The sequence below is a fragment of the Phacochoerus africanus genome, chromosome 15 (assembly GCF_016906955.1).
Source record: "Phacochoerus africanus isolate WHEZ1 chromosome 15, ROS_Pafr_v1, whole genome shotgun sequence".
Lineage (NCBI taxonomy): Eukaryota > Metazoa > Chordata > Mammalia > Artiodactyla > Suidae > Phacochoerus > Phacochoerus africanus.
In genome coordinates this window covers 2,680,597-2,752,685 of record NC_062558.1, presented here as the reverse complement: position 1 = coordinate 2,752,685, position 72,089 = coordinate 2,680,597, and the positions used below count along the sequence as shown (strand labels likewise).

Below are 72,089 nucleotides of genomic sequence, written 5' to 3'. Positions count from 1 at the left end.
AGCAATATGCCTTTAAGTTTCCTCCATATCTTTTCATGACATGGAAGTCCTGAAAAAGATCCTGAGAGGTCCTTTTTTTTTTTTTTTTAACTGAGTAATATTCCGTATGCATCTTAAATACCAATCACCTGCTGTCATTTTAAGCACTGGAATTAGGAAAAAATTGTCATTTTAGGCACTGTGGTTAGGGAAAATTTGACATCAGAGAAGCAGTGGAAATATAGTGATATTTATACTATATAGATAGATATTTATATTATACTTATATAGATAAGCTATATAAATATAGCTTTTGCAATGCGACATACCTGCATACAGCAATATTCAATGTTCAAAAACAATATATTGAGCATGATACATAACAGGTGCTATGTTGGACACTCTACACTTTGGATATAAATTGGCTAATGTCCACATATGGTCCCTATTGTGTTACTCCCACAGCCCATCCATGACACACATACACACAACCTACATCATCACACCTGTATGCTTATTACTGACTCTGCACCATGAGCTGTTTCATCTCCACGACGACCCTATAAGTAGGTACCATTATTAGTCCCATTTTACAGATGAGGAAACCAAGGCACAGAGAAGGTAAGTAACTTACTCTACATTCCATCACTCCTGGGTGGCAGAGCTGGGCTGAGATGCAGGCAGTCTGGCTTTAGTTCTAAATCCCTCACAGTCAGGTTCTGCTGCCTTTAGCCATAGTCCAATGGGAGAGCAGAGAACTAAGTAAGCGATAGCGATGCAGCAGGTTAAACCTGGTGCTATGGCAAGTGCATGGTTCCAGGGGAGTACCAAGACCACCTGACTGAGTTCTCATGGCAGAGGGCTGGGACAGATGGTCAGGAAATGCTCACTTGAAGAGGCAGCACTTGTGATGCTGTCTGAAGTGTGAGAAAGCCTGGCTGGCCACCCTCTGAAGTGTGAACTTGAGTCAGTCCTTGACTTCCCAGGGCCAGGGAAGACCTTGACGATGAGCAGCCACCTCCTCTGGTTTTGTGAGATTTGACTGAGAAATGCACAGTGCCGTGGTAAAGAGCCACTTGTTAGTTGTGATGAGGAGGGGTGGTGCTGATGTTCTCGTTTCCTGCTGGGTTCTCACCTGGCCCTGGCCGTGGGCTTACGGACGCCATCACTCTGCCTTCTTCACTTCAGCCTCACCCGCATAGCCTTGTTGCTCTAAGGTCTCTGACTGCTGGGGGACAGCAATACAACTGCTCTCTGGGAATCACTGGCTGCTTTCCTGACTGTTGAAGAAGAAGGAAGAGATGAAGAAAAGGAGGGAAGCTGAGAAGCCAGATACAGGGCTAGGTGCACTGTCCCCAGACTGCATTTTTTTTTCATTTGTTGAAGTTTTATTGAATTATGGTTGATTTACAATGCTGTGATGATTTCTGTTGTACAGCAAAGTGATTCAGTTATTCACATACACACATCCATTCTTTTTCAGATGCTTTTCCAACATAGGTTATCACAGAAGACTGAGAAGAGTTCCCTGTGCTATATGGCAGGTCCCCATTGATCATTCATTCCATATGCAATATGTGTACATATCAAATCCCAACCCTCAGTTTAGCCTTCTCCCTCACCTTTCCTTTTTGGTAACCATAAGTTTGTTTTTGAAGTCCATGAGTCTGTTTCTGTTTTGTAAATAAATTCATTTGTATCATTTTTTGGATTCTACATATAAGTGATATCATATAACATTTTTCTTTGTCTGACCTACCTCATTTAGTACGATAATTTCTAGGTCCATCCATGTTGCTGCAAATGGCATTATTACATTCTTTTTCATGGCCGAGTAATATTCCATTGCACATATGTACCACATCTTCTTTATCTACTCCTCTGCTGAAGGACATTTAGATTCCTTATATGTCTTAGTTATTGTTAATAGTGCTGCAATGAACATTGGGGTGCGTGTATCTTGTCAAATTATGGTTTTGTCTGGATATATGCCCAGGACTGGTACAGACTGCATTAAAATCCATTGATCTGATTCTTTTGTTTTGTTTTGTTTTTGTCTTTTTGCCTTTTCTAGGGCCGCTTTCACGGCATATGGAGATTCCCAGGCTAGGGGTCTAATCGAAGCCTTAGCCACCGGCCTATGCCAGAGCCATGGCAATTCGGGATCCAAGCCGCATCTGCAACCTACACCACAGCTCACGGCAACGCTGGATCCTTAACCCACTGAGCAAGGCCAGGGATCGAACCCACAACCTTATGGTTCCTAGTCGAATTCATAAACCATTGCACCACGACGGAAACTCCCGATCTGTTTCTTTGACCAATGAGCCGGCTCTGGAAATCAGTGCCAATGAAGTTCAAAAATGGTCTTGAGCAATGGCATCCACAATGATAAACCCACACACTTTGATACAGAGCCCCATTTGAATGGTTTTTTTTTCTTTCTCCCTTTGTATTCTACTAGATTGCACACTAGATTTAAGAAATCATGCCCAAAGGAAAATACGCCTTCCTTCAATGGCTATAATTCACCATAAAAATATAAAGTGTTGAGCTTGTGGATTGATTTTATGTGTCCAGGGCTAATGTCACTGCATGCCTTCCAGGGGGAGCATTTGTGAAGTCAAACTTGTAACAGCGAAGCCAATTCACCTACCCCCAGGGTCCTCAAATGGCCCCAAGTCTCCCTAAATATCACTCAAAACTATATGTGAAAATGCAACCATAGGAGTTCCCATCATGGTGCAGCAGAAAGGAATCTGACTAGGATCCATGAGGATGCAGGTTCGATCCCTGGCCTCTCTCAGTGGGATAAGGATCCGGTGTTGCCGTGAGCTGTGGTGTAGCTTGCAGATGCAGTGTAGATCCTGCATTGCTGTGGCTGTGGTATAGGCCAGAGGCTACAGCTCCAATTCGACTCCTAGCCTGGGAACCTCCATATACTGCAGGTGTGGCCCTAAAAGACCAAAAAAAAACCAAACAAACAAACAAACAAAAAAACCATAGCATTAATGATGTTCCTTCATCAGGTGGCCTTCCATATTTTATTTGCATAAAATAAAGCAAGTTATCAAAAAGATATGCAGTATCTGAATAGCTCTTGATAGCTTTAACTCTCTGTGTGATCACATACTATGTTGCACTGAATAATCAATTTAAATGCTGGAAAGCTTTATACTGAACAGTCATATCACTCAGAGTTACATAAATGTGATAACTTTTGTCACTTCTATGAAATCAGGCATTGGATCCTAAACTCAAAACTACACAAAATGTTGCCATTAGAAAAACCAAGTTTGATATGTATTGTTTTGACTCTGGCCATGGAAGCACGTGAGAGGATGGTTTATAAATCAGTGTTGTGTCCCAGGTTGTGTCCGGGGAAAAGGCTTCACTGACCAGTATATACAGTAAAAGTGAGTTTTCACACAAGCCAGTACTAAAGCCATTTGTCAGACAAGAGTCCTCCTTTCATGGGCCGACTACACATGCAGACCAAGGAGTTAGCTGTCTCTCTGGTGTAATTTTAGTGGCTCTGGTTAAAAGCCTACTTCTATCACTGGGTCTACAATCTACAGTTTGAGGTCCATTTATGGACTTGGTCCAAGTGAGATCAAGGCCATTTCTTAAAGAGGGAAAACGTGGAAAGTCTCCAGGCGGGCTACCATCGCAACAGGTTGGAAGCGATGTCAATTTGGAAAGAATGCCTTCGAGCCCACCCTGCTCGGCCTTGTTACCCAAGACATGCTCCACTCTCGTGAAGAGGCTTTAGGGCTTGGCATCGGTTTATCAAGTTAGATACAGGGGATGAGGCTGTGGAGACTGCTGACATTCTCAGCACGTGACTGCATCTCCAATGGCCATTCTGAACAAATATGAGGCAGTTGTGATTAATAACCACCCCCACAAACTGAAGTCCCCTAAGGGAAGCAGACTCAACCCTTAATCGCACGTCACCTTCTGACACAGGGATTCTGATTGAGGACAACTGAAAGAATTGAGCACGTGGCCTCCACGGACTTGACCATCTCAGAGGGATCTGTACGAACTGGACTCCACTCTCCTGGCTGTGGAAGAAGCCCTTGCCTGGTCACACAGTGTCTGGACTGCCAAGTTGAGTGGCCAACTTCACACCCTCTCTGGTCCAGACCCTGGCCCCTCCCCTTACTTCTCCTAAAGAAAGACCTAGTGTTTCAGCATGATGCACTTCATGGCTTCATCTCAGGAGATCTCATCGGGGGCCACTTATCCAAGGGCAATAGAAATGGCTAAAAGATTAAAAGGGTTATTCCAACAAGGGCTGAGGATATTTTTTCTACAAGGAATGAAGCCAAAGGACTTCAGCAGCCAAGCTGCTTACAACCATGGAAACATAAACTGGATTGAAATAAGGTGAAGACGCCTCCTCAAGTCACTGGTTTTCGCCATCGAGGCCCATCAGTGAGAAGGAACTCTGATGATAGTCTTTGCAGCTCATCATGAGACAACACTTGATGGGTGACCCTGTGGGTGGCAAGAATATGGAGATGTTCAATGTCCCCAAAATGAAAATAAATGAAAATGCAGGGGAAGGAAATGCTACGGGCAACCAGAGTCACACAGCATGGGTGTTCAAGTTGGCTTGTCCATAGTGTCACAGTTTCCAGTTGCTGCTATTCTCTATAAGCAAAGGGGGGTCATCCGATGCTAGCACACCCACAGGGAGTGAGCTGCTCACACATGGTTGAAGTATGAGCTGGCAGGGCTCTCCAGGGGCCAGTTTGGCAATAGGTCTTAGAAGCCACAAAACATTTATCCCCTTTGACACAGCAATTCACACCCAAGAATTTGAGACATGCGTATTGAATTACTTTCACAGCTGTGTGATTTACAAGACTGAAAAGTTTGAAACAAAGTAAATGCCTAGTAAAACACGGGTAGGAGAAAACAGATGACGTACCTCTATTCAGTGGAATACTCTGCAGCCCTCCAACTTCACTTTCTAGAAGAGGATTTTGATTACAGAAAAAATATCATGTGCAGTTAAGGAAACACTTACCAAGCAGTACCATTCTCACGCCATTTTAAAATCCCTTAAAAGGCCAAATTGCAGTTTAAAAGAAAATATTTTAAAATATTTAGACATGCGATTAGCAGCATTATAAATATATATTCCCCCAAATTCCACACCTTCTGGCTCAGAATCCATGTACTGGGGAGGTTCCACTTGTTGACTAGGTCATGCTATATGGCACAGCTGACCCTAATATGGAAAGTTTATCACTATGGACTTGATCCCATCACACAAGACCCTTTCAAAGCAGAGTCTGGCTGAGGAGAGAAGTCAGAGAGATCTGACATGAAGGAATGACGCAGCGTGACATGGCTGGATTGGGGGTGGAGGAGGCCAGGTGAAAAGGAGAGCAGGTGACCTAAGAGAGCCTGGAGCTGACCGCCAACAAGGAAATGAGGCTCTCAGCCCTCCTGATGCAAGCAACTGCATTTGACTGAGAATCTGAGTTTGCAAGTGGATTCTTGTCCAGGGCCTCCAGATAAGAGCTTAGCCAGCTGACAGCTCAGCATCAGCCTGGGAGCTATGAGCAAAGACCTCATATGGTCTGTCAGTCTTGAGACCTACAGAGCTATGAGCTAGTAAATCTGCATCACTTTGAGTTGCTTCACATGCAGTAATGTGTCACACAACAATAGAATGCGCACACCAAAGCGCACCCAAAAAAGACCTAAAGAAGAGAAGCCAAAATAATAACAGCAGGCAGTCTTAGCAATAAAACACTTTTTTTTTATTTGTCTTTTTGTTGTCGTTGTTGTTGTTGTTGTTGTTGTTGTTGCTATTTCTTGGGCCGCTCCCGCAGCATATGGAGGTTCCCAGGCTAGGGGTTGAATCGGAGCTGTAGCCACCGGCCTACGCCAGAGCCACAGCAACGCGGGATCCGAGCCGCGTCTGCAACCTACACCACAGCTCGCGGCAACGCCGGATTGTTAACCCACTGAGCAAGGGCAGGGACCGAACCCGCAACCTCATATTTCCTAGTCGGATTCGGTAACCACTGCGCCAAGACGGGAACTCCGAAAACACTTTTTTTTTTTTTTACTATGCATTTGCTATGGATTCCCACCGAATTCAGGAAAGAAATACCTTTAAAAAACAAAAGTGGGAGGTCCCACCATGGCTCAGCGGTAATGAGAATGCGGTTTCAGTCCCTGGCCTTCTTCAGTGGGTTGGGGATCCAACATTGCTGCAAGCTGTGGTGTAGCTTGCAGATGTGGATCAGATCTGGCTCAGATCTGGCATTGCTGTGGCTGTGGTATAGAGAATACAGCTCCAATTAAATCCCTAGGCCTGGAACTTCCATTTGCCACAGGTGTGGCCTTAAGAAGCATAAAATAATAAAATAAAATAAAATAAAAAGTGTTATCACCTATTTCCAAAAGAAGAAGATAATACTGTGTGTGGTATTCATTCAGAATGGGTAGATTTAAAAGGAGAAAATTTCTTTCCTGGGCCTTGTCTGCCTAGTTCTTGACTATCCCAGACTAGAAGCTGTGCTTGGCTCATAGCTGAATGAATGAATAAATGAATATATTTATATGAATGAGTGAATAACTGGATTTATTTATTTATATATATTTATATGAATGAATGAATAAATAGATTTATTTATTTATATTTATTATTTATTATTTATCACATCTGGGCAGTATATAACCATTCCCTACTGCGGAAGTTGAGAACTTCACTTAGTTTACGCTTTCCCCATCTTTTCCCTCTCCACAATCTTCTCAGTTATATGCCCATGTGGGCTGCCTTGTTGTTTATAATATTTACCTTCCATCTGATGACCAGTCCCCATGCTCCAGGATTCTCAGTCCCCCATGTAAATGAGTGCAGCAGAGGCGCCTACTACTTTTGATCCCCTGAGTTCCTAGCATAATGATTTCTCCCTTGTCCCACTTCCTCCCATCTATTCCATCTCACACTTCCCATCCCACCCCATCCTTTGTTCTAGTCCAGCTTGCATCCTTTCACGATAGGCAGCCATGAACTGGACAGACAAGGCCATGTCCTCATGGGGCATATAGTCTAGGAAGAGAAGCAGACAGCATAAAGACAAAGAAGCCAGATCATTATAACCTGGAGGTCATTGTTATAAAGATATAATAATGAAGCGATGCGATAAGGAAGAAGGGGAGGGTTATTTTAGATTCTGGGTCAAGAAAGGCCTCTATGAGGAGGTGACATAGCAAGGACAGAATGAGAGGGAGGAGAGCGCTATGAGTTTGAGCTAAGATGACTCTATGATTTAAGGCCCAAACAGGGACAGTTTGAGAAGGAAAGGGGACAGTATAAACTGTGCAGTAGCAATGCAGACAAAAAGGGGCTGCCCTGGGATCTGGGCGTGGCCCCCTTGGCCTTGTAGGAAGTGAAGAGCAAACTGACTCTTATTCTATATCAGTAATATCACATCACGGATAAACTGATTTTTTTTAGAGTGAAAATAATTTTCAGATACAGTCAAAACCCATTTAAAGCCACATGTAAAAGCAAATCAGGAGTTCCCATTGTTGCTCAGTGGGTTAAGGACCTCATATTGTCTCCCTGAGGATGAGGGTTCAAGCTCTGGCCTCGTTCAGTGGGTTAAGGATCTGGAATTGCCACAAGCTATGGTATAGGTCACAGATGTGGCTCAGATCCAGTGTTGCCATGACCCTACTGTAGGCTCCAGGTGCAGCTCCGATTCAACCCCTAGCCTGGGCACTTCCATATGCCATAGGTGTGGCCATAAAAATTTTAAAAATAAAAAATAAAAACAAATGACAAAGACAAAACAGCATAGAACATTTGGTATTATAAATAAAAGACAGTCAAAGATGTACTCCGCAAACACTGAATTTTAAAAAAGCAAAGTAGCAGGAGTAATAACAGAAAAGATTAAACTTGAGGCAAAGAGCATTAAATGAGAAGGCTCACTTTATAATGATAAAGGGTACAACACATAGGAAGACCCCTCATTGATCTCCATATCCCAAGTAATCTAATATCAAAATATGTAAAGCAAAAAAATGAAGAAAACACAGAGAGACGTAGCAATACAGTAGCAATAGAAGAGAACTTACCTGTCAGTTACTGACAGACCAGGTAGAGAAAAACGAGGTAAGAAACCATCATAGAAAGGAATACATATGTATTATACATACATAAATCACTTTGCTGTACACCAGAAATACAACATTATAAGTCAACTATACTTCAATAAAATAGATAAATAAAAATTGTTTTCCAAATGTAAGGTGCACCAAGTTATCTGTGATGCTTCTAAAATGCCATTCAGAAGATTCTAGTTTAGCAGGTCTAGTGCAACAGTCAGGAATCTGAACTTAATATGCTCTCCAGATGATTCTGAGACACAGACAACACTTTAGAAGAAAAACGATATAGAGAATCTAAATGGCACACTGCATAAGGCAAATCTAATAGATTGGTATTGAACATTATGCCTGGAAATACATAGAGAATGCAACTAACTGAATTGTTCATAAAATATTTACTGATTGTATGCCAAGCTGCAGATCAAGCGTCAAAAATAATTCTATGAAATAGAAATAGTTCAGATAACATTTTCAGACTAAAATGCATTGTGGAGGAATAAGAGAAAATTAACAACCCAAAAAAAACCAAACATCAAAAAATGTTTAACTCTCTGTTAGCTGATAAATAAATTTTGTCTCAACGAGGAACTCAAAATCAAAATTGCAAAATATCTGGAGTTCCTGCCGTGGCACAGCAGAAACAAGTCCGAGGTTGCAGGTTTGATCCCTGGCCTCGTTCAGTGGGTTAAGGATCCGGCATTGCGGTGAGCTGTGGTGTAGTTGGCAGATGCGGCTTGGATCCCATGTTACTGTGGCTGTGGTGTATGCCGGCAGCTGTAGCTCCAATTGGATCCCAAGTCTGGGAACCTGCACATGCTGCTGGTGCGGCCTTAAAAAGCAAAAGCAAACAAACAAAAAACAAAATTGCCCAATACCTAACAAGCAATGCATATTTTTAAATGCGTATATCAATACCTACGGATTTTAGCTAAGTTGCACTTAATGAAAAATGCTAGGCTCCAAACATTTCCATTGCTAAACACCAAAAAATAAACATAATTGAAAGGGGGGAATTAAATTTTATACTTAACCTAACTTTGCACTGTCTCAATACTGCTGAGATTGATAAATTACCTATTCACTCGTTTGCTTAACATTTGCTATTCTTTAATTTTCTTCTGCTCATGTCTTTGGCCCATTTATATTTAGGCTGTTAGTCTCATAGGTTTGTAGAAATTGTATACACAGTTTTCATTACCTCAAGGTCATGAACAAATTCTCTTACACTTTAAAAAATTTTGTCATATTTTAAAATTTAGAAAAGTTTGGAAAGACCCCAATACTGTAAGGGTGGATACATAACACTGCACATTTATCAAAACCCATGGAATATACAACACAAAGAGTGAAACCTAATATAAACTATGGACTTTAGCAAATATATATCACTGTTGGCTTATCAAATATAGCAAATATATTATGCTAATGTGAGATATTAGTAACAGGGAAAACTGTTGGTTGGTAGGAGAAGGTGACAAGTATATAGGATCTTCATATACTTTCTGTTCAATTTTTATGTAAATCTAAAATGCTAAAAAATAAAGCCTGCAAACTTTTAAGATAATATATCTTGTTTCCAAGATTTCTGATTAATTTTTAGATTGTTACTAAAATGTTACTAGAAAATGTTACTAGCCTTGTATTTTACACTATTGTGTTTCTTTTTAATAGATATTATTCTATCATTTATATCTTTAAGGGCCTTCACATACTTGCAAGTACAGAAATGTTATATTTTTAAAAGAATCCACATGGAGCTTTTGAATGTTTTTCCTCTGGTCAATTATTTGATTTCTTAATGTGATTTACAGTGTTTGGAGGTTAATTTTGCTTGGAGGTTAATTTTGAATTCTGTACCCTTTTTTTTTCTTTTTTTTTTCTTTTTTTTTTCTTTTTTTTTTTATGGCTGCACATGCAGCATGTGGAGGTTCCCAGGCTAGGGGTTGAATCAGAGCTGTAGCTGCTGGCCTAAACCACAGCCAAAGCAATGCCAGATCTGAGCTGTGTCTGCAACCCAGCACCGAAGCTCTTAGCAATGCAGCTCACAGCAACATCAGATCCTTAACCCACTAAGCAAGGCCAGGAATAGTACCTGCATCCTCTTGGATACTAGTTGGGTTTGTTTCCACTGAGCCACAATGGGAACTCCTTTTTAACTTTTCTTCCTTTTTGATTCTGTACCTTTTTTAAAGCTCCTTTGTGCTCTCGCAGCGTTCCAGGGCCCTATGTGTAGATCTGATACCAAATCTGATATGAATAATTCTGACTCCCCCCCCCCACACTATGAAAGTGGGAGTATTACAGATCCATTCTCTATGCCAGCAGGCAGTTCATTTCAGCAACTCGTCAAAAGCTATATTTCCATTCACACCCCAGACACCCCAGGTTGCTACAAATCTTGGGCCAAGCAGTCCTCCCCAGCAGCTTTGTCCATCTCCTTTCACACCTGAGGGTGGCCATACAATTCAGTTTTAAGCCTGATAGAGAGTGCCATTGCTACCTACACATCAACAATGGGAGAAAAGCTGGTTGTCTTGGGCAAACCAGGATGTGACATTACCCTACCTCTGACCACATCCACGCTTTTCCATGTGTATGAGGTGACTATCTCAATATTTTCTCAAATGGGTAGCCAATTACGATGCTTTTGCTAGTCCATTTTTTCTTCATTGATTTGGCATGTAACGTATAGTTGTTTTACGCAAAATCCCGTATTTCCATGGGTTTAATTTAGGATTTTGTGTTCTGTTCTATAGATCGATTTGTCTATGCCTCCATCAAATAGCACATTGTTTTCATACTATAGCTTTTTTTTTTTTTGTCTTTTTGCCATTTCTTGGGCCACTTCTGCGGCATATGGAGGTTGCCAGGCTAGGGGTCGAATTGGAGCTGTAGCCGCCAGCCTACGCCAGAGCCACAGCAACATGGGATCCGAGCCACGTCTGCAACCTACACCATAGTTCACGGCAACACCAGATCCCCAACCCACTGAGCAAGGCCGGGGATCGAACCCACAACCTCATGGTTCCTAGTCGGATTTGTTAACCACTGAGCTACGATGGGAACGCCTCATACTATAGCTATTATCAGCTAGGACTGTGTTTGACTACATGTTACAAAATCTTCATAACAGTGACTTACCTGGAGTTTGTTATTCTCATTTAACCAAAATGCCAGAGCCATGTGGTCCAAGTCAGGGGTTGCGAGACTAAGATGACCTCTGGAACCCAGAATCGTTCTTGCCTTTTCTCCTCCCACCCCCACCCCCTTTTTGGCCACACTCATGGCATGTGGAAGTTCCTGGGGCCAGGGATCGAATCCACACCACTGGCAGCATCGACCCGAGCCACAGCAGTAACAACACAGAATCCTTAACCTGCTGAGCCGCAAGAGAATTCCCATTCTTGCTTTTAACACTGTCATTTGTCCTCCCCCACCTATGGTGCTGGTCTTCGTGGTGGTCAGATGGCTGGTGAATCTGTAGGCAGCATGTCATAGACCTCCTAAAGGGGAAAGGTGTGAGGCAAGGGAGGAAGCTATAGCTACCCTGAGTATAGCTAGAGCTACCCTTTTTGTGCAGAAAACTATACTTCTCCCGGAAGTCTCATGTAGCAAACGTTCCTTAAATCTCCTTGGCCAAAGCAATGTCACAGGGCCACTTCAAGAGAAAAGGAGTCTGGATAAACGGAGAATTTCACCACGCCCCAGTAAATTCAGCATTGTGTTAGTAAACAAGAGTGGAGGATGAAGATGGGGTAGACTGATAACAACACGTGGAACAGCAAATTTGTAATATTTTTACATCTGTGCAAAAGCCTCACCTCTCTTTTTAACAATAGCTAGGGTATTCATGCACATTTATGGCTCCCTATGAATTTTAAAGTCAGATAGTTAATTTCCATGAAATTCATGTGTTGAGATCTTGATTGTTATTCATTGGATTTAGAAATGGAGTTTGGGAATATTTCTCTACTTATTAAATTTTCTTCTAACTCATCCAGTAATATTTTACAGATTGCCCTGTTTAGGTCTTCTCCTTATTGTATTAGATTTATTCTTACAGATATTAAAATTTTACTGTTGTATGTAATTTTTTCTATTACAGCTCTGTAATCGGTTATGGTCATGTAAGAATGCTATTGCTTTTTTACATTCATCTTGTGTCTGGTGGTCAGATTGAATTATCTTATTGGAACTGATAGTTCGTCAGTTGACGCTCTTAGATTTTTTAGATAGAAATCACTTGAAAATTGTTCTTATTTCTTCCTTCCTGATACTTATACCTCTTTTTGTTTATTGTTACTCTAGCTAAAACATTCACCGTGGGAGTTCCCATCATGGCTCAGTGCTTAATGAACTCGACCAGTATCCATGAGGACATGGGTTCGATCCCTGGCCTTGCTCTGTGGGTTAAGAGTCCGGCGTTGCCATGAGCTGTGGTGCAGGTCACAGACGCGGCTTGGATCCTAAGTTGCTGTGAATGTAGTATAGGCCGGCAGCTACAGCTCTGATTTGACCCCTAGCCTGGGAACCTCCACATGCCAGAGGTGTGGCCCAAAATAAAATAAAACAAAATAAAAATCTTCAGCGTAATGTTCAATAGGAATAGTAACAAGCCACCATTTTCTTTCTTTCTTCCTTTTTCTCCTCTTTCTTTTGCTTTTTAGGGCCACACCCACAGCAAATGGAGGTTCCCAGGCTAGGGTTCCAATCAGAGCTAGAATGGCTGGCCTACACCACAGCCATAGCAATGTGGGATCCAAGCTGTGTCTGCAACCTACACCACAGCTCATGGCAATGCCAAATCCTTAACCCACTGAGCAAGGCCAGGGATTGAACCCAAATCTTCATGGATACTAGTGGGATTCGTTTCCACAGCACCACAATGGGAGCTCCCTTGTTTCTGGTATCTGCTGTAAATTTTTATTAGGAGTCACAGATTTAGGCAGTTTTCTGCCATGACTAATTTTTCCACTATGCTGATTATTTTATCATAGCATCTGGTGGAAAACAATATGGAATTTGACTTTTAATGTTATGCTGTATTGAAAAAGTTGACAGGTATATTTCTGTTTTTTAAATGGTCTCCATTCCTTGCATAAACTTATTTTATTTAAAGATTTTAAGAACTTTCCACCTATACTCATAGGTAAGCAACATTTCCCTATAAATTAATATTTCTGATGTCCTTTTACTGTTTGGGTAGCAGATTTATGCTGTTAGCATAAAATCTGATATTTAATTTTTTACCTTTTTTTTCTGAATTGAATTGGGTTCTCTCCTCACCCCACCCCAAATTCATAGTTGAATCTCTAATCCCCAGGTGGTTTTATTTGTAGATTTGTTGGGACTTTAGGATGTAGTCAGAATTAAATGAGGTCATGAGATTGGGTTCTTAATGTTATACAACTGGGGTCCTTATGGAAAAATAGAGAGACAGCAGAGCTCTCTCTGTTTCTGCATTGCAAGCTCAGAGGAAAGTTGGCCAAATGCAAGCCAGCAAGAAAGGTCTCAAAAGAAACTGAATTTTTTAGACCTTAACCTTGGACTTCTGGCCTCCAGAATTGTGCAACTATAAATGTCTGAGGGTTTTGTTGGTTGGTTGGTTGGTTGACTTTTCATTTTTCAGCCACACCCATGGCCTATGGAAGTTCTTGGACCAAGGATGGAATCCAAGCTGCCTCAGAGACAACGCCAGATGCTTAACCCGCTGTGCCACCGTGGGAACTCCATAAAAGTCTGTTTTTTAAGCCAGCCAACCTGTGGTATTTTGTCATGGCAACTCAAGTAAACTAACACAATCATTTTTATTTATTTTTTTTTATTTTGATTTTTTTGATTTTTAGTATGTAGGATCACATTTTTGTATTCCTTGAAGGTTTGCTAGAATTCATCTGGAAAACCATTTGAGTAATATCTATTTTAAAAGGTATTTGACTAATTTCAAATTCTCTTTTGATTCATGATCTATTTAGTAGTTGTACTATGCCTTTTTGAGCCAAATAAAAAACAAATTAGAGCACTTTAGAAAATTGTTGATTTTACTATTTTAAAAAATATATTGGTCTAAAGCTGCAGGTTTCAGTGTTCTGCAAATTTAATTCTCCCCTGTTATTATGTCCCCTTTCCCAGCCTACGATTCTTCTGTTGTGCCATCTCTTTTTCCCTTTGATTGGACTTATTCAGGATATGTCTATTTTACTGCTTTTTTCCTTCCTTTCTTTCTTTCTTTTCCTTCCTTCCTTCCTTCTTTCTTTCCTTCCTTCTTTCTTTCCTTCTTTCCTTCTCTCTTTAGGGATGCACCTGTGGCATGTGAAATATCCTAGACTAGGGGTTGAATCAGAGCTGCAGCTGCTGGCATACACCACAGCCACGGCAACGAGGGATCCGAGCCAAGTCTTCAACCTACGCCACAGCTCATGGCACCACCAGATCCTTAACCGCTGAATGAGGCCAGGGATCAAACCTGCATGCTCATGAATACTAGTCGGATTCATCACCACTGAGCCACAATGGGAGCTCCTATTGCTTTTTTCACAGAATTGTACTGGGTTAAATGGTGACTCCCCCTGCCACAAAGATATGTCCATATCCTAATCCCCAGAACCTGAAAGTTACTTTATTTGGAAAAAGAACCCTTGCAGATGTAATTAAGGATGTTGAGATGAGGCGATCATCCTGGATTATCTGAAGAGATCCTAAACCCAGTGAAAATTGTCTTTATAGGGATTTCCCATTGTGGCTCAGTGGAAATGAATCCGACTAGTATCCATGAAGATGCAGGTTTGATCCTTGGTCTCGCTCAGTGGGTCCGAGATCTGGTGTTGCCGTGAGCTGTGGTGTAGGTTGCTGACACGGCTTGGATCCCATGTTGCTGTGGCTGTGGTGTAAGCTGGCAACTGTAGCTCTGATTCGACCCCTAGCCTGGGAACTTCCATATACTGTGGGTGCGCCATTAAAAAGCAAAAAGAAAAAAAAAAGTCTCTCTAAGAGAAAAGCCGAGGAAGAGTTGAGACACAACAAGAGAGGACTCCAACACAGGAGAAAGTGAGGTAAAGATGGAGGCAGACAGTGGAGAGATGGGGCCAGAAGCCAAGGCATCTGAGAATTGCCTGTAGCCACCAGAACGTGGAATGCTCATGGAAGGACTCTCCCCTAGAGCCTGCAGAGCAAGTGAAGCCCTGTCCACACCTCGATTGCAGACTTCTGGTTGCCAAAACTGTGAGGAAGTACATTTCTCTTTTACTGAGCTACCACCTTAATGGTAATTGGTTATAGGAGCCCTTGGAAACAAACACAATTATCTTTTGATTTTTAATTATCCACTGAACTTTTCTTCCAGTTTCATTACTTTCTGCTTTTATTTTGACTGTTTTTGAATTTTTAACCAGTATTTCATTCTTCGTTTAAAAAGCTTAAAAGGTCAAACTTAAAAGGTCATACATACTTAAGGGTACGTATTTTTATTCTACGTATCGATTGAAGAATATAAAACTGTGGAACTGACAAAATAATCGAATTTCGTTATGCTTCAGAAACTATGCAGCATAGCAAGTTCATCTCCATAACCATTGATGCCTGAGTAAATCTCTCACAAATCAATGACCAGGAATAAGTTTTCGCCCAAGAAACATGAGAAACTACAAATATCGCATGGATTACATACTTGGAGGGCACAGACTGTAGAAGTTCCCAGGCAGGAAAATGATGAAATCAGTTTACTCACTGCTCTTAAAGTAACACAGAAGGAATTGGATTGCAATGTAGTGTTTAATTTCTATTCTAAATCTTTCTATATTGCCCATATGCTTAGGATGGATGAGGTATTTTTGCCACTTTTGGGATATAAGAAAAATAGTACTATTGGATTTATGATGCTTTTTAGAGGGTGCCCAATGCACTCACACCATATGCCATGCATAATGAGCCAGATGCTCATTTTTTACTTCCCTGTTTAATAACTACAGAATCAAGCCCTGCTTGATGGCACGTGCATAACTCAGAAGCATTGAGTAATTCCTTTAGGGAAAACCCTTGAACAATAGAAAATAAGATCTGGTGGATAGGCATTCCCAACTTCTGTCCTTCAGATGAGTAACTCTGGTTTCAAGAAATATCTTGTAATAATCCCACCCCCAAGGTGGTAACCTCAAAAAAAAAACAAAAACAAAAACAAAAATGCTGCATTGACTTTACCTTCTTCCAGGTCTCACTCACCCCTGCCCTTCATTTTTGTTCCTGGAATTACTTCTCAAACTACCTGCATATGAGTCCATGCCTCAGACTCCACTCAGAGTCCCCAGCTAGAGCCATTTAAACCACAAAATAAATAATAACTGTATAGAATAGAATACAATAAATATCCATAAGTCTGTACTGATATTATTAAATAAATAAATAAAATCAGAGAGAGCACTTCCTTACAGGAACTCACATGCCTTGTTGGCCACTGTATTCTCGAACAATTAGCATGATACTCCAAACATTGAAGACATTTAATCCATGTGTGTTAAAGGACCACATGGAGGAGAGAAAAAGAGTTCCACTTTCTGAGAAGAATTATGATGCCTCTTTTTTTTTCTGATGAATTATAATTAAAATACAATATTATGTGAGTTTCGGGTGTACACCATGCAGCATTTCTATACATTACAACATGATCACCGCGATAAGACCATTTCCATCTGACGCCATACAAAGTGTTCCCATGTTATTGGTGATATTCCCTAGGTGTACATTACATCCTTGTGACACTTTTTTAGCTGGAAGTTTACACCTCCTAGTCCCTTTCATTTATTTCTTCTGTCCCTCCTCTGGCCACCACAATTTTGTTCTCTGTATTGATGAATTGTTTTCTGTTTTGTTTTGTCTCCTCATTAGTTTGGTTTTTGACATTACACATGCAAGTGAAATCATATGATATTTGCTTTTCACTGCCTAACTTTTTCCACCTAGCATAATGCTCTTCAGGTATCCATGTTGCCACAAATGACAAGATTCCATTATTTTCTATGGCTGAGTAATACTCCATTATATATATATATCATCTAGTCTTTTTTTTTTTTTTTTGGTCTTTTTAGGGCTGCACCCATGGCACATCATGGTTCCCTGGCTAGGGATAAAATCAGAGCTCTAGCTGCTGGTCTATGCCATATCCACAGCAACACAAGATCCAAGTGGCATCTGTTACTTACACCGCAGCCCATGCCAATGCCAATCCTTAATCCACTGAGCGAGGCCGGGGATTGAACCTGCATTCTCATGGATACTAATCAGATTTGTTTCCACTGAGCCATGATTGGAACTCCCCACTTAGTCTTTACACATTCACCTATCAATGGACACTTAGGTTGCTTGCCTATTTTGGATATTGCAAATAATGCTGCTACGAATATTGAGGTGCATGTGTATTTTCCAAATAGTATTTTCATATTCTTCAGATATATACCCAGGTTTGAAATTGCTCAATTATAAAGTAGTTGTAATTTTTTGAGGAATTGCCACACTGTTTCCCATAGTGGCTACACCAGTATCCATCCTCAATAACAGTGCATGAGGGTTTCCTTTTCTGTACATACTTGCCAACAATTACTGTTTCTTGTCTTTTTGATAATAGCCATTCTGACAGATGTGAAGTGATATCTCATTGTGGTTTTGATTTGCATTTCCCTGATGGTTAATGATTTCAACTGTGTGTTTTTCATCTGAATGTCTTCTTTGGAAAAATGTCTATTTAGGTACTTTGCCCATATTTTAATCAGGTTCTTTCTTTGATATTGAGTTTTATGAGTTCTTTACCTATTTTGGATATCAGCTCTTTATCAGATACACATCATTTGCAAATCTCTTTTCCCATTCAGTACATTGTGTTTCATTTTGTTGGTAGTTTCTTTTGCTGTACAAACCTTTTTAGGTTGATGTAGTCCCATGTGTTTATTTTTGTCTTTGTTTTCCTTGCCTAAGGAGACATATCCAAGGAAGTATTGCTGAGATTGATGTCAAAGAGGTTACTGCCTACATTTTCTTCTAGAGGTGTTATTATCTCAGGTCTTATATTTAAATCTTTAATCCATTTTCAGTTGTTGTTTTTTTTTCCCCCTTTTGAAATTTTTAGGGCCACACCTGTGGCATATGGAGGTTCCCAGGCTAGGGGTCCAATCAGAGCTGTTGCTACCAGCCTACACCACAGCCACAGCAATGCCAGATCCGAGCCACATCAGTGACCTACACCACAGCTCATGGCAACACCGGATCTTTAGCCCACTGAGCGAGGCCAGGGATGGAACCTGCAACCTCATGGTTCCTAGTCGGATTCCTTTCCATGGCACCATGACAGGAACTCCCATTTTCAGTTTTTAATTTTTGTATATAGTGTAAGAAAGTGGTCCAGTTTGATTCTTTTGCATGTAGCTGTCTAGTTTTCCCAACACCATTTATTGAAGAGACCGTCTTTGTACCATTTGTACACTCTTGCTTCCTTTGTCATAGATCAATTGAACATACAAGAGTAGGTATATTTCTGGGCTCTCTATTCTGCCCCATTGACCTATGTGTCTGTTTTTGTGTCAGTACCATATTGTTTTGATCACTGTAGCTTTCTTATATAGTCTCAGGTCTGGGAACATGATACCTCCAGGTTTGTTCTTCCTTCTCAAGATTGCTTTGGCAATTTGAGGTCTTTGTGTTTGTACTATTTCTGTGAAAAATCATTGGTATTTTAATAGGAATTACATTGAATTGGCAGACCATTAGATAGTATGGAAATTTTAATCTTTTCAATCCATGAGCATAGTATATCTTCCCATTTATTTGTGTTGTCTTCAATTTCCTTCCTCAATATCATAATTTTCCAAATGCAAGTGTTTCAGCTCCTTAAATTTATTCCTAGATATTTTACTATTTTCGATATGATTGTAAATGGGATTGTTTCCTTAATTTCTCATTGCTGATAGTTCATTGCTAGTGTATAGAAATGCAACAGATTTCTGTATGTTAATTTTTTATCCTTCTGCAAATTTACTGAATTCATCTATTAGTTGTAACAGCTTTTTGATGAAATCTCTGGGGTATTTTTTACATATAGGATCATGTCATCTGCAGATGGTGACAGTTTTACATCTTCCTTTCCAGTTTTGATCCCTTTTGTTTCTTGCCTGATTGCTATAGCTAGAACTTCCAATACTATGTTGAATAAAAGTGGCAAAAGTGGGCATCCTCATCTTGTTCCTGATCTTAGAGGAAAATTTTTCAGCTTTTAACCATTGAGTAAGATGTTAGCTGTGGGTTTGTCATACATGGCTCTATTATGCTGAGGTATGTTCCCTCTATACCCACTTTGCTGAGAGTTTTTATCATCAATCAATGTTAAATTTTGTCAAACATCTTTTTTACATCTATTGAGATTTTTATCCTTCATTTTGTTAATGTGGTATATCACATTGATTGACTAATGGCAGTTAAATCATTCTTGCATCCCTGGAATGAATCTCACTTGATCATGGCGTATGATTTTTTTAAATATACTATTGAATTCAATTTTCTAATATTTTGTTGAGAATTTTTCATCTATTTCATTAGGAATTTTGGCCTGTGATTTTGTTTTATGTGTGGTGTCTTGTTTGGTTCATATCAGGGTAATGCTAACCTCACAAAATGAGTTTGAATATGTTCCTTCCACTTCAACTTTGGGGAATAATTTGAGAAGGTTAGGTATTGGTAGAATTCACCTATAAAGCCATCTGGACCTAAACTTTTAATTGGGGGGAGTTTTTTGATTACTGATTCAATTTCATGTCTTATAATTGATCTGTTCAGATTTTCTGTTTCTTCAAGATTCAGTCTTGGAAGTTTGCATATTTCTAGGAGTTTATCCATTTCTTCTAGGTCATATATAACTTACTGGCATTTAATTTTCATACTTTTATGATTCTTTGTGTTTATGTGCTGTTGGTTGTAATTTCTCCTCTTTAATTTCTGATTTTATTTATTTGGACTCTCTTTTTTCCTTGATGACTGTGGTTAAAGGTTGGTTGACTTGTTTATTTTTTCGAAGAAACAACTCTTATTTTCATTGGTGTTTTCTATTTTTTTTTGTCTCTATTTCATTTATTTCCTTTCTGATCTTTATCATTTCCTTCCTTCTACTAACTTTGGACTTTGCTTGTTATTCTTTTTCTACTTCCTTTAAATATAAATGTAGATTGATTATTTGAGATTTTTCTTGTTTCTTGAAGAATGCTTGTATCACCATGAACTTCTTAGAACTGCCTTTACTGCATCCCATAGATTTTGGACAGTTGTTTTCCATTTTCATTTGTCTCAAGGTATTTTTTATTTCCTCTTTGATTTCTTTTTGACCCATTGATTGTTTAGTAGCATATTTTTTAGTCTTCACATGTTTGTGGTTTTTGCAGTTTTCTTTTTGCAGTTTATTTTTAGTTCGTTATCATTGCGGTAAGAAAAGATGCTTGATATGATTTTAATATTTTTAAATTTATTGAGTCTTATTTTGTGACCTAACATATTCTATCGTGAGAATGCTCCATGTACACTTGAAAAAACTATACTTTGCTGCTTTTGGATGGAATGCTCTCTCTCTCTCACTCTCTCTCTATATGTATCAAGTCCATTTGGTCTAATGCGTCATGTAAGGCCAATGTTTCTCTATTGACTATCTATCTCAATGATCTACCCATTGATATAAGTGGGGTATTAACATCCCCTACTAAAATTGTACTACTGTCTATTTCTTCCTTTCGGTCTATTAATATTAGCTTTATATATTTTGGTGCACCTCTGTTGGGTACATAGATGCTTAGAAAGGTGTGTATTTAAATCTGAGATGAGTCTCATAATCAGCATATATATTGGCTTCACTTTTTATCCACTCAACTACCCCTACATTTTTTTTTTTTTTTTTTTTTTTTTTTTTTTACTTTTTAAGGCCACACTTGCAGCAGAAGTGTTCCTGGGCCAGGGGTCGAATTGGAGTTGTAGCTGCTGCCCTAAGCCACAGCCACAGCAACTTGGGATCTGAGCCGCGTCTGCAACCTACACCACAGCTGTAGAAACACCAGATCCTTAACCCACTGATCAAGGCCAGAGATTGAACCTACACCGTGATGGATACTAGTCATGTTCATTTCCACTGAGCCACAACAGGAACTCCCTACCCTACATCTTTTGAATGGAAACTTTGCTCCACTTACATTTAAAGCAATTACTTTAAAAAATGTTTCATTATAGTTGATTTACATTGTTCTATCAATTTCTGCTGTACAGCAAAGTGACCCAGTCATACTATGTATATCCTCTCTTTCTCATATTATTTTCATCATATTCCATCACAAGTGATTGGACATAATTCCCTGTGCTACACATTAGAATAGTCTGTCCATTCTAAATGTAACAGTTTTCATCTATTAACTCTGAAATCCCAGTCCATCCCCCTCCCTCCCCCTCTCCCTTGGCAAACACAACTTTGCTGTCCATGTCTGTGAGTCTGTTTCTGTTCTGTAGATAGCTTCATCTGTGCCATATTTTAGATTCCACATATAAGTGATGTCATAGGGTATCTGTCTTTCTCCTTCTGACTTACTTCACTTACTATGAGAATCTCTATTTCCATCCATGTTGCTGCAAATGGCATTATTTTGTTCTTTTTATGGCTGAGTAGTATTCCATTGTGTATATGTACCACATCTTCTTAATTCATTCATCTGTTGATGGACATTTATGTTGTTTCCATGTCTTGGCCATTTGCCAATAGTGCTGCAATGAACATAGGAGTGCATGTATCTTTTTGAATTATAGTTTTGCATATATCCCCAAGAGTGAGATTGCTGGATAATATGGTAGTTCTATATTTAATTTCCTAAGGAAAATCTCTACTGTTTTCCATAGCGGTTGGACCAATTTACATTCCCACCAACAATGTAGGAGGGTTCCCTTTTCTCCACACTCTCTCCAGCATTCATTTAAAGCAATTATTGATAGGTATTTACTTATTGCCATTGTTTTTTATTTTATTTATTTATCTTTTTGCTTTTTTTTTTAAGGGTTGCACCCACGGCATATGGAGGTTCCTAGGCTAGGGGTCTAATCAGAGCTGTTGCTGCCAGCCTACGCCACAGCCATAGCAACAGGGGATCCAAGCTGAGTCAGCAACCTGCACCACAGTTCACAACAATGCCAGATCCTTAACCCACTGTGCAAGGCCAGAGATCAAACCTGCAACCTCATGGTTCCTACTTGGATTCACTTCCACTGCACTGTGATGGGAAGTCCTACTTATTGCCATTGTGTTAAGTGCTCTTTCTTTCTTTTTTTTTGATTGTTTTTATAGTTCTTCTCTGTTCCTGTCTTTTTCTCTTAAAACTTTCTTGTGGTTTCATGGATTCCTTTAGTGCTATGTTAGGATTCCTTTCTCTTTATTTTTTGTGTTTTCATTTTAAGTTTTTGATTTGTGCTTACCATGAGGTTTATGTCATTACTGACCCATATATATGGCCATCTATTTTAAGCTGATAGTCGCTTAAACTCAAAGGCATTCTAAAAGCAGAACACTTTTACTCCACCAGCCATATTTTATGTTTTAATGCCATATTTTACATATTTTTATTTTGTGTATACAAAGTTATAGTTTATTGCACTATTTTTGTCTTTTAACCTTTATACTGGCTCTTTAAAGGACTGATTCCCTGCCTTTACCATATATTTGCTTTTACCTGTGATATTTTTCTTTCCTATATTTTCTTATTTATAGTTGTAGCCTTTTCTACTTAAAGATCTTTATATATTTCTTGTAAAGCCAGTTGAGTGGTGATGATCTCCTTTAGTTTCTACTTGTCTACAAAACTTTATCTCTCTTTCAATTCTGAATAATAATCTTTCCAGATAGAGTGTTCCAGGTTGTAAGTTTTTTTTTCCTCCCTTCAACACTTAACATACTTTCTGCTACTTCCTTCTAGTCTGTAAATTTTCTGCTGAAAATCAGCTGATGATCTTATAGGATTTCCTTTGTATGAGATTAGTTGTTTTTCTTTTGCAGACTTTAAGATTCTATCTTTATCTTTAACCATTTTAATTACAATATATCTTGGTGTGACTCTTTCTGGGCTCATCTTGTTTGGGACTCTGTGCTTCCTGTACCTTGATGTCTGTTTTCTTTCACAGGTTAGGGAAGCTTTCAGTCATTGATTCTTCAAAAAATTTTTCTGTCTTTTCTATCTTCTCTTTCTGGGACCCCTATAATGTGAAAGTATGCTTGATGGCCCAGAGATTCCTTAAACGTTCCTCAGTTTAAAAATGTCTTTCTTCTTTTTCCTATTCTGATAGAGTGATTTCCACTATTCTATCTTCCAGATTGGTTATCTGTTCTTCTCTATCATCTAATCTGCTATTTATTCCTTCTACTGTATTTTTTTTTATTTCAATGATTGTATTATTCAGTTCTGGTTGATTCTGTTTTATCTTCTAAATCTTTGCTGAAGTTCTCACGGAATTCCTCTAATCTTCTCCTGAGTTTAGTGAACATCCTTACGACCATTTATTTGAATTCTTCATCAGGTAAGTTCTCATCTCTATTTCATTAAGGGTTTTCCAGAGTTTTATTAGTTCTTTCACTTGGAACATGTACCCCTGTGTCTTCATTTTTCTTGCCTTTCAACTTTTGTTTCTATGAATTAGGTGAAACAGCTATATCTCCTCATCTTGAAGAAGCAAGCTTGTGTGGAACATTACCTGTGTAGGCTATTTGCACCTGGAAGCTTTTTCAGGCTGGCTGAGCTGGAGTAGATGTGGGCCAGGAGAGTTCTGTTCTTGTCAGGGTGGGTAGAGCTGGAATGGGTCCTGATTTAGGGAAGTCCCTGCATTGGAGGGGGAGTTGGAGTTAGAGAGGGCTCAGTATGGGGGGAGTTCTAGAGGAACTCAAACAATAGCACTAGCTAATGCCTCCAACCCCAGGGAAGGTTCCAACAATTTCCTGCCTGTTTGGCAGAAGCTCTAGGGTTAATAAATGGATTTCCTTCCTGTGTAGTCAAGGTGCCTCATAAACTGCTGTGTCCCCAGCAGGCAAATCTGTGCCAGAGCCTCTCAGCTATATTCCACTGTCCTGCAGGTTGCTGCATTGTGGATTGTACTCCTGTGGATATTGTGTCTCTGTTTTTCCTATCCATTTCTATACGAACCTTCTATGTGCAATAGCAGTTCAATTAGCTCTCAGGTCTCATTCAGGGAAAGTTGTTCTATATGTAGCTGTAGATTTGTTGTGTCTGAAAGGAGATGAGCTCAGGGTTTTCCTTCTTGCCCATCATCTTGGACCCCTCTTGAATTCTGATGTTTCTTATGAAAGTTTTTAGAAAGCAAAATTTGCTTATAATTTTTGAGGTAAATAAATTATGACCCCATCTATAAGAAAATGTATGGATCTTCTACATAACTGTTGTTCTATCACAGTATTTCTTCAGAGACAAAGACCCCATTTTTTTTGCAAACAAACAAACAAAACAACAAATGCTGTTGGGATAAAAAGTTTCCCAAAAGATGTTTTCCATGGAATAGAAATAATTTTTCTTTTCCAACTGTCTTGTTTGTTTGTACTTAGGAAACATAAGTTATGAGTTATTTTAGTTATTCTATTCTTTAATTGTATTCCTCAAGGCTCATTCACTTGAAATCTCTTTTTCATATTAAAAGCTAATGTTTAATTCTACAGAATAAACAAAACAAGAAATGAGATACAACAAGCTATAAAGATAAATCTCAAGTCAATATAGACAGTCCTCATTTTGTAACTACTTATAATGGTTTAATTCTATCAGTTCTCGTAATTAGATATCTACCAATACAAAATTCACTCTATTATTACGTTTTATGTTTTGTTTTTAAATCTTATTTAATTTTTGGCCATACCTGTGGAATGCAGAAGTTCCCAGGCCAGGTATTGAACCTCACTCAGCCAGAACAGTGACAATGCTGAATTCCTAACCACTAGGCCAACAGGGAACTCCCACTATGTTTAAGTTTCAGAGAAAAATTTAGATTATTATGCTTAATAAATGATTGCTTTAGTATATATTCAGAAATGTTCCTGCTCTAAAATAAAATTTTGAATGGTCAAAATGATTTATTTTAAAAAAATGAAGTTCCCATCATGGCTCAGAGGAAACAAATCTGACTGCATCTGTGAGGATGCAGGTTTGATCCCTGGTCTCACTTCATGGGTTAAGGATCTGGCATTGCAGTGAGCTGTGGTGTAGGTCACAGACGCATCTCAGATCTGACATTGCTGTGGCTGTGGCTGTGGCCAGCAGCTACAGCTCCCATTTGACCCCTATTCTGGGAACCTCCATGTGCTGCAGATGTGGCCCTAAAAAGACAAAAAAAAAGAGAGAGATTTATTTATATAACCACTTGAGGAAAATGCCAAGTTGCTAGGATGTAAGAGCAGTTTTTGAAGTATCTAGGCAAAAATCAAGTTTGTATCTCACCAAAATCACCTTGAAATCTTCAAAGTTATTGTCTAATTATATTTGTTGATACTTCATTATATTTTTTAAGAGGGTGTCATGCTATAAACCCTGACGAAAGTTTATATTCTGAATTTGTTTATAGTGCTGTCTGGGCATAATTATATTATTCTCTAAATTCATATGCTGGAGTCCCAACTTTTAGTATCTCATATTTAGAGTGATGTGATCATATTTAAAGACAGATCTTTGCAGAGGTTGTATGAAGTCCTTCTAGTGGCCCTAAACCAATATGACTGATGCACTTCTAAGAGGAAGTTTAGATGCAGACATGTACAGAGAGAACACAATGTGAAAACAAAGAAGATGGTCATCTATGCGACAAAGAGGGAGGAACAGGTCTCCTTCACAGCCCTAAGAAGGAACGAAACCTGCCAGCTCTTTGATCACAGGGGTCTAACCTATAAAATGGTGAGAAAATAACTTTCTATTGTATAAGTCACCTAGTCTGTAATACTTTGTTAAGCAGACCAAGCCAACTAGCACAGGTATTAATTCCAGTTCTTGTTCCGATAGTCAATAAATATGTCTTGAGATTGTCAATAACAGTGAACAATCTAGGATTTTTACTCTACTTACAAGCTAACAAGTTAGCCTGTTAGTATTTCTTGGTTGCCAGAAGAAGACACGAGATTCCTGGATCAGAGACAGGACTTCACTACTGAGGGTAAAAGCAGCAGGTGTACTGGGTTCCCTTTTCCCTCCATATCCCACAGGGCCAACACAAAGGGTCCATGATGAATGCCTGTAAGTATGATGAGTCGTGTTGCAGGACAGGAGCACAGAGAGTTTAGGAGAGTCATCACTCTTACAGTAAATGGAAAGAGGCCTCCTCTTTGTCTGGGGAGAGACACTACCTCATCTCTCAAGATTACTCACAGCAAACACATCTCTGAGAAGTGGCCCACAAAAAGAGTGGTCAAAGCCTTCCATTCTTGGCATACCCAGCAAAAATATGCAAAGATACTCACGTCCAATTGTGGCTGGCCTCTTCCAATAACACTGTTATGGGTGAGGTGCAATGCTGGAGGTTCTAGTGGTAGAGGCCAACAAGCAAAAGCTGAGTCTAATGTGAGATATTAAGTGCTGTGGTAAGTATCAAAATACATAGAAGCATGGAAATCTTTTTTTTTTTTAAAGGGACACACGATTTTGTATAAGTCAGTCAAAGTGTGTTTCCTGGAGGGTTTGATAGCTTCACTGACACTTAAAGGATCAATAGAAATTCTGTACATGAAGAGACAGAGGGGCAGAATGAGAGGCAGATCTAAGCAGCAGAAAAATTAAAGCAAAGCCCAGGAGGTAAGAAAAGGATTGGTGCAATTGGAAACATGAGACATTTAATATGTCTGGAAGCAGGAGTAAGAAGGAAGGGTGGTAAGAAGATAAAATTAGATATAAAAGTCAAAGCCAGGTCATACCGGGCTCTGAAATCAGAATTTGAACATTTTCTTGAATACAACAGAAAGCTAGAGACTAAGTCTGAATGCAAAGTCACTCTTACCCTTCAGGCTTGTCCCTGCATAGTCATCAGGGATGATTCCTGCCCCATCACCAGGATGCCTGAAGGATTCTTCTCTGAAGAAACTAAAAGACTTTCATATCTACATATGTGCTGTACCTTCCGTGGCTTACCACTCTCTTGTGGAGAATCTGGGAGGGACATTTCTACAAAGGAAATGTGGAGTGCTACTACACGAAAAAACAGAAACAGGAATGGTTGCTGGACAGAAAACAACCAACTATTACTGGGGGTGATATTTAAGCTAGATCTAAAGAAAGAGGAGAAAGCCCTAAAAGCACTGGGGAGAATGTTCCAGGCAGAGGGCACCGCATAGGCAAAGGCCCTGGGGTAGGAAAGAGATTAAAATATTTTAAAAACTGAAGGAAGATGAGTGTTGCTGGTGCCTAGGGAGTAAGAAGAAAAGTGTGAGATGAATTTGACAGACAGAGGGACCAGGATTTTGCAGACCCTTGTACATCACAGTTGGAGTGTGGTTTTCTTCCTGAGTATGACGAGAAGCCACTGAGGTAAGGCTGATCAGAGCCTATTTTTACATTATGTATGAAGAATTAGATTGTGAAAATGAAGGTGGCTTGGACCAAGGCGATGGTGGTGAGGATGGAAGGACATGGCTAAACACAAAAAAATATTTTGGCAGCTGCTGAACCTTGGTTCCTCCACAATCTGTCATTTCCCAGCAGCTAGGAGGGTCTCCTTAAACTGTTCATCAGGTAATGTCTATTGAATGAATGCATTTCTAATGTACAGGTGCTTTACTGGTAATTCAACAAAAAGTAGCTTCATATTTTTTTATTTCATGTAATAAGCATGCAAGATAGAATTTATATGAGGTAACTAAAGCCCAGAGAGGTCAAGTGATCTGCCCGAGGCCACACAGCTGGTAGTGGCACAGCGGCTCAAGATGCATGCTCTCAATCTCACACTCCGCTGCCTCTCTCCAGACACCAGGTTCAGCCATTCTGACAAATTTAAAATAAACGACTTTTTAAAAAAACGAAACATATTGAATACTGAATCATTCGTGAGAAAGAACCAAGGGAGGAGGGATAAATTAGGAGTTTGGAACTAAGAGAAACACACTACTATATATAAAATAGATAAACAAGAAGGTCCTGCTGTATAGCACAGGGAACGATATTCAATATCATGAAATAACCTATAATGGAAAAGAATCTGAAAAGAGTTTACAAAAATATAAGTATATAAATATATCTAAAAGAATCTCTTTGCCGTATACCCGAAACTAACACAACATTGTAAATCAACTATACTTCACTAAAATAAGTAATTTCTTTAAAAGGAAAGAACCAAGAAATAGGTTTATAAAAGAGGCTGGGTTGCGAGCAAAGTTTCAAGTACAAACTTTCAAAGGAAAGTTTTAACCAATGTAACTTCTATGATTGTATTCAGGAAATTACAGCAACAGGCCAATTACAACAGCTTGCAGGGGCAAGCAACAAGCCAAGATAAGGGGACTAAGTTTAGGCAAGAAAATAATATGCAGATTGGACAGGCAAGGGACAGAAGATCAGTGCCAGAGGCAGTAAATGCAGGTGGTAGTCCGGAGAGAAATTCTGCACACAGCCTGCCACAAGGTCAGCTGCCTGGCAGATGATGGTCTTGCAGACAAGGCAACCTTCGCCAGGAAAGTTAATCATCCTAAGCCAATAACAGCAGCTTCCTAGGGGAAGGTACAAATGTGCAATGCCACTTGAAAATGCTAAAGCATTCTTTGACTCTGGTTTTAGAAGTCAGAAATATGGCTTCAGGAAATATTGCAATGCCTTCCATTTAGACTTGGGACCAATGGTTTCCACATCTGTCAACAAGTGGGCTCTAAGCTCCTTTTGGCTTTAATGGGGGTCAGTCACCTTGGTGCCATGCTTCTATGTCAAACGACCGATTTGGGGGGGTGTCTTTACAGATCCTCATTTTTAAAAATATAAGTCTTTGGGGATATGTATCTTTTGTCAAATGACATTAAGTCTTGAAGTATATAATAAAAAGTGCAAGTTTTGCCAGATGAACCCCTGCCTTTGTAGCCCAGAAAAAACCCACTGTGAATGATGTGTATGTGCCTCCCTTCAGATTTTCTGCACACATAATACACATTTTTTTTTTGCCTTTAGAAATAAGTGGGACCATGTTACCTGTACAGAGCTACTTCACTTGCTATATTTTTGCCATTGTCAACATCAGTATAAATGGAACTTCTTTATAATAGTTGCTTAGTAGCCCGTTGTATGACTGTGTCATCATTTACTTAACTAATGACGCACTGACGGGCACTAAGCACTGTTTCCAATTTTTCCTCATACAAATAACACTAGAGTCAATATCCTTGCATCATGTGTCTTTGCTCATTTATGTAATTATTTCTGTGGGACAAATTCTGAGAAGTGTGTTGCTACTTCTGTGAGACAAATTCTAGGAAGTGTGTTGTAGGTCAAAAGGTGGGGGACATTTGAATAGATGATACATACTGCCAAAATTCACTTTTAAAGTTGATATCTGTTTGCAGCAGATTTCCCTAATGTGTCTCCCAACAATGGATATTATCACTCTGTGTTGTTACCAGCTAGAGAAGTAAAAAGTTTTCATTTTAATGTTATTTTATTCCTTATTAATGAAGTTATTCATATGATTTAGTCATTGCATTTGATTTTTTTTTCAAAAATTACTCATATTTTCCCTGTTTTACTATAGGATCTTTTTCTATGGATTTATAAGAAATCAACATATTAAAAAAATTAACCCTGGGAGTTCCCTTTGTGATTCAGCGGTAATGAACCCAATTAGTAATCCTGAGGATTCGGGTTCTATCCCTGGCCTCACTCAATGGGTTAAGGATCCCGAGTTGTTGTGGCTGTGGCCGTAGGCTGGCAGCTGAAGCTCTGATTGGATCCCTGCCCCAGGAACTTCCATATGCCACAAGTGTGACCCCCCCCCAAAAAAATTAACCCTTTATACTAGAAGATAAAATATATTTTGATATTTATAAAGTATAGATATTTCCCCTGGGCTTTCACTTTAAATTTTGTTTAGGATGTTCTTTATCAAACAAAACTTCCTGATTTTCACAGAATTAAATATGTTTATCCTTTCCTGTACAGCTTCTGGATTTCATGTTTATTCCCCACACCAAGATTCTACATCTATTCTCCCATATTTGTTTTTATGGCACCCACAGCACATGGAAGTTCCCAGGGCCAGGGATCAAACCCATGCCATAGCTGTGACCTGTGCGACAGCTGGGGCAATGCCATATTCTTAATCTGATCACAAAGAAACCTCCTCCCATGTTTTGTTTTAGTAATCTCAGTGTAATTTTAACACTTAAATCTTTATTTATTTATTATTTTTTAAATTTATGTCTGAACCTGCAGCACATGGAAGTTCCGGGGCCAAGGGCAGTAGCAGCTACAACCTACACTGCAGTGGTAACAACGCTGGATCCTTTAAGCCACTGCGCCTGGCTGGGGGATCCAACCCTCACCTTCATAGTGACCCAAGCTGCTGCAGTCAGATTCATAACCCACTGCACCACATTGGAAATTCCAACACTTCACTCTTTGATCATGAGAATATTTTTATGTTTGGAACAAGGTGAGGGAGTAACCAATGATCCCAATATGATGTAATTTCCCATTATGAAGAGTTACTTTGGATCCGTTCTCTCAACTGCCATTTTACCTGGCTTCTATTTGAAGAGATCGGAGAGCTAAAGAAAACATTTCCTAGGCTCCTCTGAAACTGAGGTTCTGGAAGCAAACTATGTTCCATCATTTAGATGCACTTGTGAGAGATTCTGGAAGGCAAAAAGTCATTTTCCTATGGCTTTTGAATGGAATGCTCTTGAAAGCCTCAGAAGGGAGTTCCCGTCATGGTACAGTGGAAACGAATCCAACTAGTATCCTTGAGGGTGTGGGTTTGATCCCAGGCTCAGTGGGTTGGGGATCCAGGGTTGCCATGAGCTGTGGTGTAGGTTGCAGACTTGGCTTAGATTCTGAGTTACTGTGGCTGTGGTATAGGCCGGCAGCTGCAGCTCTGATTCGACCCCTAGCCTGGGAAATTCCATATGCCTCAAGTTTGGCCCTAAAAAGCAAAAGAAAAAAAAAGTCTCACCATTTCTGAAGCTTTCTTGCATCAGTGGTCAAGCTGCCATCTGCCAGCTTTCTGGGAATCAAAAAATGATAAGGACAGCTTGATAATGTGACTTTTTATTCCCAGAACAAGCTCTGGACACCATGGTCCAGTTGCCTGAATGTGAAAGGCAGCTGCAATGACAAGGCTTCTTGTTTCTGGCACAGCTTCAGTGGCCATGTCTAAGTCAGCTCCAGTGCCTCCCAGGCAATCAGCCTTGTTTATGCTGAGTCATTCCAGGAGATCTAGCCTTGAAAATGCTCCTGTAGCCCTCCCAACAGTGTTGTAAAAAACCCTCACTTATATGGATTTTATTTTTTTATTTTATGATTTTTATTTTTTTTCATTATAGTTGATTTACGTGTTCTGTCAATTTCTACTTTACAGCAAAGTGACCTGGTCATACATATATATATATTTTTTCCTCACATTATCCTCCATCATGTTCCATCACAAGTGACTGGATATAGTTCCCTGTGCTATACAGCAGGATCTCGTTGCTTATCCACTCCAAAGGCAATAGTTTGAATCTATTAACCCCAGACTCCCAGTCCATCCTACTCCCTCCCCTCCCCCTTGGCAACCACAAGTCTGTTCTCCAAGTCAATGAGTTTCTTTTCTGTGGAAAGGTTCATTTGTGCCTTACATTAGATTCCAGATATAAGTGATATCATATGGTATTTGTCTTTCTCTTTCTGACTTACTTCACTTTGTATGAGCCTCTAGTTCCATCCGTGTTGCTGCAAATGGCATTATTTTGTTCTTTTTAATGGCTGAGTAGTATTCCACTGTGTATGTATACCACTTCTTCTTAATCCATTCATCTGTTAATGGACATTTAGGTTGTTTCCATGTCTTGGCTCTTGTAACTAGTGCTGCAATGAACATAGGGGTGCATGTATCTTTCTCAATGAAAGTTTGTCTGGATATATGCCCCAGAGTGGGATTGCTGGGTCATACTGTAGTTCTATATTTAGTGTTCTGAGGTACCTCCATACTGTCTTCCATAGTGCTTGTACCTATTTACATTCCCACCAATAGTGTAGGAGGGTTCCCCTTTCTCCACACCCTCTCCAGCATTTGTTATTTGTTGACTTGTTAATGATGGCCATTCTGACTGGTGTAAGGTGGTCTTTGACTTAAATGATCCTATTTATCATATATGGTTTTACATTTAGATGTGAATCTATTTTTTGAATTTCAGTTCCACTTCATTAGTCAATTTGTCTTTCAATTAATGCCACATCATTTTAATTAGTACAGTTCTAATAGCTGTTTTCTTTTGGTCTTGTTTATGGCCACACCCACAGCATACAGAAGTTCCCAGGCCAGGAGCTGAATTTGAGTTGCAGTTGTGACCTACGCCACAGCTGCAGCAACATTGGATCCTTTAACCCACTGCACCAGGCTGGGGAGCCAACCCACCCCTCCATGGCAAACCAAGCACTAGAGTAGGATTATTAACCCACTGTGCCACAGCAGGAACTCCTCTAATATCTGGTTTCATAAACTAAATAGGTTCACTACATTTATTCTTTTTCAATGTCAATTCAGGTATTTTAGAATATTTATCCATCCCACTAAAAATGAGAATCAACTTTTCAAATTTCTCAAAATATCCATTGGAATTTTGATTGAGTGGCTTTATGCTTATTGGTTAATACAGGGATAATTGTCATCTTTGTAGATATTGACACTTTTCATCTGGAAACATGTTCAGTCTCCTCACTTATATGTCTGCCTTCATGTCATTATTTAGTGTTTATTAGTTTTCTTTACATAGATCCACTTGTACCTTTTTGTTAGAGGTAGTATTAATTAGTTAACAGGTTTTTATTATGAATAAGATACTTTCCCCAATTATATTTTGAACATATCTAATATAATATTTTAAAATATAATAAATCAGATACAACTTAGAATAGATTTACAAGGAGATCCTGCTGAGTAGCATTGAGAACTATGTCCAGATACTCATGTTGCAACAGAACAAAGGGTAGGGGAAAAAATGTAAATGCAATGTATACAGGTAAGGATAACTTGATCCCCTTGCTGTACAGTGGGAAAATAAAATAAAAATTAAAATTAAAAATAAATAAATATATAAAATATAATAAAAAGAAACATTTATTAAGCACTTTCTAAGCACCAGAAATGTTATTTATGTTATGCTTTACATGTCACTCAGATACAAATGAAAATCCATAGGTCACAAAATATTCACCCAACAGTAACTTGTAGAAACCCAGATTTGTTTTTCTCATGTTCAGGAAGCCTCTGAGGTAGGTAAACGATGGCTGACATTGATGTTTTCCCTCATGGTCAAATGGGGGTCACAGTTTCAGCATTTCATCCATTTTTTAAAAGGCAGGAGGAAAGGAAAATAGGAGGTCCCTGTGACTTCTTCCCTCTCTTTGGCCAGAATGATGACAAGTACCCACCCTCTATGAAAGTGTGTGACGTGCAAATCCCAAAGTAGACAAGGTCTGGATGGATGAGCTTGGCATTGGGTATTGAGGGAGGCAAGTACAGTAACTCCCTCTCACAATGTCCTAACCAGAACCTCTAAGGGCAGCAGGACCAGCTGCTCAAGTTCACAGCTGAGGAAACTGAGGCACCTGTAGTTTTAGCAATTTGCCCAGGATCACACAGCTGTGAGCAGTGGCGTGCATACTTTCAGCCACTCTGTTATACATGACCCCTGTATGCAAGAAAACCATTTCTTAAATCCTAATATTTTGCCCAGTTCCATTGCTGAACTCTCCTTTTATTTCTACAAGCTTTAGTTTTCCTACCTACTTTAGGTCAGCAAACATACTGAATCATAGCTTCTTGGTAACAGTGAGAATACGTTTTCCTCCAGTCTCATGGCTCCTTGTTGATGTCAAACAATTATGGCTATTCTTGTTTATTTTTCTATTTAAAAGGGAAGACTTTATTGTTTCACTGCTAAGTAAATGATTTAACTTGTCCTGAAAAATAATAGTCTTCAAGTAAGCAGTAATAACAATAAATCTTTTTCAGTAACAAGCCTTCTAGTCAACACTTTAAAATGTTTTCCTTTTATCAAAACAAATATCCATTTTTCTGTCTAATCTCCAGTAAAGTTAACAAATGCATATCATACCCAAAAAGAATGCTGGAAAGGAGAGCTCCCATCATGACTCAGCAGTTAATGAACCCAACTAGGATCCATGAGGATGCGGGTTCAATCCCTGGCCTCACTCAGTGGGTTAAGGATCTGGCGTTGCCAGGAGCTGTGGTGCAGGTCGCAGATGTGGCTCGGATCCCAACAACTGTGGCTGTGGCTGTGGTGTAGGCTGGCAGCTGTAGCTCTGATTCGACCCCTAGCCTGGAAGCTTCCGTATGCAGTGGGTGTGGCCCTAAAAAGAAAAAAAAAAAAAAAACACGCTGGAAAGGACTTGCCTGATGCTTCCTGAACAAACCTCATGGTTTTTATTTTTTTTAGCACGGTGTACTTAAAGCAGCATATTACCTCCTGACAAGAAATTAAAGGCGTTGCTGGAATGTTCTAGAGAGGATTCTTCCAGTCCTGTGAGAGAGAAGAAAAGTGAATACCAATTTTCCTGCAAGACTTAAATCGTTGTTTTTCTCTGTTTGCTGCTTTCAGTGAAGCATTTATTATCAGGGAACTTATCTTTGAGAATTGCTGCATTTTATATCTCCTACAGTTTCTGGAAGAGGGGAAAAAACTGGCTGCTGGGTCGGGGTTTCTGAGAAATTGGAGCCTGAGTCAGAGCCCCGGGGTGAAAGCTTCCTTGGGAGGTACAACTCTAGAATTGCCAGAGTGGGGAGAAAGGGAAGGGAGGCAGAGACGTAGAGGAAGTAATAAGAGGTGATGCCTCACCGGTGGATGACAGCTTCCCAAGCAAACCGGGCCCGGCTCCGGGAGGCGGAGCACCGTGCCGCTAAGCATTGTGGCTTCCAGGCCCCGTCCTGCCTCTCTCTCTGCTTGGAATTCACCATACCGTGCACCAACTCCCCCTCACTTTGGGGTTGTGTTACCTGCCCCACAGGCAGCCTCCAGGGAAGGCAGGTCCCTGACTTCCGTGCTTATCTGAGTTCCTAAGCGGTGGGAGCCCAAGATCTACAGAATGTGCCAGGTCAGATCTGGCAGGTGGAAGAAGCCAGGAGGAAGTCAGCCACACCCAATGGTGGGGAAGGGGGCCGAGACAGCTGTGGTGGTGTGGGAAAGGTGAAGGTGTCCAGGACAGAGCCTTTCCATGTGACAGGCAGCCAGAGGCCTGGGGTAGTTGGAGCCGAGGGAATCCAGAAGGATCTACTCTGGGACTTGGGCAGGGACCGTTTATCTAAGGGGAATGGATATCTTCTGGTACCTGAAGAAAAAAGTCCTCTGTGGCCCGGGTCGGGGCAGCATGAGTCCTGCGTGGGAACCAATCACCGGAAGGCAGGCAGGGAAGAGAAGGGTCAAAGGAGCACATCCAGAGTAAGAAAACCGCCTGGAGGTTGAAGCCAGGTGGGCCTCAGCTTTGGTTAACTCTTTCCTGTCCAGTCCTGAGCCGTACAGTACCAAGTTGGGTTATGTTCCCACCTCCGGTGAAGGCACTTAGGGTGTAACTGCACAGGATGGCAGGTTCCCAGGTGGCTCTGAGCGCTTGGGCAGCCAAATGGGGGCAGCCTGAGTCTAACTTCTGGTTCAACACCTCTCACCTCTGCATGGGGTGACATGAGCATGAAATGCCTTAAAACAGGTGATAGAAAACAAGGAAGGCACAGGGAGATGCCTTAGAGGTATCTATTATTGTTATGACCTTGAAAGAAGGGAAGCATATGTATGGCCTTCTCAAAGCATCACACTGGATGGCTGGCACCTAGTAGATGCACCATATACGCCAGTGCCTGCCCAAGGTTTAGGAGCTCTTTCAAGAATTTCCAGCTCTGTGAAAGTAAACCAGCTTTGGACACCAGAATTTCTCCTTCACAGGGACACATCTCCTGATGAGTTCAGGAAACTTGAGAGAGGTGTAAATCCCCAACGGAACCTCCTCCCTGCCCTAATGCTGGAGCCTACACTCACTGGCCGGAAAGCACACAGCTTTATTCCCTGGATCAAAACAGGAGCATCTCATGGGAGGGAGCGCCACAGCTCAAAACCCCAGAACATCTGCCATCTGTTGCTCCCTGGTCATTGGGGGTGACCATGCTCACCTGGTCTCATTCCATGGGTCTCTACCCTCCTCCTGCCCACGGGCAAGGACTTGGGGAGGCCTATCTCCTCTGGGTCCACCCTGTCATCTTCCATGTCCCCACTCTTCCATGCTTTGCTATCTCAACTCTTCACATCTGACCGAAGAACCCAATTCTAGTTTTCTCCCATCCAAGTTCACCCTTCTTCCTACACCCAGCTGGCCCCTCCTGGTGCACTGCTCTGAGCAAACACTCATTCCTTTATTTCCTTTAAACCAGCAGGTCTGGATGTCTGAGAGCCAAGAGGGGCTGTTCTGGGAGCAGGGAGGCCTGGGGGTCCTCTGCCACAGTTGAGTAAGGAAACCAGCATGTAAATGAGGGCCCCATGGTTTGGCATCCTGTTTCTCTGTGTTTGTGTGTCTGAAGTCACTTCCATCCTGACCAGAGCTAGTGGCCTGTATACCTGGCACAGCACTCAGTGCTTTCCACAAATCCCCCATTTCCTTCTTCAACAACGTTACAATTACTTATAAGGTCACTGTTTCATTGCTTTCTAGATGAGGAATCTGGGGCACCAGGATGTCATGTAACTGACACAGGATCATCTAATATGAGGCAGAGACTTGGGGAATCCAGGCCCATTGAATTCTAGAGACCAGGGCTTTCAACCTCTTTTCCACACTGATTCATCATATGTGACAGTTTGTATAAAAATATGTTTAAAAATGTGTCACTTTTGTAGACCTTGTTCCCCAAGCCATCTCTGCTCGTGCCTGCCTGGGTAATGCACTGGCCTCGTTGATGTGATCACTCAGGGTTTCCTAAACCTGGGCCTGGTCTGCCTTCCTCTCCTACTGCCAGACCTCACACATCCCAGGCTGCCATCCAGCTCTTCTTTGACCTTACGGCTCCCCTGGGCCTCCCTTGATCACCAACCTCTAGGCCTTTTATAGACAGGTTCTTCCATTCAGTGTCCTCTGACCTGTCCATCAAATGCCTACCCATCTTTATAAACTTTGGTCATATTCCACCTTTTCCAGGATGTGTTTCCATCTTCATTCAGTGGGTTGGGGGCCTCCTCTCCTTAGAACCCTTCTTAGCATGTGGTCTGGACTTTTGAATGACAGTTACACATTGTGATGCTTTGGTGTGATGCTTCTAACCCTTCCACAGACCTCTAAGGGTCTGGCTTAGTTCCGGGCCCCTGCTCAGGAAATATGCATTAAATGGAGGAGTGCAAGTTGAGAGTCGTGAGAATGTATCATTCTTTTTTTCTTTTTCTTTTTTTTTTTTTTTGTCTTTTTGCCATTTCTTGGGCCGCTCCCGCGGCATATGGAGGTTCCCAGGCTAGGGGTCGAATCGGAGCTGTAGCCTTCCAGCCTACGCGCCAGAGCCACAGCAACGCGGGATCCGAGCTGCGTCTGCAACCTACACCACAGCTCACGGCAACGCCGGATCGTTAACCCACTGAGCAAGGGCAGGGACCGAACCCGCAACCTCATGGTTCCTAGTCGGATTTGTTAACCACTGCGCCACGACGGGAACTCCAGAATGTATCATTCTTGAGAAGCTTATAATCAGTCAATGAGATAAAACCTAAAAACTGTGTTATTTAGCTACTGCTACAAGAAAGTTGCCTTAACAACCTCCCAAGAGATTAAAAAATAAAAATAAAAATATGCATTAAATGGAGGAGTGAATGAATGAGTTAATTGGCTAGGGCAGGCACAAGACCTCACTCAGCATTTCCAGGAATACCTCAATAAATGAAGCTTGATTAATGGAATAATTGATGAACTTCTACCCCTGTCTACCTCTGGTGTCCTCTCTCCTCTCTCTCTTTTTTTTTTTTGTCTTTTTGCCTCTTCTATGGCCACTCCCACAGCATATGGAGGGTTCCCAGGCTAGGGGTCCAATTGGAGCTGTAGCCACCAGCCTCCGCCAGAGCCACAGCAACTCAGGATCCGAACCACATCTGTGACCTACACCACTGCTCACGGCAACGCCGGATCCTTAACCCACTGAGCAAGTCCAGGGATCGAACCCGAAACCTCATGGTTCCTAGTCGGATTCGTTAACCACTGAGCCATGACGGGAACTCCACTGGTGTCCTCTCTCAAAGATGTAGGCAATCACTTGTACAGCTGAATGCAGGACTGACCATCTCTCAGAATCCGTTGACCACATGCAATTAACGGGACACACACTTTGCATGCATACACTCACAGACACAGTCATACGTGCACACACACACATCTTCAGTTGATAATACCTGATGTAGGTTGATTTTTGATTGGGTTAATGATAAAAATAGCTGATACATATGACAGTCTCACATTGGACACTTCCCTAAGCAGTTAGTAGATCTTAACTCAATTTATCCTCAAAAACAACTTGTTGAGATTGATACTGTTATTATCAAATGGGTGCCAGAAGGCGGAACTGAGGCGGAACACCATTAGGGAAACTCTCTTGCCCCAGCCATATAACCATGAGCAGTGAAGCTGGGGCTCCAAACACCACTGTCTGTTCCCCATCCCTGGGTTCTACTGCCTGTTTATCTGGTTGACCAGCCGAGAGACTGCTTTCCTCTCATCCCAGGTCACCAACACAGCAAACCCCTCCACAAAGCAGCGTGTGCACGGCTTGAGATCATCACCCAGCAGGAGCTGAACTAACACCTTAAGCACTTCTGCTGAGTTGCTTAGAGTCTATTAAACTGGAAGTTTCTCAGAAGACCAGAAATGTGGTCAAGCACCCAACTTCCGGGCTTCTAGTGCATTTGCCAAACTGATAACATTCATTTTAATCTCTTGCTGAAACAAACCACACCTGCAGAAGACAACGTTTGTCTCTAAACATGTCAGTGTAAACATGTTGCAGTGTAATTTCCTCTGATGCATGTTACAATGAGGCGAAGTGAAGGTTATGGGTGAGCCAGCATTAACCTAGAGCTGCTTCTCTGTTGATGCTAAATTTGCAGGGTTCCCTTTCTGCACTGTGTGCCTGAGGCCCCTGCTGAAGACTCACCCCATCACAATGCCAGCAGGAATGCTACAGAGACTCTGGCTCAAATCCCTCGGGTCTCAGGTCAAGGAACAATGTTCAGAGAGAGAGAGAATGACTCCTTTAGTGAGTCTGGCTAGGGTAAGAAATGCGTTAGAGCCCTGGCCTCCTGAGTTGCAGCCGTGGCTTTTTCCAGTGAACTACATTGTGTGTAACTTTGCAGAAATGTTTAGATAAGGTTTGCCTCAGTGGCTGGAGTTGCATTGCAATGTGGACGTGTCATCTCTTATTCTTAGTAAAATGACTTTTGTTAGAACGCATTTCACAATTTTATATTTCACACATTTGTAACCCTGCTAACTGGGTCCCAGTCATCAGCTAACTGCTCCCACAGTGCTTGCTCCATCACCGGAGGTTTTGCAATGGACACAATTAGCTGCTTCCCAAGTCTTGACCAAGTTCAGTGTGGTCCCCTGCCTCTCACCCACTTTTTTGTTAGTTTCCTTTATTTGACACCTTTACTTACATATACCATTTAATGTGAATGAACAAAGACGCTAACTGCAATGTGTGCAGCTGAAGTTAAAGATGTGTTTCAATTTTTGTAATGGAGTACTTGCAACATTCTCTCTTCGCTTGCAAAATCACCTCTTTCTGGTTTTTCCCTGGGTCTTTTTTATTTTATTTTTTCTTTTTAGGGGGCAAACCCACAGCCTACAGAGGTTCCCAGACTAGGGGTCTAATTGGAGCTGTAGCTGCCAGCCTACACCACAGCCACAGCAACGCCAGATCCGAGCTGCATCTGCGACCTACACTGCAGCTCACGGCAATGCCAGATCCTTAACCCACAGATCAAGGCCAGGGATCAAACCTGCATCCTCATGGATACTAGTCAGATTCATTTCCTCTGAGCCATGACAAGAACTCCTGCCTGGGTCTTTTTGAAAATGCTTTGAAATGTATTCAGACCATCAGTTGCTTTTGTCTGGGGAAATCATGTAGTCGGTGTAGAGATCTAATTTCTTGCTTAGCTTGAGCAAGAGCTGTTTAATAGGACACATTTCAACTTGCCATACTTTAAAGGCTATACTTCCATGAGGAGTGTTATTTGAACATCTTCTATTACCCAATTTCCTAAAAAACTAGTTTTTGAAGAATATAAGGCCAAGTATGCTAATGGAACCATGTGGCAGAAGCTGAGGGACTGAGCAGCTGGGGCTGGGAGGCAGAGTGGAAATTCTGAACACTCACAATATCTGTGTTGTGGCTGAGCCAGGTAAGGGGCAAGAGAGAACAGGAGGCAGAAGTTTAGTAGAGGAGAGATTCCAAGGAGTGATGAGGATTTGATGATCAGGGAAAAGCCAAAGGAAAAATACAAGGATGAATCACATAAATTAAGAGAAAAAACACGAAAAGAACAAAGGTGAATGACAGTGGATGAATGAAAAGGGAAGGAGCAGAGCAAGGACTAGGAATGACATGAAGTATAGAAATAAAACAAAGTACAGGAGGGAAAGAAATAAATACCATTCCAGGAAGTTTCTGCCCAAACATTCAATGACTCATTAGGTCTAAGCCAAAAAATACCAGCATACATCACACACTGAGAGGTGGACAGCCCTCCCCTGGGTGACCAGTCATGACAATCTCTGCCCCATTAGCTCACACCTGAAAGTCTCAACATGAAAACAAAACAAATCTCTAACCTCTGGATTCCTAGAAATGGTTTCACCTTCTGCCCATGACGTGTAGTAAAAGGACACAAGATGCTCAATAGGCACGTGCAGTGGAAAGACAAGGGGCCTGAGCACAGGAGCCCTGAGGCTGGCTGTGGGGCCCAGGGGTCACCAACAGATTTTTAGCTGTGGAAAGTTTTTTGGCAAAGAGATCCAGAAGCCAAACTCTAGAACCCATAAAGTGGAGTGGTCCATTCTGGGTCGCTAAGTAGGGAGCCTGCCTTTCAGCTGCCTGATGAGGCCTGATGCCTCTCTTCCGGGGGCGGGGGGGGGGTGCAATCTCTATATATTTCTTCCATCAGAGGGCAGACTGTCAAGCCTCCATCTTCTTTAGATGAGGCAGCTGCTCTGCCGTGGTCCAAGTGCAGCTAATCCGAATTCTCATTAGATAGCCCAGTTTGCAGCTACCTCTGCCTAAAGAGGCCCAGGGTAAAAACTTCTGGATACATCCATCCTTTTAGGTATTTTCTCACTTGAAACAATTGCAGTTGTAGGGTGCTTCCCAGCTCAGTAAGGCGAGGCCACATTCTTAGTCATTCCGCTCTCAATTTTTTGCTGTTCTATTCACTTAATCAGAAAGCATGTTGATAATGTGATCAGATGAGGCTGAATGTAGTTGAATGAGTTCTGCCAGTAGTTCTCATTGCAGTCCTTGCTTTCTTCTCCTTCATCCCCCTTCTCCCCCAGCATTGAGAGGGATAGAGGGGAAGGAGGTTTTGACCTTTTTCCTTCAATCAAATCCCTCTTCATCCTTCTCCTTGCAGGAACCTGGTCACAGCCCTACTGTACAATCAGGCCCATGTTGATGTCTCCCTGGAATTTGTTTCCAGTGGTTTAGGTTTTATGCTCCATTTCCTCTGGTTAATCTGCCAGTGCTTGTCTATTCTGTAAATGTTCTAGGATATAATATTGGACATATCACCTCTTGAGTCATGGGGACAGATCGTTCGTTCATTGCACTGTGTAGTGGTTTCCTAATCACCAGGAGGAGCTAAAGAGTTATTTTCTAAGCTGGTATCACAGATATCTTTTACACTTCATCTGATTTCCAAGTAAGATGGTGATTAAAAATGATGCAATAGTATGATACAAGCACAATCCAGAATACCCTCAAGTAATTAGAGGTGTGTCAGGCTTCAAAATTCAGCATAAAAAACAGATTCCAGGTTCAGAGAGTTTCTCCACTATTACCAACTGAGGTGACTCCAAGCCTGTTACCTACCTTTCTTGAATTTCAAGTTCTTTTTCTATAAAACTCTTTTCCATAAAACTATTTTCTACCTGTTCTATGACAGCTTTGGATTCTGTGGAATTATTAAAAAAAAAAAAAAACAGAACAATGTGGGAGAATATGTTGTAGATGTGCTCTGGGGGGCTCTGGATTTCTATGAATTAGCTCCATTTCTAACCCTGTAAAGGTAACTGACATGCATATGGTTTTCATTTCATCTAAGAGTGGTTTTTCAAAGCTATAATGGGCATTGTGAGGATTGAGGGTGAGGAGGAAATGTATTATTACAAGTGAGAAAAGTTGGAGAATATAAACCAAAATCAGGATTCATTTTCATCAATGGAGTCAGTTCTTTGGAATAAATATCTAATACAGGTGACTGACTCAGAAGCCACACACAGATGTGCTTCTTGAATTGGTGAGCACTTGGAAAGGTGCATTTGGGGAAGATGCTAAAACCCATATTGCAGGTCTATATTGTCAGAGCCTTGTTGGTAAATCTACACCTTACCAGGTGAATCGTGAACATGTGTGTGTTCTGAACAGCAGCATTGTCCTTGGAGAATAGTTTGAAACGTGAAGCTTTCCAAAACCTAACTAATATGTGATAAGAATGTTTAAGCATCCATTTGGGGGTACTTACAATTCCTCAGTAAGAGACTGAGGAAGATTGAAGAGACAAACTTAGCAAGCAGATTTTCTATTGATGATAGACCTCGGTGAGGGTAACTGGGAGAAGGGAAGGTGTTCACTCTATATTTTGGTGTTTAGTTCAACTTTTTTAAAGAATATTTTATCATAAGAAAAAGAAGTGGAAAGTCATGCAAGGCATTCAGCCCAGCTTCCACACAGTCCAAGCAGAGCAGGAGGTCTTTCCGCACCTGCCACATTCCCTATTTGGGCAATCTGTGCGTCACTATCAAGAATATGGCTCCCTTCGTAAAAAGCAGGCGCTGCCGCTTTTATCGATTTATCTATCTATCAGGAAATGCGCCGTGTGTGTGCCACGTGCCTTTACAGTCTTTACCTCGATGACCTAACTCGCCGGGAGGTGCCCTTTCCCCCATTTCTTTACGTCTGTTACGTAGCCCGGGAATTTGGGAAGAAGACAATTGCATCCAATTAGAGGCAGAAATGACCGACTTGCTTCTACTTCAAGATCAAGAGACTCTGAACCTCTGTCTCAAGCGCCAGCAGCAAACACCAGCGAGCGTACAGGATGGGCGCACCCGGCCCGCGGACCCGCACTCCGGGCGGCCACTCTCGGCATGGCCGGGGGAGGGGGCAGATGGACCTTGGCCAGCTTCGTTTCCCAGTCGTGTTACGCAACAACTTTGCAGCCGTCATCTTCGCCCTAATTGTGTAGGGGGCGGTGTTCGTGCGTTGCGCTTTCTCCCCACCCCCCCACCCCCCGCGCTCCCGGCCGTCGCGCTCCCAAGGGAGACGCGCGGGGCATTGTAATCGCTGCCAACGCAGCACCGCCGGGCTCGGAACCGCCACCCGTCTCCCTCCCCTCTGCGGCCGGCCCTGAGTTCTGGCCGCTCGCCTGCGCTCACCCTCGGTCTCCTCTCTCGCCCACCCCCAGGAGGAGGGGTCCTCTCGGCGTTTAGAGAGGGGAAGGCGGAGGTCCCTGCCACGCCCGGGCCGAGGCAGCCTCCAGCCCTCCGCCTGGTACTCGGTCGGCAACAGGTAGCCTGGCTCGCTGCGCGCTCGGGGAAACAAAACGCGCCTCTGCGAGTGAGCGAGGGTCGCTGGGCTTAGGTACCTCGGTGACCGAGAGGGTGAAGGCAATGGTGAGGGGAGAGGGACGGCAAGGTAGGGGGTCTCGGGCCCCTCCTCAGGCTTGCCCCGGTCGAGGTGGCCACGCTGGCCGTTGTGCAGCCCTGGAGCGGGGCGCGGGTCCTCCAGGCGCTGGGCGCGGGTCCTCCAGGCGCTCGGGCGGTGGCAGTAGCCGCGGCCGGGAAGGGACGCGGGCTGCTTGCTGGTGGCGCTGCCGGGAGGGGGCCCGGGCGGGGGCGGGGGCGGGGGCGGGGCCTTTGAGAGCCCGCCCCCGCCGGCTGCGGCCATTGGCGGTGGGCTGGGGGCGGGTGCGGGCACAGCGATTGGGGCCGCGGCCGCCCGTCACGGCTAGGCTGGCGGGCGGCGACGTAGCGCCGCGCTCGGAACTGACCTACTAACACACATCTCCCGGCGCGGCCACGGCGCCCGCGGACCCGGCGCGCCGCCCGCCTCCCGCGCCGCGCCCTCGCCGCTCCTGCCGTCCCAGAGGCCTGGCCGGACCCGGATCCCTGAGCGCCTCCAGCTCGGCTCCCGACTCCCTGCTCTTTCTCCCTGTCGCCCCGGCTCGCCGGCCCGAGAGCAGGAACACGGTAAGCGCTCCGCCCACCGCCTGCCCGGGCCCGGTGCCCCGTTCCCCGCCCGCTCCTGGGGCGCGCGGCCGGCGGGCACTGGGCGCGGGCTGGGCTGCGCGCGGGGCCGGGCTGTGCGCGGGACTGGCCGGCGGCTGCGAGTGTGCGCGGGGCATTCATTACATAAACTTTTGCTGCCTTGTCAGGAGGGGACTCGCCACCTTAAGGTGGCTGCTTTGATTGCAGCGCCCTCGCGCCGGCACGTAGTCCGAGCTGGCTTGCGCTCCCCCCGCCACTGTTGCATAATGTCTCCTGATTTCAGGAAAATTGATGTTTTGGTAGAGAAGAGCGCCGGGGAGGCTGAGCCATCTCCTGGGGAGGGGCAGCGCTCTTTCCTTTCTCGTGCCTTCTGCGGGGCTGGCGGCGGAGGAGAGGAGGGGGGCTGACTAATGGGCAATAGTCTTGATTTTCTCGTTGAGAAAGAGCATTGGTAGCGTGAACGGTGACGGCATTCGGAGAATGCCTGCGCTGCGTTTGTTTGTGTCCGGGGCTGAGTCTGCACAGACGTTTTCCACCCTGTTTGTCGTCAGCGTGTTTTACCAGCGCTCGGGGAGGTTGTGGGATTTGTCCTTGCATACATTGCATAATCTGCCCACCGTGAAATACTGGCAAGGATTACGGGCTGATGTGGGAATGTGCGCGTACGTGTGCAATGATTTGGTAATTTTAGCGCAGCATTGGATATCAGATCGTTATTTACCTGTATACTACGTTCCCAATTAAAAAGATGTATTTTTAAACACTCCTACAAAACATGAAAGAAAGAATTCCTCTGGTTGTATTCTGATCTTGGATACTGCCCGGGCTCGTCCCTTAGGTGTTCTAAGCTATTATTTTTAAATCTGAGACGAACCATTGTGACGTTCACCTCCCCACCTTCCTAATGTTAATTCATTCCTTTCGATCAGCCCTTTTTCTTGCCTTAATTGTCATTGCTTTTTCAGACACGGCAAGACAGATCACATAATAGTTTCCTGGAAATGTTGCATTATGTAACTGACGAATTTGCTGGCACTGAGCATAGGAAGAGGGAGCTAATTACGTGATTTTAAAATCTTGCTACAAAGAAAGTAGGACAATCTCAGCCTTTAAAATGTCACTGTAACAGTTTTATTTTTTTTTAAGGATATTTTAAACCGGAAAGTAGACAACTGGGTAAGCATTGAGTATGCTCAGACTGCCGAATGTGTCTTTTGCTCTAAATGAAATGTGTGTTATTCTAAATTTAGCCCCAACTATCACATTTTAACAATTGTGGCCTCACAGCGCTATTTCTGGTGTTTTCTCCAGGGCTGTGTGCAAATACAAGTTCAAGGCCATTTGCTGTAGTTTTAACTCCAAGCCTTCCGAGACCTTTGATAAGATTGTATTTTTAGGACGGCATTTCGCAGAGCCCAGTGATTTGCTGGATGCTGACTCTCATTTATCTTTTTAAAGGACACTTTAGGAAAGTGCTGTTCCCTGAGAACAGCAAGGGATGGCCGAGTGTCATCTTCTGGTCTTGGCTTTTGTAAATAACAACAGCGAATGAGGTCACGGTATTTATTTCAGATCGGATTTTTTTCCCTCCAGACCAGATATGATTTATGGGAAGCAGATATAGGTTAGTAGATTGTGTTCTTGTGGGAATGCCCTAGTTTTATTCATGCGAGCATCACATTAATATATAATGTACCCAGATTTTAAATTTCTTCCTTGACTCATATAAAGTATTGTGAATATATGTCTATGATGGTGTGTATTTATCAGATTTATTTTCCCTTCATGTAACATTCAAATAATTAAACCGCAGGGTTGTGGGGGGCTTTGGTGGGGGAGGGAAGAGGAGAAGGGGAAATTCCAAATCTATTACAGATTCATCTCTGGAACAAATTTTATTACCTCAAGTAATTGAAGTCGCTTTCCAAGAAGCTCCAGGCCGGCCCCCCCCCCCCCCGCCCCAATGTCAGACCCCGACCTACTTTGGAGCTCGGGCTGGGAGCCCTGGGTCTGCAGGGGGCCGCGTAGCGCCACCTTCCGACCGCCACCTCAGTGTGGCTCTTTTGCCTCCCCGCGCGCCCCTCCCTCCTGCGGCCCCTTGGGGGTCTTTGGGGGGAGGGTGTGTAGGGGTGGCGGGGGACCTCAGTCCGCACCCGGGAGCGTCCTTGGGCGGCGCTTAGACGGGGGTTTAACGGCGGCCTGCACTCCTCCTTGCCCCCTCCCCACATTCCTTTGTTCTGGCGCGGGGGTCCTGGCGGCGCCGAGGCCCTGCTGCGCCGCCCACCCAGCGGGGGGCGGGTCCTGCGGAGGCTCGGCGGGGGTGGAGGGAGGGGGGGGGCCCTGCAGGGCCAGCCCTGAGGCCCGGAGTGCGCTGCGTTTTGGGTCTGCTTAGGCTGGAGGAGCCTGGAGCTGGAGGGACGGAATGGACACAGGGTGAGGCCGTGCGGGGAGGTTTCAGTCGGGCGCCCTGAGCACCTCTCCGCCGCCCGCGCTCCATCGGGCAGCTCCGGGGTCCTGCGTTGCCTTTTGCGCGCTGAGCTTCTGAGCACCGCAGACACCTTTGTTCAAGAAGGATTCATTGCATGTCGGAGCGGAGCGCTTCTGATTTCGTGAAGTGGAAAAGACCTAAGCAAACCGCTAAATGTCGAGACACCTCAAAAACTGGGGGGAGGGGTGCTCCAGCATTGATGGTGACGCCAAGGGCCCCAACTTGACTGTAGCCAGACGGGTGGACTTTTTTTTTTTTTTTTTTTTTTGAAACCTAGTTTATGTGGCCAAAAGCTAGGGGAGAGAGAACTCAAATCCCCCAAATTCAAAATTTTGAAAAAATCAAAGCACTTGTGTGGATGCTGCTGTCCTGTCCTGTTTTAAGACTACAGTGCTTTCATCTTGTCCGTAGGTCTTCTGAGATTTTGCTCTTGCAGTAGATCCAAGTACATTCAGGGCAACGTTGCAAACGTTCTCCGAAAGGGCGTCAGCGCAAAGGGCTTTGTTGAAAAGTTGGCTTCTCTGGGGTTATCTCCTACACCCCTGTCTCGAATGGTTTCAGGGCAGTTAGTAGTTAAGAACCAGTGCACAGGCTCTGGACCCAGAAGAGCTGGGTCCCAGGCCCCAGCTCGTGATCTGGGGATTGCTCTGATTTCTATAGGCCTCCAGGGTAAACTGAGTAAATAAAACCTGCTTCTGGGCAGCTGCGAGGAGTTCAGTAATGCTTCCTGCCTAAGTGTCTAGAAACATAGATGTATATGTTAAAAGATATTCACCTTGATTTTTTTCTCCAAGTCTCTTCAGTAATAGGATTGAAGTTTCAAGTAAGCCTATAGTTAAAGATTCTTCTTGAAATACTGTACTTTTTGGTCCAATAATGATTAATTTTTTCCCCTCAAAACTATTGGCCATCATGTTCAATAGTAATTTTAGTTTGAAGAGAATCCTTGGCAGGATTGCAGAACCTCAAACTGCCCAAGTTGTTGGATTAATGTTTTGGGGAACTGTTTAAAGAAACAGAGAGAGATGAGTTGATGGTGGCAGGAATGGTATAACAAGGGTCAGAACAGCTGCCTTTTTCCTGTCCCCTTGACTCTCTGTGATGGCTTTTCTGGGCCTGGATAATCTCTGCATCTAAAATTCTCTTCTGAGATCAGAGGCTGGTTGGACCTCACAAATGAGGCTCTCTGTGTATGCAGCCTGTGCTACGATCAGAAACCTAGGATGTGGCGTTCCCATCATGGTTCAGCAGTAACGAACCCACCTGGTATCCATGAGAATGCAGGTTTGATCCCTAGTCTTGCTCAGTGGATTAAGGATCCAGCATTGCTGTGGCAGTGGCTGTGGCTGGCAGCTGTAGCACCAATTCAACCCCTATCCAGGGAACTTCCATATGCTTCAGGTGTGGCCCTAAAACAGACAAAGAAAAGAAAAACAAAAGAAAACTTAGGATGTATCCCATGAAACTGCTGATGGTTGGCCCTTTTGGCTAACACAGAGTAAATTCCATTTGGTTTACCCTTAGACTTGCAGCATAGAATGGTGCTTCACTAAGAATCATGAGAGGCCTAGAACTAATCATTGTTGCCTTGATGCTACTCCTTCTTCAGCAATGAGATTAAGAGCTAATATTTATTCAGCATGTACCTTGCATGTGCCAGGCAGTGTGTTCACTGTTCTATTATCATCCCCATTTTACCCATAAGGAATTGGAGGCTAAGAAATTGATTAGCAGCCTAGGCTCCTGAAAATGGGTTGGGGGGTAGCGGGTGGGGACCTTCTGTCTCTGTCCCTTCCCTGAGTATGAGTGCAAGCAAGTTTTTGAAACAATTTCCTTTCTGTGTTAAAGACTTATCTTTGCGAAGTGCAATTATAACATCACTATGATGCAACGACCTGAAAATTAAAACCCTTTGTTCGGGCCCTTTCCCATGTTGAGCAATGTGCCTGACTCACCAGCTGAGTGGATATTTCTAGTTGACCTTGCTTTGGTCCATAGAGTCAGTTCCGAGACGTGAGTGTGATTGCAGCATGGAATGGAAAAGGTGCAGTCATGTTGCCTCGGCTTATTTTTACCCGAGTAAAATCACACATACTTCATTATTTCCATTGTAATCCAGATGGCATTGATGTTGTTCGAAGTTGTTTATTTTTAATTTGTATTAAGGAATGAGAGCACGCTTGGGATTCAATTCAAAATAAGACAGAAACAATGTAATTGAAGTTTCCTTTAATATCCATTTCTTGTTTTTGTAAGGTATGCCTGTCTTTCACAGGGTTAACACATTGTTTGATATCCTGTTATTTTTCTAGATTATATTTGAGTTGATTTTTATCCAGATTGGACTTGTATGAGAATGTCGAAAGAGGCTGACCTTTGATCACAGACATTACATAAGAGTTTTTCAGTTTCAAAATGAATTAGTATTACCACCACCCCCAATTATCTCTCAAATTTCATTACAAATAACTTTCCTGTAGTTAAAAAAAAAATGCCATTTCTCATATGGTTTTAATTAGAATAAGCTTGTTTTTATGATAAGAAAGTTTAGTAGGGATTTTCTAGTTGCCTTTCGTAATCATCTGTGCTTTGAGGACTCGGTTTCATTAGAAGCAGAATGATGTGTATAAATAAGCCTTTTAGTTACCAGAACATGGTGTCTTTTATTAATTAACTTTCTAGGGATCTTAAACTGGAATGAAGTAGCCTTCAAGTAAACACTAAAAAATAAACGTTTAAAATAATCTGTTCTATGGAGTTCCTGTCGTGGCTCAGTGGTTAACAAATCCGACTAGGAACCATGAGGTTTTGGGTTCGATCCCTGGCCTTGCTCAGTGGATTAAGGATACAGTGTTGCCGTGAGCTGTGGTGTAGGTCGCAGACGTGGCTCTGATCCTGCTTTGCTGTGGCTGTGGTGTAGGCCCGTGGCTGCAGCTCCAATTTGACCCCTAGCCTGGGAACCTCCATATGCCTCGGGTGCAGCCTTAAAAAGACAAAAAGACAAAAAAATAAAATAAAATAATCTGTTCTATTCATGAGGCACAGAGTAAAGAAAATGACATTTGTAACCATGTGCCCACTGGGAAGGAAAGTGAACAAGAAATTAAAAAGTCAGGCTGAGGAAAATTGGAATGATTCTTCAGTATCAGTAGGAATACTTAAAAACTTGCCCGTTCCCTACCCAGCGCCTGCACACACCCCTCTTTTGAGTCATCACCTCATGTTGCATGTGTTCTAGTATTACTTACCTGTTGCAGAATTTCCTATAACTGGGTTATTTCATGATTATTAGTGTCCCTTAAGATTTCACATTAGTTAGCAGACCAATAAATTCTCTTTTTGAAAGTTTCAAGAAAACGAATGATCCCCATTTTGAAGGGACTGCAGATTTTTTTCTTAACGCATTAGTATTTAATCACCGCCCCCCCCCACCTTCCCTGTTCCCCTCCTTCAAACCTTGAAGTTGTTTGGAGGTGTTAGCATCTTTGCACTTCCCCTGAGCAGACTTGAGAATGTTTTCATTGAGAGGTTGCAAAGAGCGCCCTCTTTTTATAAAAGAGCGTCAAGGTATATATACTCTCATGTTTCGATTTCTTAAATTATGTCAAGGCTATAAAATCATAAAAGGCAGTATTGGCATTGTATTTATGAAGTTTAAATCTAATTTTCAGGTGGTCCTTTGCTAAGGATGAGAGATCAAGAAACTTGAAGTATTTTCATTTATCATAAACTCGCTCTGGTTTTGACACATTTAGTGACAGAGTACTGAATAGAGAAAGTAGGTCAGTATACTGCTATGATAGGATAGATTTTGGGAAGTGTGAAAGCCTGTTTATGTGTGTGTTAGAGTTTGATCACGTATGCATCTCTCTCGATTTCAGGGTTAACATCTGTGTTACTAGAGACAGAATTATAGTATTAATGGGGGGCATTTCACTGGCACGCACAGAGGTTTAACATCGTTTTCTTAATTTAAAAAGCCTTTTATATGTCAGCCTGATTGGAAAATTATCATACAACCTCAGTGTTTCTGGATCTTTTTTCATCCCTTATTACTGCCCTCCCTCACCCCGAGTTTGTTTTCATCCATGAAAAGAAGTAAAGCGTTTTTATTGAAACAACCATGACATGGATTTTACCCACAGGAAGAAAATGTAGGTTAACGTATTGCTAATATTACTAAAGAACTGTGAATTGATTCATTAACTTTTTTTTTTTCCACTAAAATGGCGTTTATCTCAAAAATAAGCAACCGGCTTCTTAGTAGAGAGATGGTCTGTAGTTTAACATAAAGGAATTTTTTGTTTTTTTTCTTTAAAGGTACACTATACCTCTGAGGGTGTAAATAGTACATTCAGAGAGTGGAGAAAAAAATGAGGTGGCTCAACCAAAATATTTCCAAATCATTAGGCACATCGAATGGTATTTCATCTTGTATTGACAGAATTTAAAAAATCAAAGTATGTAATAGGAGCAATTTGCAATAAGACTTCCCCTTTAAAGAGATAATAATGAAATTTTCTCATGGTAGATTTTAATGTCTCAACTATTGGTAAGACCCTAGATGTTGAAACAAAATGCTTTTTCTTTTCTTGTTTGTAACAAGTTTGATTTGTCAACCAGTATTTTTCTGAGAAATGAGTTGGAGGCCAGGGAAGATACAGGTCTCATTGTTCACAAAAATACTGACCTCCCTCCTCAAGGGGAATTTGGATCTAGAATTTGTGTTGTAAGGCTTCATTCTCCTAGAGAATTTTCTAAGCCAAATTTAATCTTAATTAAAAACAATATTTACATTATCTGACCTAAACAGACTTTAAAATCTAGGCTTACGAAACATAACTCCTGCCTGTAGAAATAGCATGATGTACCATGAAAAGGCATTAATTAGCGACGGCACGTCCGCGTTAGGTATGGGAAAATAGGTCATTGGAATGTGATGACTCCTGCTCTTAAATTTCTCTTTTTATTTGTATTTTTAAGAAGCAGCCGTATTATCTAATGGATGTAATGAGGCTGATCAGGCTGAACACACCAGCATCATAGAATTGGCATTTCGTGTCAGTTACTCACCAGAAAAGGAAACTAGCGGTGACTGATGTAACTCAGCTAGCTTGGTAGTGATCTGAAAACATGAGGCAGAGCTGGAATGACTGTTGAATTAATCATAAGGGAAAACATTGGAATCTGAAATAAAGTCATTAATTGAACATAAGTACTGATGTCTTGGGAAGGCGTTCCAAACCACGTTTGCATTCCCTTTCATTTAAATTTATTATTGGAGGGCATGGACAGATTTTCCTGCCCTCACCGTCTCCGCTGTCTAGGGTTTCATAATCTTGGGAAAGTCGCTCAGTCCATGTTTGAACAGCTCCACCCCCACATTGAAAATGGATACATTTTGGTTCCTTACAGAAAACTCACAGATGACGATGCCAATAGCTGTCATTCTCTTTTCCTCTATTTTAACCTATAGGATTGCCAAGAGATTGAAACGTTAGCAGAGGTATGAAAATTTAGAATGTTTTCTCTGCTCATTCGATACTTTGAGAATATAGATCAACTCTGAGGAAGCTGGAGAAAAGTTCCAAGGAGTGCCTTTGTTGTCCTAAAGAAGTCCTGGCAGCATCTCATAGTGCTTTCCCGCACCCAAAGTAACTTAGTAAATGGGTATATATTACTCCGAAACGAGAGAGTCACAGAGAGGACATGAATGGAAATGAGCTGCATTGCAGAGATACACACAGGACAGCCCTCTGCCAGGGTAGGAGTGGGTGCTATTAGAGAAATGGCATCAGGGTCAGGGCTGGGCTGGAATCTTAGTGCTGCCACTTAACTAGTTGTGTGACACTGGGCAAGTTGCTTAACTTCTCTGAGCCTGAAACCTGAAAGTGCTTATTAATTACGAGGGCAGTGAAATAATGACAGGCCGGGCTCACCGTGCCTGTCGCATTGTCAGTGCTCGGTAAATGGCACCTGTTGTGATTATTTTGTTATGATCACCATCCCAAGAAAAAAACAGCATAGTGAGAAACCATGCAGAATGTGAACCCCCACCCCATGTTAGCAGCACACCCCTGGATGTATGCTGTGTTCAAGAGCCTGTCTCCCACCAAGACTGAGGGGTCCCTTGATTCTTGGGAGTTTGAGTTTTCTCTCCCTCTTTAGGCGCCCCCAGTCCGGCTCAGTGCCAGATATACAGTAGGTGCTCCATATGTGTTGAACAAGTCATGTAAGGAATCAGAGGATTTCTCTGTTAATAAGTGAAATATCTTTTTTAGAATGTACGTAACAATGTTAAATTCAAAAGAACAGACAGGGAGAACAGACTTGTGGTTGCCAAGGGGGAGGGGGAGAGAGTGGGATGGACTGGGAGTTTGGGGTTAGTAGATGCAGGCTATTGCACTTACAGTGGATAAGCAATGAGGTCCTACTGAACAGCACAGGAAACTGTATCTAGTCCCTTGTGATGGAACATGATGGAAGATAATATGAAAAAAAAAACTATATATGTATGACTGGGTCATTTTGCTGTGCAGCAGAAAGTGACACAACATTGTAAATCCACTATACCTTAATTTAAAATTAAAAAAAAAAGAATATATCAGCAAAATGTTTTTGGTTACCAAACTCTCTTATATAAGGCAGATGAGGGACTGTCAATCAGATGTCAAGCACCTAATATGTTCAGTTGGTTGCTAGGATACAAATATATTAATTTATGCCCTGAACAAATCTGTAGCCTAGCTGGACATAGAAAACAAACACGTAAGAAGATACATATCTTACAAAATCAGCACCTCTCTTTACATTTTCTCACACTGCTGATAAGCACTTTTCCACACAGCAAGGTTGTTTGATAAATAATATCACGGAGACTATCCTAATGTAGTATCTGGTAGTTTGCTGATTGAGTCAGAGATGGTCAATATGTACAGATGAGGCAAGAATCCAGATTCTAGTACATGTAGTGAAATTCAAATAGAATTAACTGAAAAGAAAGGAGGTTTTTTGTTTGTTTGTTTTTGTTTTGGTTTTGGTTTGCAGGTTTTGTGTATACCAGCAGATATAAAGATATATATATATAGAGAGAGAGATAACAAAGTAGGCATATTAGTACTCGGACATCTAGAAGAAAGGGGTTAAGCAATTTTAAGACACGTGGGATATTTTTATTGAATGAAAGTAGGATTGTTTTCTCTGTGCTATATGGTGAGGTCTGCCTGCCCCCCTGCTCACACCAGACTCAGCACGCACCTTTGAATCAGGAGGTTGAAAAGTGTCTCGAGTCACTCGATGTAGGTTTGAAATGATGAAAATGGATATGAAAGAAGGAATGAAAAGTTTAGGAAGAGTAGCTAATACAGATTGAAGAGTGGGGCATTTCAAAAGGTTTTATAACTTTAAAAACTCAAAGGCAGGGAAATCCTGTTGTGGCTCAGTGAGGACAAAGCCAGTTAGTATCCATGAGAATGCGGGTTTGATCCCTGGCCTCACTCAATGGTTTAAGTCTCCAGCGTTGCCATGAGCTGTGGTGTAGGCCACAGAGGGGCCTCTGATCCCGTGTTGCTGTGGCTGTGACATAGGCTGACAGCTGCAGCTCTGACCCCTTAGCCTGGGAACTTCCATATACCGCACCTGCAAGCCCTAAAAAGCAAAAACAAACAAACCCCCCAAAATCCCAAAACTCATAGCCAAAATGAAATGTAAAAGGAGTGTAATATTTTTTCCAAGGGAGAGACAAAGTTAAAAATGCACAGAAGAGAAAGGTTCTCCAGTAGAGAAAATACTCAGAATAACAGTGTGCAGGGAACTACATGGTGTTTTAAAAACCAGTCCCTAAAGACACAGTGGAGATTTGAAAGGCACCCTGGAAAAGAACAATGTAATTGTCCTCCTGGAGCTGGAATTTTGACCCTTTGCTTCAACATTCATTTGACTTTGGGGGGAGGGGGAGGATTTAACTGAATCAGGGAATACTAATTCTTAACAGGAGGAAAGAATCCACCCAGTATGTAGAGGGGAAAGGGGTTTTCATGTCAGCACAAGAAACCTAAGTGGAATTAAAGGAAGCAGTATTGTTTTACTAAGCGATAAGTAGAAAGATCCCCTTTCTACACCATCACTGCCTGCTGTGGCAGATTCTTTGCCTTCATTTCCCATTAAAGCTGTAGTATGAAAAACAAACAGAAGCTTTGTAATCACAAGTTTTGCCAAGTTGCACCTCATTGTTTCCATTGGCTCAGTGTGATGGACAAAAACATGGCATTAAAACCTTATTCTTTACGATCCTGAAATTATTACATCATTCCTTCTTTTCCTTCTGGAAGAGACACAAGAAGCTGGCAGGCTTTTCCAGCTGATAAAGTTAAAACTTCATTGCCTTCGTCATGATAAAACTATGCGCAAGAAAGAAAGAGTGACATGAAACAAAAACATTAAATCTTTTGAATGGGGCAGGATCGAGTGTATGTGCAGACAATGCTGAATGAACAGCTGACTTACCATATCTCCTTTGTGAAAGTTTTGCTTTCTGGAAAATTAGGCAGAGAAGCCTTGTCCAGAAACACAGATCCAAAACTGCCCCAAAAAGATTGTTATTGGAACCTAATACAGATTTATCGTCTCATGTCAGGCCAAATTCAGATTATAAATATGTCATCAGTGGAAAGGGAAGTTAGTTGATGGTTCTATTTTTGAGTTTTTATATTTTGTTTGAAACTAACTAGTATAATGGAAAGAAATTCTTTCCATAATTACATTTTCTCAGTTTAAAATAATTTTTAAGTTTCAAGAAGGCCCTGTACTTAAAAAAAAAAAAAAATCCCTTAGAATAGTAATTGTTTATTTTAGTCTGAAGCTGCTATATATATGAGACCCACTATGACAAAATTTCCAGGACCAAAAGGGCACTATGGATGTTTCACTCTTAAGTGAATGTTGGATAAATCAGTTTAAAAGAACCTGAGAAAAGAACATTGCTAACCTCATTGCACAAAGGTGTCAAAAGAGGTAGCTTTATTGAGAAGAGGTACGCTGAGTCACTTGGCAGCATGGCCATGGCATAGCCTGCCCAGTCAGAGGTTTGATGGGCAGAAGTTGTCCACATAAGAGTCAGATGAATCAACTACAGCTCGGTTGTTTGTGTGACTTTTATTTTCGCTTCTGTGGAAATAAAAATTCAGCTCCATTTTTATTCCATGTAATTACAGAATTTTTTACTGATGTTAGAGAAGTTTACTTGGGAAAGTTCCTTTTCTGAAGTGAGCGGGTTTGCTTGGCAGTGACAGAAATGCTGTCTGAAAGTATTCAGAAGCACCACAAGATGCAAATACTATTTAAAAACTTACCAACCAGAGGCGATCTGTCATTTCCTTCCTGTAATGTCCTGTCCCCACATGCCCCACCCCATTTCATCTTCTGCAGCACAGCCTTCCTCTGTTTCTCCCTGGGGCAGATTTTTTTTTTTTTTTTTTCTCTCACCCTCCTGGAGGACATTTTACTTTGCCGACAGGTCTCACTGGAGATTCATCCTTTACAACTTTACAGTATAGGTATTTGGGTACTTATTTTCTTTTTGAAGATTGTAAACTCTTAGAAGGACAGCAGCACGTCTTGTTCAGACCCGTCTACCCAACATGCCTCGTGTAGTTTCCTCTACCTAACTGGTAATACACATTTATCAGGTAGGTAACTATTGTTGTCATTTATCTATTGCAGGTGACCATCTCATGTGTTGCAGAAGACCCCATCTACCTCCGTTCAGCAAGAGGAGCTGGCGAGATTTATTCTGGGCAATAGCATAAAAGGAAGAATATGGATGGATTTTAAACCACAGTTCTTAAAGCATCTGCGAATCCTGGGGCAATAATTTGTTCTCCTGCACCGCATATAGAGGCTAAGTGTGTTTCTGATGCAGCTGAGAAAAATGCAGAGCATCAAGAAGGAGCAGGCGTCTCTTGATGCCGGGAGCAGCATGGACAAGATGATGGTGCTTAATTCGGCCCTAAGCGAAGTTTCCGAAGACTTGACGCCGGGCGAAGAGCTCCTTCTCAACGAAGGAAGTGTGGGCAAAAACAAATCTTCAGCGTGTCGGAGGAAACGGGAATTCATTCCCGACGAGAAGAAAGATGCCATGTATTGGGAAAAGAGGCGGAAAAATAATGAAGCCGCCAAGAGGTCCCGTGAGAAGCGTCGGCTGAATGACCTGGTTTTAGAGAACAAACTCATTGCCCTGGGGGAAGAAAATGCCACTTTAAAAGCTGAACTGCTTTCCCTAAAATTAAAGTTTGGTTTAATTAGCTCCACAGCCTACGCCCAGGAGATTCAGAAACTCAGTAACTCGACGGCCGTGTACTTTCAAGACTATCAGACTTCCAAATCCACCGTGAGCGCCTTTGTGGATGAGCCCGAGCCCTCCATGGTGGCCAGCAGCTGCATCTCTGTCATCAAACACTCTCCCCAGAGCTCTCTGTCTGATGTTTCCGAAGTGTCCTCGCTAGAACATTCGCAGGAGGGCCCTGCGCAGGGTGGCTGCAGAAGCCCTGAAAGCAAGTTCCAGGTCATCAAGCAAGAGCCCATGGAACTGGAGAGCTATGCCAGGGAGCCGAGAGACGACCGGGGCACCTGTCGGGCGGCTGTGTATCCGAACTACATGGGGAACTCTTTCCCTGGCTATTCACACTCACCCCCTCTGCTGCAGGTCAACCGGTCCTCCAGTAACTCGCCAAGAACATCAGAGACCGATGACGGCACAGTAGGAAAGTCATCTGATGGGGAAGATGAGCAGCAGGTACCTAAGGGCCCGATCCACTCTCCCGTCGAGCTTCAGCGTGTCCACGCCACCGTGGTTAAAGTCCCGGAAGTGAATTCCTCTGCCTTGCCACACAAGCTTCGGATTAAAGCCAAAGCCATGCAGATCAAAGTGGAAGCCTTCGATCACGAATTCGATGGCACGCAAAAACTCTCCTCGCCCGTCGACATGGCGTCCAAGAGACATTTCGAACTCGAAAAGCATAATGCCTCCCATCTGGTACATTCTTCCCTCACTCCCTTTTCGGTGCAAGTGAGTAACATTCAAGATTGGTCTCTCAAATCCGAACACTGGCATCGAAAAGAACTTAGTGGCAAAACTCAGAATAGTTTCAAAACTGGAGTGGTTGAGGTAAAAGACAATGGTTACAAAGTTTCTGACCCAGAGAATCTGTTTTTGAAGCAGGGAATAGCAAACTTATCTGCAGAAGTGGTCTCATTTAAAAGACTTATAGCCACACACCAAATCTCTGCCTCGGACTCTGGGTAAAATTACTACTGAACAAGCTCTGGGCATTCAGAGATGGCATTTGCCATAGATGAGTACATTTTGTATGGAGCTGAATTTTCACTGGCCCTGTGGTCATTTCACTGTAATGTTTTACCTGTTGTCTGTTGGGTGTCTTTTTGTGCACAAATTATTACGAACATTAGATTGTGTCATCACTCTGCCTTGTATATTGTCAAATAGCCCATTGCAAAGACTGTATATATTGAACATTATTTTTGTTGTTCTCTTATAAAGTGTGTAAGTTACCAGTTTCAATAAAGGAATGGTGACAAACACAGAACTGCTCCGTTGCACTTAATTTGATGGGAAAGAGCAATTTCAGTTGCAAAAGTGGGTTTTAAGATACTCTGCATTGAGGGCAAGAGGCTCTGTTTAACATGCTCTGTAGACATTTAGCCCCATGCCAATCCACAGAGAAGCTGAATAAATGTGACTTGATAACGAACAAAACAAAACAAAAAAAGATACTCTGCCTTTTGCTTATTTGGGGGACTTCTCTCCTATTGATATCAGGAACACCAAAATGTAAGTTCAATGCATGATTTGTGTTTTTATTGTGGCTTGGCCCAGGCTCTGACAAGTTTGAAAGACTTCCAAAGGGGGAGACAGAGGTGGGGGTGGGGAATGAGTTTGCTTGAATTAATTAATTTCCTAAATCACTCCCCACCATCTATTCTTCTTTAAGGTTTTCTCTGTCCTTTGTGTTTAAGAGAAAAAGCCACGTTGTTTAGTATCAGCCTCTCTGTCCTCCAGTGTGACACATGGATGTGGACAGTTGAGTCACTGACCCACTTTATTATTTCTTTTAAAAGAGTGGATAAAAGGTTATGGATGAAGTCATTTTTATATTCTTGTAAATCTTAACAGATCTAGAATGTAGCAGTCTAGGGAATTCAGCTAGTGAAATACTGTTTTTATTTGGTTTCCCAAATTTCAAAGAGCACATCAATTATCACATTCCACCAAGGTCAGTCTGAGTATATGTGATGACTTGTTTTTTTTTACAATTCCTTAACGATTACTATAAATACTAGCGTCAGTTTGGAAACTCTTTATAATAGAGAAGTCCAGGAGAAAGCATCATTCTAAGTAAACTGATGACAAGATCATTACTGACCATTTGTCCAATATCCTCAATTGCCCCATAAAAGTACGTTGTTTTGAGCTGTTTTCAGAAGAACCGTGTGTGTGTGTGTGTGTGTGTGTGTGTGTGTGTCAGAGCAGTGCAGAAGCAAAGCAGCCTGCCCTGCCCACCTGAGGCCAGTAACTGCTGATAGAAGACAATCTAATGTGCCTTCTGTTGCAGCGAGGGACTGGATTCTGGGTGGGGTGGAGTCGGTGAATGGGTGTTATTCAAGCACAACTTTCTCCATAGCTAGTCCCACCAAAGCCCTCTCCAGAACTGTCTCTTTCCATACTGATCTCTCTTTCATCCTAGAAGTGAGACAGGGGAGTGGGGAGAGTATGCGGGGAACAGACTTGAGTCTTCATAAAACACGTAGGACGGAGTCCCGTTGTGGCGCAGTGGTTAACGAATCCGACTAGGAACCATGAGGTTGTGGGTTCGATCCCTGGCCTTGCTCAGTGGGTTAAGGATCCGGTGTTGCTGTGAGCTGTGGTGTAGATCACAGACGCAGCTCGGATCCCAAGTTGTTGCGGCTCTGGCGTAGGCTGGTGGCTACAGCTCTGATTCGACCCCTGGCCTGGGAACCTCCATATGCTGAGGGAAGCGGCCCTAGAAAAGACAAAAAAAAAAACCAAAACAAAACAGAAAAACAAACAAAAAACCACAGGATGACTTAACCTTACTTACTCTGTTACCTGTATCTCGTGGTGGCACCTGGAAAGAGCCCAATTATAACTTCTCATTTTAGGGGTCTCCAGCCTTTTTGATTGCCTGATTTGAATAAAAGCCTGATTTTTGATATATTAAACTTCCTGCACTTTTATATTTTAAAAAGTGGACCCTTCGAATGAAAGGGAAAGCTAGAATGCACACACATGTCATCCACTTGGTCCTTTTGGACACGGTGACCAGTTCTCTCTCTGAAATCTCCTGACTCTTTAGAGAAATGTGCTGCCAGTCTTGGCCCTTGGCCTTTCTCTCTTCAGTCACTAATTAGTGACTGGGTGAAGCCCAGAGGCAAAGGCATCTCATCTGTTACAAAGCAGAAGGGAGCTAAAATATTGGATGGCAGTCAGGATGCAAAAGTCTTTCACAGCCTAGATGGATGTGGGGAATCTAAGAACAGTGGATCATAACAGAGATACAGTGAACAGCCAGTATCCTGTGTTAAGCGGGAAAACAAAAGGCTGTCCACGTTCACAACTGGGAAAAAAAGCACTAACATATACATGGAGGGCAAAAAAGCTTTAGCTCTCTCCAGCTTACTGTGAATCAACGCCCAGTGGAATGCCAGGTTGTGTCAACACAGTGTCCAAACACAGAGACAACTGTCCCGCTGACCTAGGTGCATATGTGCCAAGAGATGCAGGCATAAATGTTCTAAAGGAACCCATCAGGAGTTCCCGTTGTGGCACAGGGGAAAAGAATCCGACTACCCTCCCATAAGGATGCGGGTTCGATCCCTGGTCTCACTCAGTGGGTTAAAGATCTGGCGTTGCCCTGAGCTGTAGTGTAGGTCACAGACTCAGCTAGGATCCCGCATTGCTTTGGCATAGGCTGGTGGCTGTAGCTCCAATTCAACCCCTAGCCTGGGAACTTCCATATGCCACAGGTGTGGCCCTAAAAAGCAATAAATGAAGGAAGGAAAGGAAAGAAAGGAAGGAAGGAAGGAAGAAAGAAAGAAAGAAAGGAACCCATCAGAGAAAGGAGACTTCACAGCCGTGGAATTGGAGAAAATATTAAAACTGTTGATTAAATTGTCCCCAAAAGCGATGAAACTTACACTGTGTGGTACTTAATAGAAGGGTACGAGTGGATAATGGCCCAAAGAGGTAAATCTTGAGTTGTTTTCAGGAAGAACCATGTGTGTGTCAGAGCATTGCAGAAGCAAACACACTGCTGTGCAGAAGCAAAAGCCTGCCCACCTGAGGCCAATAATTGCCAGTGTTTGCTACCGTGGTGAATATCTCACATTTGGATACCCTCTTCCTTAGTCATTTTGTCTTAAAATATCAAGGATGTGTGGATGGGTGGATGGACAGATAGGTAGATAGAGAAATATGATATAACTGGGATGATGTTTAAAATGTTACTCATTAAAGAAAGGATGAGTAAATTCCAAACTTACTAAGAACCAAAGAAAGATAAAGTCAAATTACAGTTTAATACTTCTGTTTCATGATTGTCAACTGAGGAAACGCTACCTCGCCATCCCACACACAGAATTCTCAAAAATGATGTATGTTTAAAGCCCAAATAAGTCTATAACTGCACTCAAAAAGTACAAGATGAGAGCTTCCCATCATGGCGCAGCGGAAACAAATCCAACTAGGAGCCACGAGGTTGAGGGTTCGATGCCTGGCCTCGCTCAGTGGGTTAAGGATTAGTACTGCCGTGAGCTGTGGTGTAGGTCTCAGAGTCGCCTCAGATCTGATGTGGCTGTGGCTGTGGCATAGGCTGGCAGCTTCAGCTCCGATTAGACCCCTAACCTGGGAACCTCCATATGTCGCAGATGCAGCCCTAAAAAGCAAAAAAAAAAAAAAAAAAAAAAAAAAGAAAGCCTTGGAGCACCAAAGTTCTTAGGAAATCCTAGAAAGATGGCTACCAGGCAGTCAAGAAGCTACAGTCAGAAAAACACAGAGGGCCCCCACCTCAGTCACCAGGCATAGCAGATGGGGACACTGCAGCAGAAACCGCTGAGTCTCCCCTCTGCCTGCCAGGATGAGGTGAGCAGGAGTGTGTGTGGTGGGGTGGATTCAGAGAGACAGGCAGTGTCCCAGAGCCAACATGTAAAATAAGCACGTGTCCTCTGGTAGGAGCCCACCTAGCAGCACATTCCTCCTGTGTCCAACCACATCTCATCATTACTGTTTTATTACTGTGCCCACTTACACTGAGACTTGGAGAGGTTACTTTGCCAAAAAAACTCACAGCAGCCAGAACCCAGGCCCCACGGGACCAGGATAGCCTGATACTTTAGCTTTCCCCTGATAAAGTCAAGGGAGAGGAGACTGGAGAGTGTCTCGTCTCTGCAGGAAAGAAGAATCTAAGAAGGGGTCCAAGCTCTAAGAACCTTTCTTCTGCCAGTTATTACAAGTGCAATTTAAGGGAGTTCCCGTCATGGCTCAGTGGAAACAAATCTGACTGGTAACCATGAGGACGCAGGTTCGATCCCTGACCTTGCTAAGAGGATTAAGAATCCAGCGTTGCTGTGAGCCGTGGTATAGGTCGCAGACAAGGCTCAGATCTGGCGTCATTGTGGCTGTGGTGTAGGCCGGCGAACTACAGGTCTGATTGGACCTCTAGCCTGGGAACCTCCATATGCTGTGGGTGTGGACCTAAAAAAACATACACACACAAAAAGTGCAATTTAAGCGTCCATTTTTATGGTGTGTGTGACAGCTGTGCAATAACTTTTTTTCACCTTTGGGGGAAAATATTCCCAAATAAAAACAGCTAAAACATCGGAGTAGTTCTTCCAGTTCATGTGGATGTTTACACATATTAATAGCTCTTCTGAAGTCCGATCCCTCATAAGTGGGCATCTTTTTGACACACAGTCATTGTTAATTTAAAACTTTTTTTAGGAATTCCTGTCCTGTGGCTCAGTGGTTAATGAATCCAACTAGGAACCATGAGGGTTTGAATTCGATCCCTGGCCTCGCTCAGAGGGTTAAGGATCCGGCATTGCCATGAGCTGTGGTGTAGGTCACAGACACGGCTCAGATCCCACGTTGCTGTGGCTGTGGTATAGGCCAGAGGCTACAGCTCCGATTAGACCCCTAGCTTGGGAAGCTCCATATGCCGTGGGAGCAGCCCTAGAAAAGAAAAAAAGACAAAAAAAAAGTCATGTTAGTTTTTTTAATGGTAACTGTCCAACACGTTTTTGAAAACTAGAAATTATCTCTCAAAAACGAGCATCATTGGCAGCACACACTGGGTTTTGTGTGTGTGTTTTACAGGCCAGGGACTGGGGCTTGTTTAGGAAGTCGTATAACCATTGGAATGACAGTGTGTGGTGTCCACAAACTACTTGCACCAGAAAATTTAATTAAGAAAAACTTTCAGGAGTTCCTATCTTGGCTCAGCGGAAACAAAATCTGACTAGTATCCATGAGGACACTGGTTCGATCCCCAGCCTTGCTCAGTGGGTTAAGGGCCTGGTGTTGCTGTGGCTGTGGTGTAGGCCAGCAGCTACAGCTCTGATTCGACACCTAGCCTGGGAACCTCCATATGCCATGAGTGTGGCCCTAAAAAGACAAAGACAAGACAAGAAAAACTTGCCAAGGGTATGAAATTGTAGGATACTCAAGATTCCACTGAAGATAGGAAAAAAAGAGACAATTTAGAATTATGAACTTTAGTTGAATTGGAAACATGAACTAGGATGTCTTGTGGGAAGGTAAGATCAAATATAACTGGTGTAAAGAATTTGGCAGTATTTTTGCAGAGCTAGCTTATACTGATTCTAATGGATATAAGGAAAACAATAATTCAAGAACTAATGGAGATAAGTGGTAGCATTCCTGGCAAAGGAGAACAGGTGACATTAGAAGGTGACAAAGAGCATTGCTTAAAAAGTCAGGAGGGCGTGCAGCTATCGCCGCTGAGTCGTCATGCTGGGGTCTGCCAAGGCCTGATTGCCATTGCTGAGTATTGACAATGTTACTGGCAGATGAGTAGCAGTACTTCACAAAGTAAACTAAATAAGCCAAGGAACCCAGACTGGTATCACTGCCACTTTTGATATCTCCGTTCTGTCAGTCAGTCTTATCCACTTGAGAAGGAGAAGGTTACTTTGGGGAAAGTGCTTGAATGAAGTCCAAGGTTTTGGAGGTCAAGAATAAGGCCCTTTTGAAAGCCCACATGGACAAAATCCTGAAGATGGGAAAGAGGGTTATTCATTAACGATGTTTGGTGATTTAACAAAAGGCGGAGAAGGAACAGGGGAAGCCTCAGGATGAATCACCCTTGAGGTGAGCAGCTCTTTCAATGAAATGAATTTTTTTAAAAAGTTATTCCAACAACTGTCCCAGATTTCCCATAAGAGAGGGATTTTACTTTATTTTATTTTATTTTTATTTATTTATTTTTGCTTCACCTGTGACATGCAGGAAGTTCCAGAGCCAGGTATCCAACCCATGTCACAGTAGCTGCCTGAGCCACAACAGTGACACTGCCAGATCCTTAACCCACTAGGCCACCAGGGAACTTTGCAATTTTTTCTTTGAGAAAATAACGGTGATGCACTACTGGGGTCATAGGAGAAAAAGTCCTAAAAACAATGTTGTCAGCAGGTACTGGGCACCAAGAGAGAAAGGTAGGTTGCTTTGCAGAAAAAGTGAGAGGAGATGGGGGGGGGGTGGTTTGTGCTTGGCAAGGGGCTACTTTCGAAAGTAAGGGGGTGGGGAGAAAAGATGGGGGGGGGGGGGTGGCGTGGAGGAGGCCTAGGTAGGCCATTGAAGAATATGTGGCCAAAAAAAACCCATTTCTAACATTTCCTCCTCTACCTGTAAGTCCTACTGGGCTCTCAGATGCTTTGTGTGAGTGGGCTTTTGTTTGTTTGCTGGACTTTATATCTGGGCCAGCATTGTGCAGAGCAAGGCAGCTTTCCTGAGTGTAGAGGGATGGTGAAGGTTGAGGTCTCCCAGGAACCTATAGCATCTACTAGGGGATCTGGACCTTGACCGTCCGTGTAACTGAGGCTGGGAGACTACCTTCGCCAGGTCTTTAGGGTTAGGGGGGCCCTGCTAATTATCATTACATACAAATTGCCTATAGAGCCCCAGTCTTGGGCTACCTACTATGGAAGAAACAGCTAAAAGAGACAATCTCCTATCGAAGAGTGTTGAATTTACTTTTGAAGGAAAGACTGAGACACCAAAAATGGAAACAGCCAAGAGGCATTACCAAGAAGTAAAACACGTGGGAAAACAGTGTGCCTGTGAAAGAAGCTGGGGTGTGCACTGCAGCTACAGGGGGGACCTGAGGGAAGGTCAAGGTCAGGACCTCAGCAAGAAAAGAACCTGCAGAAGGGGGAATTAGAACTTAGGCTGGTGGAAAGGACAGAGAGCAGGGCTCATACTGCCATCAGGAGAAGCAACACAGCCACTCTGCATCCCTGAAAAAGTGAATTTATTTAGAAAATCGGTAAGAACTAACCCCAAACTAAATGTAGAACCAGTTGCCTAAGAACTTTGAATTCCAGGCTTAAGAAATCGTCCCTGATTCTTTCAGGAGTGACTAGAGGAAATGCGTAACTGCCCCCTGAAAGACAAATTCAAGTGTGAGATCAGAAGAGCATGTGGGTGGGAGTGAAGGGGACGATTTGAGGAAAGCCAGGATGACCCTGGGAGAAGGATGGATGGCCGGTGTGTAAAGGGTGGGCAGGAAAGGATACTGTGGGTCGACACAGAAACGCCCAGGTGGGGGTGGGGCTGAGGTCACGCGGGGATGAAGTGTAGGCTCATCCCAGTAGTTTCGGGACCGACGAGCTCCCCTGGCACCTATGTGCGGACAGCTCTGAGCCCTCCCTATGCCCGAACAATGGCCAAGGTCCCTCTCTTCAGCTGCCACCTCGAGCCGCCCTGTGCTCTGTGGGGATTGGAAGTGACCGAGCATCTTCAAGTATCCGTGTCGCCAGGTTGGAAGTGTCCTAGGGGAGCTCCGGAGCTACCAACTTCCACTCTTGAAGTCTGGACTCACTGCCGCTCCCCACCGGTCCCCTAGCCCTGCACAGGTGCGCACTGAATTTTCCAGAGAAAGAGGATGAGAGCGAGGAGTTAGAGAATAATGATGGTGCTGGGAGGAAAAGACGTGGTGCGTGGAAGACGGAGACCGGAGAAGAGCAGGAAGATAAATCTCTACGTGGTGATCAGCTGGACCAGCAGAGAAGAAGCGGACCTGGTGGTTCGGGCCGAGAAGGGGGCTGCGGTCCTGGGCTGCCTGAGGAGGCAGCAGTCCTGTGGGATACAGTGCCGGCTCAGCAGGCGACAGAGTCTGTGAGGTCAGGGAGCACCAGTTTTTCTCCTCCAAAATTACCCAGAACTCCTAAGCTGCCAAAGAACCGGGCATTTCCAGCAGGCAGTCATAAGATTGCTTTTCTCTTCGAAAACCTCCAAATCACATCACCATATGATACCACAAACAGAAGTCTGAGATTTCGTTGAAAAGCTCTGACATGACCACAAACATCCGCGTTTTCTGAGGCTTCATCAGTAATGAGTTGACCCAGCCAGGGTTACTGAGAAAGCGGATTGCAATGAACCTGTTCTGGGTCTTCTACAAAACAGGATAAATGTCACAGTAAATTATTGCTTGCTTCTTTGATTTGTAATTGCTTTTGTATTGCAGGCCAAATGGCATTAACATCACACCTACATCACTGCTGAGCAAAATTGTGATCGTTATTTAGCTAATTCGAGTGAAAGTATTCTGAATTTTGATATTGCAAATGAATGTCTTTTTCAAAAATCAAGATAATTGTCTTGCCATGAATATGCAAATTAGGCCTAAAGCTTGCCAAACACACAGAAAACTCATTTTTCTCAGGTAGGAAGAATCATCTTAGCACCTCCTTAGAGCCATGCAATAAAACAGAATTGAGGAAAGTGTCACTCTTGTGTTCACTGAGTTTGAAAATAAATTAACCTCAGGCGAGAATGTTCTCTGACGGAGAAAAGTGTAATGTAATAGCTGATGAAAGCAATAAACAATGGCTAAGCAGAAGGAAAATGCAAGCAATTACTAGAACCTACTACTTTTTGTTTGTCACTGCCTAACCGTTTGTGTTCTCTGGTGCCTAGATAACACGAAGAGGGTGCCAAAATTGAACTCTGCCTTAAAAATACAATAACGTGTATGTATGTATGTATGTATTTTTGTCTTTTTAGGGCCACATCCACGGCACATGGAAGTTCCTAGGCTAAGGGCTAAATCAGAGAGACAGCTGCCAGCCTCCCCCACAGCCATAGCAATGCTGGATCTGAGCCGCGTCTTTGACCTACACCACAGCTCACAGCAGCTCAGGATCCTTTACCCACTGATCGAGGTCAGGGATCGAACCCATGTCCTCAAGGATACTAGTCGGATTCCTTTCCACTGCACCACAGTGGGAACTCCCAGTAATGTGTATTTATGATGAAAATACCATAAGGAACTAATAACAGGTCATTTTTCTGAGTATGCCTTTAAGAACTCAAGGTTTGCTTTAAAGGTAAAAAATTATGGTGAGCACTAAGCCGAGAGGACAAGCAGCATTTCCTCTGCACCCTCCTTTCCCACCTCCACCCTGCTCTTCCCCATTCCCACTGTGACTGGAAGACAGAGTGATGGGGGAAGCAAAGGTTTGGTGACAGCAGATTTGCAAGCTCCATTCAGATGAATTTCCTGCATGTATACGGATAGCAGTTGTTTTGCTTCAGGAAATGTGGCTGGCTAGAGTTAGGATAGGGGCTCTGCCAGCTGCCACCCACTGCCACTGGTATTATCTAGACTTCAGAGAGCTCTTACTCCGTCCATCATGGAAACATGAACTTAACCTGCTGTATTAGTCAGGGTTCTCCAGAGAAACAGAACCAATAGGATTTAAAGCTCTCTATACCTATTTCTAGATTATCTATCTATTGGAAGAGACTGAGTTTTGTTGTTGTTTGTTTGTTTTTGTCTTTTGAGGGCTGCATCCACTACATATGGAGGTTCCTAGGCTAGGGGTTGAATTGGAGCTGTAGCCACCGGCCTACGCCACAGCCACAGCAATGCCACATCCAAGCCGAGTCTGCAAACTACACCACAGCTCATGGCAACACTGGATCCTTAACCCACTGAGCGAGGCCAGGGATCAAACCCTCATCCTCATGGATGCTAGTGGGGTTCTTAACCTGCTGAGCCATGACAGGAACTCCAAGATTGAGAATGTATTATAAGAAATTGGCTCATGCAATTGTGGGGGCTGAGAAGTCCCACCAGCTGTGTCTGCAGGCTGCAGACCCAGGAGAGCCAAGCCAGTTGTATTAACAGTCTGAGTCCAAAGGACTGAGAACCATGAGAGTCGATGGTGTGAATCCCACCCAGTCCAAGGGCGGGAGAAGGTAAAGCGAGATGTCCCAGCCTCATAAGGCAGAGAGAGTAAGAGAGAGAGGGAGAGAGTGTGTTGTGGGGGAGTTCTCCCTTCCTCTACATTTTGTTCTAGTTTGGACCTCGGCTTGGATAAGGCCCAGCCACACAGGGAAGGGTAATCTGCTTTACTCAGTCCACAGATTCAAGTGCTAACCTCATCCAGAAATACCCTGGCAGACACAGCCAGAATAATGTTTAATCTGGGCACATAAAATTAACTACGATGCCCAGGCTCACAGGACGGGGGGTGGGGAGGGTGTTGGAGGGAGGCAGTTAGGATGTGATTTCAAGAGCCATACTCCTAACTACAGTGCTTAGTGCCTTATATTCAAACCAGCGGTGCTTCAAATGGCATAAATACGAAAGAAAAAATAGGACAATAAGTATTCTGCTCCCTGGGTTTAGGCCTAATCACTTCATGTCTATGGACTACATATAGACATGTGTATGTGTGTGTCTGTACACCTCATGCCCACTGCTGCAGATTGATTTTCCACTCTCTTTTTAAAAACCTCACAGGAGTTCCTGCCGTGGCACAGCGCAATCCCCAGCATCTCTGCAGTGCCAGGACGCAGGTTCAATCCCTGGCTCCTCATAGTGGGTTAAAGGATCCAGCATAGGTCACGACTCTGGCTTGAGAACTCCAGGTGCCATGGGGCAGCCAAAAAACAAAAACAAAAACAAAACCTCAATAGGCCCTCTTATTAATAAATTATAAAAGTCAAGCTCCTTATAGGGCCCTCAATATTTTGGCCAATGCTAATTTTTCTAGGCTTATTCCCTGTGATCTGTGCATTGCAAACTGGGACTTGAAACTATAATGGGTTGTACCATTAATTTAATAGAAACTAGCCAACTTTTCAAAGGAAGGATTAGACAACATAACAACGCATTATATGTATAAGTGTAACTCTGGTTTTGTGAAACACATGTCCTTATGTATGTTTCCATTCACAATATAAAACAGATCTCAGTATAGGTCACAATCAAGCAGTGTGAAGCCAGGACTTTGTATCACTGATGCCAGCTGTTCTCCCTGGGCTCTGGGTGCCGTGAGAGGCTCAGACCCATGGGAGGAAAGGGAAGGGGAGCAAGGCAAATGACAATCCCCGCCTGAATTAGTGCACTACGCCTCTTTCTCCTGGTGTTAGGCTTCTGCCCCCTAAGAGAGTCCGGTGGATCCAGCATTGCCACACGCTGTGGTGTAGGTCGCAGATGTGGCTTGGATCTGGTGTTGCCATGGCTGTGGTGTAGGCCTGCCGCTGCAGCTCAGATTCAACCCCTGGGAATTTCCATATGCCATGGGTGTGGTCATAAAAAGAAGAAATAAATACATAAAAATAAAAGGATGCATTCCCATTGCAGCTCAGCAGATTAGGAACCCAACGTAGTGTCTGCGAGGATGGGGGTTCAATCCCAGCCTTGCTCAGTGGGTTAAGGTTATGACGTTGTGGTGAGCTGTAGTGTAGGGATGTGGCTTGGATCCTGCATTGCTGGAGCTGGGGTGTAGGCTGGCAGCTGAAGCTCCAATTCAACCCTAGCCCAAGAACATCTATATGTAGCAGGTGTGGTGGTGAAGTAATAAAATAAAATAAAGTAAAATGAAAGCGTCCTGCTCCTCCCTCTTTTGTCCAATTTCTATAGCAATTACCTGCCCTGGTGTCAGTCACTTCAGGTTTTATTTATCTTTTCTGCAGCTGAAACAGATGACTACCATTGAAGTAACATTATTCAAAATAAATTTTGACCCGTTAAGACCTCTATTGGACAAGGACTGATATAGGTAACTGGGCAAGGCCAATGGGAGAAAACCACATCTTTCTGGACCCCACATTGGTACCCCCCCCAATCTTTGAGGGATAAAAACCCCAATAGGACAACAGAGAGGGGGCCTTTTCTCCCCCCTCCCAGCTGTCCTGGGAGCTGTTTGCTTTCCTGTAATAGAGACTTTGCTTGCTTGCTGAAAAAAAAAAAATAAATTTTGATGCAAGAAAATTAGAGCTAAGTTTTTAAGACAATAATTTTGTAAATTAGGTGATCTCTATTATGTCCTATTACTGGAGTTACTGATATTTCCATCTAAAAATTAGTTCTCAGATGCTTACACTAATACAGCTGTATGGCAATTACCCCTCAATAAAAATTTAATTTTATTTAAAAAAATTTAAGAACTATTTCTTTGATATTGTACCACTTAAGGACAACTTGAATAAACTAAGTAACATAACCAGGCTCTGAAAATGCAAAACAGAACTGTCCTAGTATTTTCAACCAGAGATTTCCAACTTTTGTTTATCTCACAATCCTAGCTATAAAAAAAGAAGAGTACAACCATTGATCCATCTATTTATCTATCAGTCTATATATCCATCCATCCATCCAGTTCTTTCTTCTTCTTCTTCTTCTTTTTAGGGCTGTACCCATGGCATATGGAGGTTCCAGGCTAGGATTCAAATCAGAGCTACAGCTGCCAGTGGTGTATGCTACAGCCACAGCAATGCAAGATCTGAGCCGCATCTGCAACCTATACCCCACAGCTCATGGCAACATCGGATCCTTAACCCACTGAACGAGGCCAGGGATCCAACCTGAGTCCTCGTGGACACTAGTCGGGTTTTTTACCAATGAGCACAATGGGAACTCCCCATCAATCCAGTCCTGAGGCAGACAGACAGACAGACAGACACACACACAATATACACACACACACACATACACACAGAGGGGACAGACAGGCGTGGGGGGAGAGAGAGAGAGAGAGAGAGAGAGAGAGAGAGAGAGAGAGAGGGAGAATGCATGTATTGTTTGCCTAAAATATTACATAATAGTGCAGCTTAGTGTATCTTACTTTGAAAAAATAAATTTGTAAAACGAAATTCCAGTATCCTCCCAGCATCACAGAGAATAGAATCTTAGAACATCAGGTGTTAGATTCCACTTAAAGACTTCTGTGGGAGGGGGCTCAGGGTTGAGGGGCAATAGCTCTCTATATACTTGATGAACTAAATAGGAGTTTCTTTTTAATTTTGTTTCAGGTGTATCTTAGGTCCTCAATTCGACACTCTTGATGTTTCTGGATTTTCAAGATATACACACATTCCTATTGACCCTTCCCTCTGTATTTTCCCATTAGACTGGATTTGGTCAGTAATATATCCTTGTAAGTATTTTTAGATTTTGAAC

The 72,089-nt window shown here is 42.6% G+C and overlaps 1 protein-coding gene across 2 annotated transcripts; it reads left to right on the top strand.

Annotated features, from left to right (window-relative positions):
- Positions 1 to 44,093: 44,093 nt before the first annotated feature.
- On the top strand, positions 44,094 to 58,940 carry NFIL3 (nuclear factor, interleukin 3 regulated). 2 transcript variants are annotated; one of them, XM_047761129.1, is made up of 2 exons: positions 44,094 to 44,154; positions 57,061 to 58,940. In XM_047761129.1, exon 2 carries the CDS (start codon positions 57,254 to 57,256, stop codon positions 58,640 to 58,642), a length of 1,389 nt encoding a protein of 462 aa, XP_047617085.1. In that variant the 5' UTR covers positions 44,094 to 44,154; positions 57,061 to 57,253; the 3' UTR covers positions 58,643 to 58,940. The 2 variants fall into 2 exon arrangements, with proteins under 2 accessions (XP_047617085.1, XP_047617086.1); XM_047761130.1 differs by lacking the exon at positions 44,094 to 44,154 and adding an exon at positions 44,697 to 44,834.
- The last annotated feature ends 13,149 nt before the right edge of the window (positions 58,941 to 72,089 follow it).

Excerpts from the sequence above, each read along its gene's own strand:
- NFIL3 (XM_047761129.1), top strand. The coding sequence starts at position 57,254 with ATGCAGCTGAGAAAAATGCAGAGCATCAAGAAGGAGCAGGCGTCTCTT.